This window comes from Apium graveolens, chromosome 7, assembly GCF_009905375.1.
Source record: "Apium graveolens cultivar Ventura chromosome 7, ASM990537v1, whole genome shotgun sequence".
Classification (NCBI taxonomy): domain Eukaryota; kingdom Viridiplantae; phylum Streptophyta; class Magnoliopsida; order Apiales; family Apiaceae; genus Apium; species Apium graveolens.
Window position 1 is genome coordinate 19,728,973 of NC_133653.1, and position 72,089 is coordinate 19,801,061.

At 33.5% G+C, this 72,089-nt stretch overlaps 1 protein-coding gene and 1 long non-coding RNA gene across 2 annotated transcripts; both read left to right on the forward strand.

Moving 5' to 3' along the window:
• Nucleotides 1-47,438: 47,438 nt before the first annotated feature.
• On the forward strand, nucleotides 47,439-48,741 carry LOC141675067 (uncharacterized). The gene is made up of 2 exons (XM_074481780.1): nucleotides 47,439-48,220; nucleotides 48,529-48,741. Exons 1-2 carry the CDS (start codon nucleotides 47,467-47,469, stop codon nucleotides 48,564-48,566), a joined length of 792 nt encoding a protein of 263 aa, XP_074337881.1. The 5' UTR covers nucleotides 47,439-47,466; the 3' UTR covers nucleotides 48,567-48,741.
• Nucleotides 48,742-53,667: 4,926 nt separating this feature from the next.
• On the forward strand, nucleotides 53,668-55,378 carry LOC141670953 (uncharacterized). Its single transcript, XR_012554853.1, has 5 exons — nucleotides 53,668-53,781; nucleotides 53,883-54,021; nucleotides 54,621-54,793; nucleotides 54,939-55,030; nucleotides 55,167-55,378. It is a non-coding gene; the product is annotated as an uncharacterized LOC141670953 (long non-coding RNA).
• Nucleotides 55,379-72,089: the final 16,711 nt, after the last annotated feature.

Here is a 72,089-nt window from a genome sequence, read left to right on the forward strand (position 1 = left end):
TATGTAAAGTAACTTACCACAACATGATTTTAGAAAAAACCGTTGTCTATACTTTTACTAGTTTTTTAAAAAAATTTGGAATAATTATATGCCACCGTTTATTAATTTATACGAGTAACCGATAACTTACACCAAATTAATTTGTGTTTATTAAGATTTGAAATCATCTTTTTCATAGATTTTTTGAATTCTTTTACCTATTCGGATTAGACGTTACACGAATATTAATAGCGTCAACTAGATTATCACATTGATGAGGACATAACATGTAGATTAAGTTAAAAATATAACTCGTAATATCTATTTGTTGGTTTTGTAGACTTCATACAGACGTTAATGGCGTTAACTTACGAATATTACTCATAACAACATAAAGCAGCACATAATCTATATACTAACTTACAGATATAAGTCATAGTAACGATATCCGAATTTAGTTAACATTATATACGAATGTTAATAGTGCTACTTTTCAGATATAACTCGTTATAATATTATTCGGCGTATCATATGTGTGCTAACCTACAAATATACCTAATAATTACACTTCAAATTTACATTGTTAATTGTTCAATTCAAACAAGTGTTTTTCGAAAAAGCACGTTGTATTAATCAACCTTATACAAGTATTTTTAAAATAAAACACTTGTAACATTCAGACAACCGTTATCGATATTTATAATCTGTTGTAAAAATTATAATACTACAACAATCTTAAAGAAAAAAGCGTTGTAGAATTCCAACAACAGTATTTCCTAAAATACACTTATGTAAAGTAACTTACCACAACATGATTTTAGAAAAGCCCGTTGTCTATACTTTTACTAGTTTTTAAAAAAAATTCGGAATAATTATATGCCACCGTTTATTAATTTATACGAGTAACCGATAACTTACACCAAATTAATTTGTGTTTATTAAGATTTGAAATCATCTTTTTCATAGATTTTTAAATTCTTTTACCTATTTGGATTAGACGTTACACGAATATTAATAGCGTCAACTAGATTATCACATTGATGAGGACATAACATGTAGATTAAGTTAATAATATAACTCGTAATATCTATTTGTTGGTTTTGTAGACTTCATACAGACGTTAATGGAGTTAACTTACTAATATTACTCATAATAACATATAACAAAAAATAGTTTCATACATATTAAATTGTTGTACGGATAATGATATATATTGATTTTATTCATGTAAAAAATCAATTTAAATTTTTTAAATATATCTTGCATGAAATTATAACAAAAATCTAGTAGAAGGCGTACTTTCTCAAACAAGGTTCCTTCACGATATATCGATTTACAGGATTATTTTTTTAAAATGATTTTTCGATGATCCAACCGTACGGATGTTAAGATATATCAATTTTAGTCATAAGAAAAAATTATTAAAAAATTTGAAATTCATTTTGCATGTCAGGATTAGAAAAATCTGGTAAAAGTACCCCTCCCCGACAACGAGACTCGTTCCCGATTTACAGGATTAATTTTTTAAAATGATTTTTCAACGATCCATCCGTACGGATGTTAAGATATATCGATTTTAGTCATAAGAACAAATTATTAAAAAAATTTGAAAATCATTTTGCATGTCAGGATTAGAAAAATCTGGTAAAAGTACCCCTCCCGACAACGAGACTCGTTCCCGATTTACAGGATTAATTTTTTAAAATGATTTTTTGACGAGCCAACCATACGGATGTTAAGATATATCGATTTTAGTCATAAGAAAAAATTATTAAAAAATTTGAAATTCATTTTGCATGTCAGGATTAGAAAAATCTGGTAAAAGTACCCCTCCCGACAACGAGACTCGTTCCCGATTTACAGGATTAATTTTTTAAAATAATTTTTCGACGATCCAACCGTATGAATGTTAAGATATATCTATTTTAGTCATAAGAACAAATTATTAAAAAATTTGAAATTCATTTTGCATGTCAGGATTAGAAAAATCTGGTAAAAGTACTCCTCCCGACAACGAGACTCGTTCCCGATTTACAGGATTAATTTTTTAAAATGATTTTTCAACGATCCAACCGTAGGGATATTAAGATATATTGATTTTAGTAGTAAGAACAAATTATTAAAAAATTTGAAATTCATTTAGCATGTCAGGATTAGAAAAATCTGGTAAAAGTACCCCTCCCGGCAACGAGACTCGTTCCCGATTTACAGGATTAATTTTTTAAAATGATATTTGGACAATCCAACCGCACGGATGTTAAGATATATCGATTTTAGTCATAAGAAAAAATTATTAAAAAATTTGAAATTCATTTTGCATGTCAGGATTAGAAAAATCTGGTAAAAGTACCCCTCCCGACAACGAGACTCGTTCTCGATTTACATGATTAATTTTTAAAATGATTTTTCAACGATCCAACCGTACAGATGTTAAAAATATATCAATTTTAGTCATATGAAAAATCCATTTTGCATGTCAGGATTAAAAAAATCCGGTAAAAGTACCCTTCTCGACAACGAATATAAAAATATATTAGCTTTTGTCATATTAAAATATTAAAAACATTCAAATTTATTTTATATTATTTTATAAAAATAATTTCTTAAATCTATTTATAAAAAAATTTTAAATATACAATATTTATTTATCTAGTTTTCTTGTTATAATTGTTTACCTCCTTCAACTTTTCATTTTCCCCTTCTTTTCTTTTCAATACCCGCTTCCCCCTCCCCCTCCCATGCCCCATTTCATCTCCTTCTCTGTAAACATAAAACACCAAAGTGCACAAATTTAAATCTCTCTCTGTCTCCCTCCTAACACTCTCAATCCACCTCTATTTCAAACACTAATTACGCTCTGAATTAACTTCATAGTCGTCCGCTGTTTGTGCTTCCATTTCCGATCTGAAGGATCTCAGCTGCTTGAATTGAGTTAGGTTTCATGATTTTTCGTGTTTTCACTTTTTTGAATTTTGGGTTTTAGATGTGTTTGTAAAATCTTTCTGTTATTTTGGGGATTTTTATGTCTGGTGTGAATTTTGTGGTCCTATTGAGTTTTGATTTAGGTTGTGGTCTCTCCCCTTCCCTCTCTCCCTCTCTTTCTCCCCCTGTACTCTCCTTGTTATGAAAAATCTATACATACATAAATATTTGCTTTGATTTGAGCCTCCTTTGATTGATTTGTATGTTTCTTTAATGGAGTATGGTTCCGTTTTGGGTTTCAATTCGACTTCAATTTGGGGTTTTAGTTCGTGTTCAAAACTAAGGCTTTAGGGCTTATTTGTGGATTCAATGGAAGGTGCTTGTCTTTAATTTTGTGGATACAAGTAAGTAAAGGGGATGTGGAGGGGAAAATTGAGTGTTTTGATGATTTGTGTAGGTTTGTTCTGTGTGATTTAAGATGTAAGTGGTTTTTTTTCTCCTAGTAGCAGTTATGTGGGTGTTTCTGTTATGACTTGCTTGAATGCTATATGATAGTTTCCGTAACATCTCTGTATAAGGTATTATCCATCTGGACTGTGTAATGATTTTAGGATTCCCACCATTCTACATGAAATGCAAATATGTGATCAGCTAAGAACTGACACAGTTACACAGCTAAGAGTTGTACAAACACATCGAATCCTAGTGTCATGCTTGGAGCTGGTCTTGTTGCAAAGAAGGCCAGTGAGCTAGGATTGGAGGTATGTTATACCTGTGAATTACAGTAACCTCTTTAAAATAATAGGTTCGGGACCAAGGAAATGAATTTCTTTATTGGGCGTAAAAATACAATATTTCCATTATGTTGGTTTCCGGAGAAAATTATTATTTTTTAGGGAGTTTATTATTTTATTGATTAATACTTGATCAAGGTTCATCTGTACTCACTTGTATTGGGTAAACAGAGAGTTTTTAGTTATGTCCTCAATACATTGTTCAGTGTTTTTGGAGTGGTAGGAGTCTGCCTTGTAATATTCATATAAATTGTATCTACAAACAGGTTAAGCCATGGGTGAAAACAAGTCTTGCACCAGGGTCTGGAGTTGTTACCAAGTGCTTGCTTCAAAGGTATTACAACTATTCTGTAAAAGAGTGTATTTTTGACTAATAATAAATTCCGAGCTTTGAATTGTTTACCTTTCCGTGTTTTAGTGGCCTGCAAGAGTACTTGAACCAGCACGGCTTCAACATTGTTGGGTATGGTTGTACGACATGTATAGGAAACTCTGGGGACCTTCATGAATCAGTTACTGCTGCAATTACAGACAATGGTATTGTCTTCTTTTTTCTGATATTTCATTCAATGCCTCCACTAAAATTAAGAAATGTCAGGGTGCTTTCCATCAATATTTTGCCTCCCACTACTCTGTTCCACTGGTATATTGGTCTTAAGATTTTGATTATTAAAACAATTTTCATATCACCCCATGGTGAAATCATCACTTGTATTGTATCTTATATTGTGGTCAAGAGGCTATATTTGTGAAAACATACGGAATTTAAGATTTTATCATCTTTTTACAAGGGAGTATCATTTTTTATTTCACATCAAGATTGATTATGTTACTATGGATGAATTAGAAGATAATACAACCTGTATTTTAAAAATAAGTTACCCTTTTAAACGGAGAAAAAGTATTATACATTGTCCTGAATGAAGGCAACAATTGTGTGTTGTTAGCTGTCTTGATTTACCTTCTTTTCTTCCATTTTTCTGTACCAGACAATAATCGTTGTACACCTATACTTTGTATATGTATGCTTTCCAGACATTGTAGCAGCAGCTGTTCTTTCCGGAAATAGAAACTTCGAAGGACGTGTTCACGCACTAACAAGAGCCAATTATTTTGCTTCGCCTCCATTAGTTGTGGCTTATGCACTAGCCGTCACAGTATGCTTCCTTACTTTTTACTTTAATATTATTTGTTTTTCTCCATTTAAAATCTGATTAATAATGTGCATGGGAGGGTTCTGCTAAGCTTTTTGTGTTAAAAGATGAAGAGCTTTCAAGCTACCATGTTATGTCATTTTTTCAAATAGCCATATTATTGTCTTTTTCTTTATCCGGGGTTTTTGGAGCTGGGGGATTATGTATTATATTTAGTCAGGGCTTTCCTTTTCGTTGTCTGAACTTCTGATTCCTGCTCAATGCGATGAGCTTACTGTTGACATTGTCCAGCTGACACATACCTTCTGTACATTCTTCTTGTTTGTAATATTAAGCTAGGCCATTTTGTATAGCTATCTGATATTGAATATAAAAATTTAATGTTATGATCAAGAAATTCTTATCATTATATACAATTGCTAAAGTAGTATCAAATTTAATGTTATGTTTCCTTGCCTAGATGGCAGGCTTTGCTCTATACAGAAGATACATATCCCAGTTCAAGAAGATGCTCAATATCATTTCCCGAAAGTTTGTCAGTGCACTTGAACAATGACCAGATCTAGCCAATGTAGTCATGAACACTTCTTCCTGTATGCCTGCCTTCCTTCTGTCCACACAAAATTGCAAATATGAGTTCAATTTTTAGCACAAATATTATGTTTTCACTTGAGAAACTGTCCTTAACATGCTAAACTAGGTATGTTTCCAAGCTTACACTAGATAAAATTTGTTCTAGTTAACTAGGTTGAATATCTTTTATTAAAAAGTGTGTTGATAGTTATATAATGCAGGTGAGAGGGGAAAGGGATAAATTCAGCAGGTGATCTGTTGATAGTTCTGACCAGCAGAGTTGCTACCATCCACATGTACAGAAAAAACCAACTGCCAAGTTCTATTTTTCTTAAAACTTATAGATTTTAAATCTCTCTCAAATTACTCTTTCTTATTTAAAAAAATCTAGTGTACATCCATTTATGATATCTAACAGTATCTAGTGTACATTTAGGTCAATCACATCCAAAAGTTTGTGACAAGGATAAATGATTTTCTATGTAATTATATTGTATGTAATTATGTTGTAATTATGTAATTATATAATTATGTTGTCGATTTATTTTGAAGATTGTTTTCTCCAAATTGGGAAATTGCCTATCACATGCTGTAATGATATTGCAAGGACAACATAGCTCTTGCGGAAGACGTGAAGAGAAGCTGAAAATCCTTGTAGACTCTATATTTTCTTTAATTTGTAGTAGAAATCTTAGACTCATGAAGGCAGTGATATCAATATGCTTTTACCTTTTGTATAACTATGTTGCTGTGATTTTCGATCATGGATTAACTTTAGAACTTTTGTTTAGATTTGCAAAGTTAATTTCATTTGATTACTTGTTATATTTTGCGTAAGACAACGCTTTTAACAACCAAGATTCATTAAAATATCATGTCTTTAATACTAAAACAATGCTTTCGAACACAAAACTTTGGTGCAAAATTAACTCTCACAACACTAGTAAACCATTGTCTATATAATATTAAGATATTGTATCAAAGGTATTCATGCAATACGTTTGGACAAATAAACAATTGTATGTATCTAATCATGCTATACATTAAAATCCAAAATTGTTATGTGTAGAAATTTATTACAAGAGTTCTACGAGCTCAATTTCATTTTTGTTGTCTATCTGAATACACAACAACGTTTATACAATAATAAGTGTTGTAGGATTGGTTTTAATGTTATACCTTACACAACGGTTTTCTGACTTTGTGAGAACCCTTGAGTAATGTCGCTTGTTACGACGAAAACAAGTAAAAACGTTGTCTTTTCTGGATGTAATACAACGGGCTTAATCCATAATCATTGTCTGTATAATCTCAGACAATGTTTTTTAGCCGTTATCTGATCCAACTAACAGACGGAGGCTCAATAGTCAACGGAAAAATAGGGTATCAGACAACGGACATAAACCGTTGTTAAATCTTGTTTTCCTTGTAGTGTTGCAATACAAGAGTATATAGAAAAAACAGAACACCCACATTAGCTAGAAGCACACACATATCAACTACCAGTTTCCTAAAACTACTCCACTACCTTATTACTAGTTCAACACTCCTGAAAGCTCTCTCAGACTACAAAGAATAAATCAAATAAACTTAAACAATTAAAACCTACAATAATCAGCTAATAATAAATATGTTTAGATTAAAAAATATCGAACATCGTTATACTAGAAAAACTGAATAGCTTCATAGTTATATTGCTATACATACTTATTTTCTATAAAACCGTAGAATGCAGTGTATATTTAGGTAAGCAAAACTCTAACACAACCACACAATGTAAAAAAATTATTTACTGCAATAACACAACCACAAAATGTATGAAAAAAAATTATTTAAATGTGTTCCTACTGATTTTATTAATGTAGCATCAGCTCACTTCTTCATTCTATTAAATGAAGTCCTCTATGGACAAGAAGTTATAACTCAATGATCTGCAAATATGCACGTATATAGTTGAGGTTCACTGTTTCATCATACAGATCTGGCCTCATTCATATAACAAATTTAATTACAAAAAACATTCAAATTGAGAACTTATGCAGAGAGATTTTATTTTAACAGTAATAATTTGATTCTAATGCAAATTGGTAATAAACCTACACCTTTCTTTCTATTCTTGAACACCTTTTTCATGATTGAGGACAAAAATAATAAAGCATTTCATAACTATAATTATGTTTCTTTAATAGGACTACGATCACAATATGAAACGTCTAGTCCAGGCTCGAGGTAATATACTTATTGGAAACTAAATAATATATTTTTTTGGCCAAGTAATTAAAAGTATTGTGTGTTCCCTGTTATAACAATATATTAAGTGCAGAGGTGAGCTTAATTTATATTCTTCCCTGGTGACAAGAGTATATTTGAAAATAATAAAAATGTAAACTAGAAAACAAAAGACATATTTTTATAAATATATACCTTGATATCCTCCCAGATTGTATCCTTCAGTCCTTCATTCACAACTTTCCAACTCTCTGTATTGATATCCACCTTTATTGGACCAATTATCCCTATATAAGTTGTGAATTATTTATGCCACTTTCCAGGTTTTTGCTTACCATAAACATCCAACACAACCGTCTTCTAAACATTGTTGTTAGCGGTTTGTTCTTTCAGCTTATTGCATATAAATGGACCACATGTTCTTTTCTTGGATTGATTCAAACTAGAATCTGTATTTCTTCCATTAATAAATCTGAAAAAAGAGCAAGTTCAGTTTGTAAGCAGCATATCATGAAGACTAAAGTATTAAATGTATAACAAATTATGCATGTTATGTTTTACATGTTAAGTTTGCACACATTAGATAAACAATCTCCCATAACTCCAATAACCTAGACTAATAAAAGATAAAGTAACGAAATAATCTATTAAACCTACAACAAGCTAGAAAAATAAAAACTAATAAACATACGCAATAAGCAAGACCAAGAAAAAAAAGAAACAAACTAACATGACAGGTTAAGGATCTTACATATTTTATTTAGTCAATCCACATTCCTCCACCGTGGTCATTACGAATGTAATGTGTATTAAAATTCTCGTCCTCGTATGAGGTTGGCAGCCCGGTAGAGAAAGGGGGATTCTCATCAAATTGGTTGTATTCATCTTCATCTACAACATCATCAATATCGAGAATTTGTCTCTTGCCTTGAACAACAATAGAGTATTTGGAGTCAACAGGGTCTTCAATATAAAAAACTTGTTTCACTTGTGTGGCTAGTATGAATGGGTCATCTTCATGACCAAAGCGACTAAAGTCCACCAAAGTGAATCCTAACTCATCCACTCGAACACCACGCCGAATACCAAACCACTTAAATTTAAATAAAGTGATTTTAAATTCTTTATGATCAATCTCCCAGATAAGTTTGTTAACCCCATAATATGAAGTTTTCACATCTTGTGATTGATTGTTAGCATTTCTATCAATTTTTGTTGACAACGCTTCTATACATACTCAGCTATTCTGCATAGCGCTTTTTCCATCTTGATGTTTGTTATAGAATGTGTATCCATTAACATCATAACTTTCATATGATCTCACATGAACTCTAGGTCCATAGGATAACCATTGTATCATATTAGAAACTGAACTAGGTGTTTGTAATATGAGAGACATTACTCGATCTTTAAATCATTCACCAAAAGAGCTATTGTGTTCATTTAACACCCACTTGCGACTCTTAGAAGGATGCATTTGGAAAATTTGGGTTACATGTTCCTCCAAGTAGGCATTTACTTCTGTCATGTGTTGTAGTAAAAATAGATGAGCTATATCGAGTATTTCAGCACCCGGAGAGATCCTTTTTAGGCCCAATGTACCATGACCTTGTAGTCTGCCCTCATGTCGAGATCTTGGAATCCCAATGGGATCCACACTTGCTAAATAATCCGTGCAAAATTCAATTGCCTCCTCCACAAAATATGTTTCAACTATACTACCTTCAGGTTGATATCGACTCTTCACATATCCTTTCAACGTGCATAAAAATCTCTCAAAAGGATACATGTGGCGCAAATATAGAGGCCCACATAATTTGACCTCCCTCACTAAGTGGGAAACCAAGTGCACCAAGTTGTCAAAAAATAAAAGTGTGAAATACTGGTCAAATTGGCAAAGTGTAACAATAATGTCAGCTGGTATTTTATGTAATGAATCAGGATCAATCATTTTACTCCATATAGTGTTAAAGAACAAACAAAGCTTCGTAATTACAAATTTGACATGCTTCGGTAGTATTCCTTGAATTGTAATTTGTAGTAATTGTTGCATTATATGTGACAATCATTTGACTTCAAACCCACAAGTTTCAAATCTTTTATCGATACCATCTTTTTAATATTTGAAGAATATCCACGCGGAGCTTTCACACTAGATAAAAATTTACAAAACCTAATTTTCTCTTTCCTAGATAAAGTATAACACGCTGGAGGTAGATATGATCGCTTTGTAGACACTTGTGGTTCTAACTCTTTTCAAATTCCCATTTCTTGCATGTCTAGTCTAGCCTTGTTCCCATCTTTTGTTTTTTCAGGTATATTCAACAATGTTCCGATAATGTTTTCACAAACATTTTTTTCAATATGCATAAGATCGAGGCTATGTCTAACATGCAAGTGTTTCCATTATGGAAACTCCCAAAATATAGAACTCTTTTTCCAAATATTATCATGAGGCTTTTTATAGAGCTTTCCATGTTCAACATTAAGATCTTTGACCCTCTCCAAGGTCTCCAGTCCACTTAAAGGCATACGAGTTGCACGAGTCTCGACATGTCCATAAAAAGACTTATTGTCCTTATGATACGGGTGGTTGCGAGGAAGAAATCTTCGATGATTCATTTATACATTTTTTTGGTGTGTTTTAAGCGGTAGGTATTTGTAACATCTTCACATATTGGGCATACTTTTGCTCCTTTAATGGGGTATCCCGAAAGGTTACCATAACCCGGAAAATCACTTTTGGTGCAAAATATCATGGCACGTAAATTAAAATATGACTGACTGTAGGAATCATACACTGTCACACCTTCGTCCTATAATAATTTCAAATCTTCAATAAACATCTGAAGATAAACATCTATGTTATTTTCGGGCTCTTTTGGTCCAGATATTAGCAAAGATAACATTATATATTTGCGCTTCATGCACAACCAAGGAGGAAAATTATAAATCATAAGAAAAACCGACCAAGTGCTATGATTACAACTTAAAGTATGATAAGGATTCATGCCATATACACAAAGACCAAGTCGTAAATTTTTAACCTCAGCACCAAATTCTGGAAATATTCCATCAATGCTCCTCCATTATGGAGAGTCACTTGGATTTCTAAGCATCCCATCAGACTTTCTCCCTTCTGCATGCCATCTTAAATGTTTAGCATCTTTTACATTTGAAAAAAGGCGTTTGAAACATTCCACATTAGGTAGATACCAAACCACTTTAGCAGGAGGCCTTTTCTTTTTCTCTTCCGAAGAATTATTACCATCTGGCTTATACGGAGATTCTCCACACTTAGGACATACGTGGAAATCTTCATGTTCATTTCGAAACAAAACACAGTCATTTCGACTTGCATGTATCTTTTTCACATCCATTCCCATTGGACATAGTATCTTCTTAGCCTCGTACGTAGAATTTGGGACCTCATTATTTGGAGGAAGTATGCCTCTCATAAGTTTTAATAGGTCTTTAAAACTCTTATGAGTCCCCCCATATTTTACTTTCATTCTACACAACTTCATTGATTTTCAGCATCAGGAACTGTGACAGAGGTGCCAACATTAGGATTTATATGCACTTGTGTAGGAGTACGTCTATTTCTTAACAGAAATTGTATGACCTCTCTAGGAAGAAAGGGAGGTCCTGAAAATATATTCTTTTCATCCCTTTTAATATGATCAGTGATTGCTTTTTCAGAAATTTGAAAAACAGGGAGTAATTCATCATAATCAAAAATAGCATTAGAGCATAGAAAATTGAAAATCAGTTATAGATTCTAGTATACCCTTTTACTCCGGAAACATCTGCTCTCCTAAAAATTATGAACTGTAATGTTGTAGAGCTTGTTTTCCTGATGATTGTGATATGTTATATGACTGATTTGGAGTTCAATAACATGTTCAAAATTGAGTTTGATTTTTGAATTTAGAAATTAGGGTTTATAACCGTATGAATGTTCTTAATTGAGATTTAGGGCTTTTTGTTCCAGGGGTTATTAGATGTTCTAGATGGGTGGGTTTTGTACCTCTTGAAATTTTTAATCGATTGGTGTATAACTCATTAAGAAACGATCCTTGGTTTTAAGAGAGTTGTCTTTTGAAGTTTTGTCGAGTTCACCGGAAACCGGTGAACTTCCCAGCCATTTTCCGGCCAACTCAGGGATTATTAGAATGAATTGATGGCATGGTTGGGTTCCTGGTATTGTGTAGATGTGATCTGGAGGTGGTGGTGGCCTGAGCATTCCTGGATCGTCTTCTCCGGCGAGACAGGGGTGTTTTCCGGCGAACCCTGTGAAAATTACAGTTTAGTACCCATACTTTTAAGAACGATGCAGTTTGGTCCCTGTATTTTGTAAATTTTGCAAATAAGGGATTCCTGTTTATAAATTATTTAAAAATTATATTTCTTATTTATTTTAATTATAAAAATTCGTTTTTAATTACTGAAAATTCCAAAAATTATTTTTAATTCAAAAATAAATCTGAATTAATTAGTTAATTAATTTTAGTTAATAATTAATTAGTTAATTGGTCAATTAATTCAAAAATTATTTGATTATTTGATTTTAATTAATTATTAATTGATTTTAATTAATTATTAATTAATTTTAATTAATTATTTATTAATGATTTAAAAATTCTGAAAAATAGTTTTGAGCTTTAAAATATTATTTTAAATTATTTTCAAGGCTCGATAATTATTATAAAATTATTTTGAAGCCAGATTTGCACAACCGAACCGTGTCTATTGCTTTAAAATTGACCCAACGACCCGTTTTGACCCAACGAAAATTATTTTAAAAATCATATTAAATACCCGAAAGACTGTTCAAGATCCAAGATTTCCTTATAAATGAAATTTCATTGATTGTTTGACATGCTATGTGCTATATGTGACTTGCTTGTTTGAGTGTCAATTTATATGTTCAGTGTTTACTTATTTTTAGCATGACTTTCAATCCGTTAGTAAGATTTGGGTAAAATGAAGGGCAGATAGAAGTGTATACTGAATAGAATCATATGAGTTAAGTATTGATAGATACTTATGGTATGTGAGCAGAAGAGGCAAGGCGTAGGAAAGGGAAATAGATAGTTGAGGATTAAGAGAATTGTGATTTACAAATTGGTGAAGTATAGCAAGCTAGTACCAGGAAAGTGTTCTGAACTTTCTCGAGATATATTGTAGATTATTGATAGTCCTATATTATAAGTGCTTTGAAGCACTGAACCCTAAACCTTAATTCCAGGTATTGATCGTTGAGCCGTAAATCTTATTCTTTCTGAATCATTGATTGTTAAATCCCTGAATACGAACCACAGATATACGATACCACTCCACAAATACATGTAAACTAAATACCAAACACTGAATCAAATTGCTTACATATTCAAACCATGGTACCTTACGCTCTGAAAGACCAAATCCTTATAACCTTGAAACTTTGATTCTTTTGTTATCCATTTCTTTCACCATTTGATAGCCATAGTTCATTTGTGAAGATTGAAACCATCTTATTATTGGACATCCAATGTTGCTTATGATTTTTTTTATTGCCTTGCATTGTTTATTCTGTTAGTATGTAAGAATTGGATTGTTTTATAAAATTGTGGACCAGATTCATGGTCAGGCCAAATTGGTGGTCAAGTTAGGCTAGTGTGTGCATTGGATCCAGTAATTAGAGCAGAGTTGTGTGCCTTGCTCGGGGTTAGTGCGTGACTGATCAGCAGCCTAACCTTGGTTTTTAAAATAAAAATATAATATCCAATTCTAAATCATTAATCATTGTTCACTTGATACCTTAACTCTTTTCACTTGATGATCATTATTCTCAGTCTAGTCAATGTGACTTACTGAGCTAGTTAGCTCATTTGTGCAATGTTGTTTATGTTCTTTTCCAGTTAAGAAGGAACATGTTGGTAGCGAGGATCCCCAATGCAGTGCGAGAGCTATGGGTCCAGGTTGATCGAGTTAAGCTAGCTGATAGCTTTTGGAATAGGTTAAGTTTATGAAGTTTGTAATAATGTTTAGTATTCAGTTGTAAGTTTGAATAGTTGGGATTTGGGCATTTGCAATATAAGTCTGTGTGTGTGCCTTGTATGCATAATTTAACCTGTTGCGGTCCGTGGTAGTTGGTAAGTAGGGTCACTACATATTATTATTATCTTTATTATTGTTATAAGCAGGTTATAATAAGGTGTGTATGTGTGGACCCCAAACTTCTGACCCGGGTTTAGAGGGTGCCACAGCTTTGGTATCAGAGCTACAGGTTAAAAGTCACTAACAAAAGCCTAGGTGGACGGGAATGGGTAGAGGGTTAGGATTAGAAGTAAGAAGTAGAAAAAAAATAATAGAACGTCGAGAGGTTGAGTGCGATTGTATAACAGGTATTAGTATAATTCGCGTTATGGTTAGAGATTCTTATATTGTGATATGATTTTCGATAGCAGCGATGGCCAACTCTTTCATCTCTGTATTAGCTGATCACTCAGAGCCCTCAGTTGGAGGACCATCTTCAGATCCACATCCTGTTGCTCCACCAATGTTGGCTATTTTACCTCCACCTGTGTTGCAGCCCGTACCACTGCGGGCTATTCCACCCCCAGGCGTGAGGCCACCTATCAGAGGACCCCCACCTGCTGATTCAAGCTTTACTGGTCACTCAGTTATAGGTGTACCTTTCCAGTTCTCTTCCTATCCTGTCCCATATCATCAGTTCGAGGCTTGCCTTATGGAGCAGCATTTCCTAAAGGGTCAGATTCTGGAGTTATTACATATCATGTGTACCAGAAAGGTTTGGAGTGGTGAAAGGCGAGTCAAAAAGTTGCTCCAAGTTTTTCGGAGAGCAGCTGCTGTGAGAATTGCTGAGGCTCCTCATGAGGATATCACCCCTGATTTTCTTGTGGAGTGGGCTAAGTGGGTTCTAGAGGAGCTTGAGGATATTGGAGGTCCAAACTTGTCATGAGCAAGAGGCATAACATTGGAGATGCTGATCAGTGCTGTTGTGATTATTTAGTATGTACAGTAGTGTGTAGTATGTATCAGTAGACTTTTGGGTTGTATTTATAGACTAAATCTGCTGACTAGTGAGTAAGTTTGTTGTACCCATTTGCTTTTACTTCCAAAGCGTTTTAACACTTGTACTACCTAAAACTTTTGATCTATATATCTCAGTACCTTTTTCCTTTCCAGCATTGTCATTTACATTACTGCACCTGTTCTACTTTACTTTATTTATTGCACCAGTTATACCCCTATGATACCATATACTCTGTCCCCTTAACTATTTCTGTAAGGACACATGCAATTTACTTAGTTCAATTGTTACAACTGTTTTCAAAAGGAGATATTTCTGTTTTACAAAACTTTTCTTTTATGCAAAGGATTTGATTTAAAGGCTAAATAATTTGTTTGATTCTTTATAGAAAATGCCTCCCATAAGAAATACCTGCACCAACACCCAGAATGAAGAAACCAAGATGATACCAACCAGAGTGCAAACCCAGGACCCATAGACCGAGCAATAGCCCAGATTCTTCAAATCATGGCTCAACAAACAGTTCACCTGACACAATAGCAACAAAGACAAACCAATCCCCATGTAACTTTCAAAACTTTTCAGGCGGTAAACCCACTAGAATTCAAGGGTTCCTTAGATCCGATTGAAGCAAATGTTTGGTTAAAGGAAATAGAGAAGTAATTTGTTGTAGTTAAAGTGAAGGAAGAACATAAGGTGGAGTTTGCAAGTTATTATATGAAGAATAAGGCCACCTATTGGTGGGAGACTGTGGAGACATTGGAAGGTACAAATGTTATTACTTGGGAGAGGTGCAAAAAATTGTTTTTAAAAAAGTATTTTCCCCAGTTTGTTTAGGATCAAATGGAGCTGAAGTTTTTAGAGCTAAAGCAAGGAAATATGTCGGTAGCTGATTATGAAAGTAAGTTTGAAGAATTGTCAAGGTATGTGCCATCATATGTAGATACTAACAAGAAGAAGGCCAAGAGATTCCAGCAAGGTCTGAAGCCATGGATCAGAGGGAAGGTAGCAATATTTGAATTGGATTCCTACGCAGGAGTTGTACAGAAGGCCATGATTGTAGAAACTGAGAGTGAGATGTCATAGAAAGAAAAGGAAGTTTGAAGGAAATGAAGGACAGTCACAAACAGGGAAGTTTCCAAATTTTAAGAAGGGCAAGTTTCATCGAGGGAGAAATTTTAATTTCAAAAAGTAAAATGCAGGTGACGGAGGCCAGGGAAACCGTATAGTCAATGTGAATCAGCCAAATCAGTTGAGGGTAACTTTTCCCGATTGTCAGGTATGTGGGAAGAAGCACGGAAGAGTTTGTAATAAGGTCACTATAAGAAATTTGCAATCAGACAATGGTTGACAAACAACGGTTTAAAAAAACCTTCATCCTAGAAACTCATACATCGGTGAATTGATTTTGCAGAAAAAACAGTTGTGTGAGCTCCAGAATAAACAACGGATATTCATATTTTTTAAACTGTTGTACAAGTTGTATCCTCTCATCGAGTCAGACAATCATTTTTTAAATATAGTGTTGTTGTAGATCTTTAACACACCGATTACAAACCGTTGTTACTATGTTAATGTATAGGGACATAAGACAACGGTTTTGACATTACATTGTGTAATTGAGACAACGGTTTTTTAGAAAGGTTGTCCTCTAAACCATCAAACAACAGAATGAAACCGTTTTCTGAGGAATTTTAATGGGTACCATGTATTGAGGTGGTAGCACGTGATATGTGGTAAATCATTAACAAGGATTGCTGAGGTGGCAAAATGGCAGCCCTTCATTGATATGAGATTTGATATCGGCCATTAGATCGAAAAATAGTCGGATTCTTATACAACGGTTTTATGTTAAAACAAAAGTGTTGTTTTAGTTGGTCTCATACAAGCTTTTAGATATTACGTTGTGTAATTCACACAACAGTTTTTAGAAGGGTTGTCTTAGAAACCTTCATACAACGGAATAAAATAGTTGTCTGAAATAGTTATTTTATAATTTCAATGGGCACCACCTGATGAGGTGGCACCCCATGATAGGTTGTAAACATTTTACTCGGATTGTTGAAGTGTCTAATTGATAGCCCTTGATTGAAATGAGATTAAATATTAGCAGTTAGATTGAAAAAAGCTGATATGCTTACACAACGGGTTTATAATAAAAAAAGCGTTGTCTTATTTTATCTTTACACAATGGTGTTTCAAGGAAAACATTGTAAAAGTATTACTCTACAAGATTAATTTCTAAAATGATTTTTTCGACGATCCAACCGTACGGATGTTAAGATATATCAATTTTAGTCATATGAAAAATTTATTAAAAAATTTTAAATTCATCTTGCCCGTCAAGATTAGAAAAATTCAGTAAAAGTACCCCTCCGAACAACGAGACTCGTTCCCGATTTACTAGACTAATTTTTAAAATGATATTTTCGACGATCAGACCATACAAATGTTAAGATATATCAATTTTAGTGATATGAAAAAATTATTAACAAATTTAAAATTCATCTTGCATGTCAGGATTAGGAAAATCCGGTAAAAGTACACCTCCTAACAACGAAACATGTTCCCGATTTACAAGATTAATTTTTAAAATGATTTTTTCGACAATCTAACCGTACGGATGTTAAGATATATCAATTTTACTCATATGAAAAAAATATTAAAAAATTTGAAATTCATCTTCCATGTCTAGGATTAGAAAAATCCAGTAAAAGTACCCCTCCTGACAACGAGACCCGTTCCCGATTTACAAGATTAATTTTTAAAATGATTTTTTCGATAATCCAACCATACGGATGTTAAGATATATCAATTTTATTCATAAGAAAAAATTATTAAAAATTTTGAAATTCATCTTGCATGTCAGGATTAGAAAAATCCAGCAAAAGTACCCCTCCCGACAACGAGACTCGTTCCCTATTTACAAGATTGATTTTTAAAAAGAATTTTTTGACGGTCCAACCGTACGGATGTTAAGATATATCAATTTTAGTCATTTTAAAAAATTATTAATAAATTTGAAATTCATCTTGTATGTCAGGTGTAGAAAAATCCGGTAAAAGTATCCCTCCCGACAACGAGACTCATTCCCCATTTACAAGATTAATTTTTAAAATGATGTTTTCGAGGATTCAACCGTACGGATGTTACTCTATGTGAATTTTAGTCATATGAAAAAATTATTAACAAATTTGAAATCCATCTTGCATGTCAGGATTAGAAAAATCCAGTAAAAGTACCCCTCCTTACAACGAGACTCGTTCCCGATTTACAAGATTAATTTTTAAAATGATTTTTTTGACGATCCAACCGTACGTATGATAAGATATATTAATTTTAGTCATGAAAAAATTATTAAAAAATTAAAATTCATCTTGCATGTCAAGATTAGAAAAATCCGGTGGAAGTACTCATCCCGACGACGAGACTCATTCCCAATTTATAAGATTAATTTTTAAAATGATTTTTTCGACAATCCAACTGTTCCGATGTTAAGATATATCAATTTCAGTCATATAAAAAAATAATTGAAAAATATGAAATTAATCTTGCATGTGAGGATTAGAAAAATCCGGTAAAAGTACCCCTCCCGACAACGAGACTCGTTCCCGATTTACAAGATTAATTTTTTCAATAATTTTTTAGATGATCCAACCGTACGGATGTTAAGATATATCATTTTTATTCATATGAAAAAATTATTAACAAATTTGAAATCCATCTTGCATGTCAGGATTAGAAAAATCCGGTAACAGTACCCCTCCCCACAACGAGACTCGTTCCCGATTTACAAGATTAATTTTTAAAATAATTTTTTCGACGATCCAACCATACGGATGTTAAGATATATCAATTTTAGCCAAATGAAAAAATTATTAAAAAATTTGAAATTCATCTTGCATGTCAGGTGTAGAAAAATCCGGTAAAAGTATCCCTCCGGACAACGAGACTCATTCCCCATTTACAAGATTAATTTTTAAAATGATGTTTTTGAGGATCCAACCGTACGGATGTTACTCTATTTGAATTTTAGTCATATGAAAAAATTATTAACAAATTTGAAATCCATCTTGCATGTCAGGATTAGAAAAATCCAGTAAATATACCCCTCCCTACAACGAGACTCATTCCCGATTTACAGGATTAATTTTTAAAATGATTTTTTTGACGATCCAACCGTACGGATGTTAATATATATAAATTTTATTTATATGAAAAAATTATTAAAAAATTGAAATTCATCTTGCATGTCAGGATTAGAAAAATCCTGTAAAAGTACCCCTCCCGATAACGAGACTCATTCCCGATTTACAAGATTAATTTTTAAAATGAGTTTTTTGACGATCCAACTATACCGATGTTAAGATATATCAATTTTAGTCATATGAAAAAATTATTAAAAAATTTGAAATTCATCATGCATGTGAGGATTGGAAAAATCCGGTAAAAGTACCCCTCCCGACAACGAGACTCGTTCCCGATTTACAAGATTAATTTTTACAATAATTTATTTAACGATCCAACCCTACGGATGTTAAGATATATCAATTTTAGTCATATGAAAAAATTATTAACAAATTTGAAATCCATCTTGCATGTCAGGATTAGAAAAATCCGGTAAAAGTACCCCTCCCCCTAACTAGACTTGTTCCCGATTTACAAGATTAATTTTTAAAATAATTTTTTCAACGATCCAACCGTACGGATGTTAAGATATATAAATTTTATTCAAATGAAAAAATTATTAAAAAATTTGAAATTCATCTTGCATGTCACGTGTAGAAAAATCCGGTAAAAGTATCCCTCCCGACAACGAGACTCATTCCCCATTTACAATATTAGTTTTTCAAATGATGTTTTCGAGTTTCCAACCGTACGGATGTTACTCTATGTGAATTTTAGTCATCTGAAAAAATTATTAACAAATTTGAAATCCATCTTGCATGTCAAGATTAGAAAAATCCGGTAGAAGTAACCCTCCCGACGACGAGACTCATTCCCGATTTACAAGATTAATTTTTAAAATGATTTTTTCGATGATCCAACTATACCGATGTTAAGATATATCAATTTCAGTCAGATAAAAAAATAATTAAAAAATTTGAAATTAATCTTGCATGTGAGGATTAGAAAAATCCGGTAAAAGTACCCCTCCCGACAACGAGACTCGTTCCCGATTTACAAGATTAATTTTTATAATAATTTTTTGGACGATCCAACCGTACAGATTTTAAGATATATCATTTCTATTCATATATTAAAACTTATTAAAAAATTTGAAATCCATCTTGCATGTCAGGATTAGAAAAATCCGGTAAAAGTACCCCTCCCCACAACGAGACTCGTTCCCGATTTACAAGATTAATTTTTAAAATAATTTTTTCGATGATCCAACTATACGGATGTTAAGATATATCAATTTTAGTCATATAAAAAAATTATTAAAAAAATTGAAATTCATCTTGCATGTCAGGATTAGAAAAATCAGGTAAAGGTACCCCTCCCGACAACGAGACTCTTTCCCGATTTACAAGATTAATGTTTAAATTGATTTTTTCGATGATCCAACCGTAAGGATGTTAATCCATGTCAATTTTAGTTACATGAAAAAATTATTAACAAATTTGAAATCCATCTTGCATTAGTAAAAGTAACACTACTAACAACGAGACTTTTTCCCGATTTAGAAGATTAATTTTAAAATGATTTTTCTACGATTTAACCGTACGAATGATAAGATATATCAAGTTTAGTCATATGAAAAAATTATTGGATTTTTTTTAATTAATCTTGCATGTCATGAATAGAAAAATCTAGTAAAGGTACGACTTCCAATAACAACATTCTTCTGTGATTTACAAGGTAATTTTATAATATTAATAAAAATTCGTGTATAAAAATAATTGTAATTTTTAAATAAGAAAATTTTAAATAATTCTTTTACACTTATATATAATACGATAAATATAATAATATAATAACATTTATAAATTAATGAATTTATCAACCAATTTTCGCATTTTCACCCTATTTTCCATTTCCCTCTCATTAAATTTTCCTTTCCCCCTTTTTCCAAATTTCATTTCCCCCCTTATCTCCCCCTGCTTTTTTCCCAATCAGACTATTTCCTTTCTTATCTGATCTCTGAGTCCCTTCCTCTCCCTCGTTGTTTCTCCGCCGCTCTTCATCTCCAAGTTCTTACTTGGATTTGTTCAAAATTAGGTTACCTTTCATGTTTTTTACCTGTTATCTTTACAACTAGAAAAGGCATTTGGGTCGGTTCGCTCAAACATATTCGTTTAATATTTGGCCCTGAACTTCTCTTCTCGGGAGCTCAAGAATAGATACAAACCAGATACAGGTTAGTTTTTGTATCTATAGATACAATTACAATCATCTATTTACATACTTTACTTTGAGTTCACATTTCTTTACTCTTATGTGATTGTTGGTAATGTCTAATTTAATTTTTTAAGATAATTTTGATGTTTTTTATGTAGCTCACCAATGGTTTGATAAAATGCGTCAAAGTAAATATCACTAGTTTCCTTTTATTTGATGCTCTTTCAAGACTAAAATGTGTCTTTCAATTCAGTTGGCTAAGAAGGGGCTGTTATTTCGGCTAGCGACATTTCTCAAAGATGCTGTGTATGAAAATATTCACCAAACTTGAGTGAGTCATCTACTGGTTTTGTGCTCGTATATATAAATTTAATTTTTAATTGTGTATTGTTATAATAATGGTATTAATCAAAAGAATTATTTATTGGTCTTTGGTCACATTATCTGCTATAAAATAATTGTGTTACATGCTCTCAGATGGCCGGCCAGGACAATAAATTTCAATCAAACACGAGAATATATTGCTTTGGCGAGTGAAGACTTGTTCATTGACATAGTATGTATTGGTTCCTTGTTCACCTCGGAATTATCTAAAAGTTTTAGTAATTTTTTCTTTTAGAGCTTAGTTATACTTCTGGAATATTACATGTGTCAAAGACATCTATAAAGTATTCTTTTCTGCAATAGTTAGTTGTTAGTACTGGACGATCAGTTCACCCGATTCCATGTCGAGCTGCAATGAACAGCGTGAAGGAGTGGAATGATGTTAAATTAGGGTTCGTTACATTCTCCATTAATAGACGTCTCAAGGTATTTATATATTCACAATTTGCAATTTGTATTTTTTTAATTTGCTCTGTTAATGTCTTTTGTGTTTGTTAGGCAATTGTAATTTTTTTAGCTGCATTGAGTTTAATTTGTTACAAATGTTAGGTGTGGAGGACTGGAGGTGCTGGTGCTTCCTGAATAGAGCTAATTATTCATTTTTATACATTCGTTTATACAAAATCTGGTACCCTATTTATGGAAACTTATATTATGCATATAGACTTAATATTTATTATTTTTGGTTAGTTAAATGCAACCATTAATAGGGGTTGTCAAATGGAAGTAAGCTTAAATATGTTTTCCTGACATTACTAAATATGTTTTCTGGCTTGTACGTCAGTGCAATGGGGGAAGCATTGTTGGGCAAAACCCTTTCTTATTTAAACTTCTTGAATGCAACTTACTTCCAGCAAGAGAAGAACACTCAAAACATCATTTTTTTCTTCCCTCAGTATGAAAAATATAATGTGTTACAGATTTAATATTGCTCTCTGTAGAATACTAATGTTTAATCCCATTGTACAGAGATAGCTTATAGTACGAGGGTGTCTTTACTCCATATAATGTCATTCACAAAAAAATTGCTAATAAATTTTACCTTTTAGCAAGCTGAAGTTAAGAGAGAGATATGTGTTATGATTGAGTTATCTGCTTTATTTTGCATATTAATGTATCTTGTCTTTGTGTGTTGCACCTCGTGGAGATTGCGCAGGTCGTGATGAACATGTAAGATTATACAATCAGCTCATGGTGTGGACAGCTACATGCCCTTTAAATTTTTAATTTATAAGTGTTTTTTTGTTGTGTTGCATTTTTTATCTACCATGTTCGGTTATAACATTTTTCGTATTCTCATGTATTTATTGGTTCCGTGTAAATAGCAATATATAAAGTTAACAATCTTATGTGCTTGCTGCTATTAACTTTTTCAAGGTTATAAAATAAGCATATTAATGTGTGTGCATGGAATTCTTGTTGAAGAGGATCCTGAGTATTGTGACGTGCTGATGGGCTGCACTAGCTGTTGGCTAGGTAGATATTGCAGTACGAGTTACAGGCAAGGTATTTACTTTTGTAGCTGATCTTTCTATTGGACTATAAAATTGACATTGTATTAAATCTGTATACACCCTTCAACCCTATGACATAAGAAATCATGAAACATGCTTTGAATGTTAGGTGTGAAATTCTTGATGCAAGAAAACTTACATGTATGATACTTGGAACAAGAACTTGGTGGGAAAAAATAAGAACTAGGACTGGGCGTGCCAATTGGAGTGAAGAAGATGTTTATTAGGCAAACATGAATAAATATGTATGCAAATTAGTTATTGTGTACCTTGCTGAGGATGTTTATAAATAGATTTTAAGTTATACTTGTAATTCTTGTAGAGATCCTTTGTATTGTAAATTTAATTTCAATTGTGAAATAACAATTGAATTATTAAAATATAATTTTATTTTAAAATTTGTTTATTTTAAATAATGAGATTAATTATGTAAACAGTTGTGTGAAAGTCACTTAAAAATGATGAAAATCGTTGTCTGTCTCACAGCACATTTTTTAAAAAAACTGTTGTCTTTTGATATTCTTTGCAACAGTTTAAATCTTTACACCATTGTCTTTTAAAAAAAGCATTCATAAAAAAATTTAAAAACATTTGTTTCTGACAATATCGAATAAGTTAACAATAATGGTTTTTCTACAAAACCATTGTTGTTAAGTTAGTTAGACAAGAGTTGAATAAAGAAACAGTTGTTTTAAGAAAGTTCCAACAATGGTTAATATAGAATACCTGTTGTGCATTCTTGATTGTAATCAGTACTAAAAAAGGTTGTGTAATCTCTCTTATTACAAGGGTTTAAACAACTGTCGTGTGATATTTTATCACACGAGTGTTGGATAGACTACGGAAAATATACAAGTTGCACAACAGTGAAAAACTGTTGTATGATCGCTTATTTCTTGTAGTGGTTGAACGTGGTTTGTTTCAAGTGTAATCAGAAATGGCACTATTCGAGGGAGTGCCGCAATCAACCAACGAGAGAACCAGTAAACAAGGATCAGCCTACCCGTAATCCAGCAATTAAGGTTCTAGCTATTGCATTTACATGCTTTAAATATGGGAAGCCTGGACATATAGCCAGGGATTGCAAGACACCAGCCCCAGTCAGTAATGCATTGAGAATTATGGGATCTACTCCAGTAATAAATGAGATTCCAAGGGCTAGAGTTTTTGATATGTCTGTGAAGGACACTATCCAGGATACTGATGTCGTGGCAGGTACGCTTAATGTGAATTCTTTATGTGCCAAAGTGTTAATATATTCGGGGGCAACTCGATCGTTTATTTCACAAGATTTTATTAATAACTTAAATAGTCCAGTTGAGTATTTAAATAAAATAATGAATGTGGAATTAGCAAATCAAGAACGTATATATGTTAATCAAGTTTGTGGGAATTGTGAGATTGAGATTTCTGGTAATAAGTTTTGTGTGGATTTGATACCATTTAAGTTAGGAGAGTTTGACGTTATATTAGGAATAGATTGGTTATCTAAGCACGATGCCCAGATAGATTGTCGAAATAAAAAGATAATGGTGAAGACGCCAGACGAGAGGATAGTAACGTTTAAGGGCCAGAACCAAGCAAAGAAGTTCTTAACGATGGTTCAAGCTAAAAAGTTACTACGACAAGGATGCGAGCATTTCGTTGCTTATGTGATTGATAGAAGTCAGGAGCCAGCAAACCTTGAAGATATTCCAGTAGTTAATGAATTCCCAGACGTGTTTCCTGATGAGTTACCAGGACTTCCTCCAGACAGAGAAACTGAGTTTGCGATCGACCTATCACCTAGAACAGAACAAGTATCTAAGGCCCCTTATAGAATGGTGCCCGTTGAGATGAAGGAACTAGCAAAGCAATTGCAAGAGTTGTTAGAGAAAGGGGTAATCAGAACAAGTGTATCCCCGTGGGGTACACCGGTGTTATTTGTCAAAAAGAAGGATGGAAGCATGAGACTGTGCATCGATTATCGGGAGCTCAACAAGCTTACAATCAAGAGCAAGTATCTGTTAACCAGAATTGATGATTTTTTTGATTAGTTGAAAGGAGCCAAGTACTTCTCCAAGATCGGTTTGAGATCGGGATATCACCAACTAAAGATTAAGTAAGAGGATATACCAAAGATAGCTTTCAGGACAAGGTATGGACATTATGAATTTTTAGTGATGTCTTTTGGATTAACCAATGCCCTGACAGCATTTATGGACCTGATGAACAGAATTTTCAAGGAATACCTGGACAAGTTTGTTATTGCGTTTATATATGATATTTTGATTTATTCAAAGACAGGAGATGATCATGCTGAACATTTGAGAACAGCTTTAGAGATTTTAAGGAAAAAGAAGTTATATGCCAAATTCTCGAAGTGTGAGTTTTGGTTACAGGAAGTCCAGTTCTTAGGACACATAGTCAATAATGAAGGGATCAAAGTGGACCCAGCAAAGATTGAAGCATTTACAAATTGGGAAAGACCGAGAACACCAACAAAGGTAAGAAGTTTCATGGGATTAGGGGGATATTATCGTCGATTTGTTTAAAATTTCTCAAGGATTGCAACACCATTGACAAAGCTTACACGGAAGAATAAAAAGTTTATATGGAACGATAAATATGAAGAAAATTTTCAGGAATTGAAGCAAAGATTAATCACGACACCAGTTTTGTCACTTCCAGACGATCAAGGAAATTTCGTAATCTATAGCGATGCTTCTCATAAAGGACTTAGATGTGTTCTGATGTAGCACGATAAGGTTATTGCGTATGTGTTAAGGCAATTGAAACCACACGAACAAAAATATCCTACTCACGATAAGATATAGTATTCGCTTTGAAGATTTGGAGACATTATCTATATGGAGAAAAATGTGAGATTTATACGGATCATAAAAGCTTGAAGTATATATTCACACGGAAGGAGCTTAATATGAGACAAAAAAGATGGTTAGAGTTGATTAAGGATTACGACTGCACGATTAACTATCATCCTGGTAAAGCAAACGTTTTGGCGGACGCGTTAAGTCGGAAAGAAAAGTTGAATGTGTTATCAGTACCCGAATAGATATACAAGGAATTTCAGAAACTGGAATTGGAGATTAGAATTTGCAAGCCTTATGAAGCAAAAGTGTATAGTATGACTTTCCAGCCGAAGTTATTAGAGAAGATAAGGAAGTGTCAAGAAAAGGTAATGGATCAGGACATTAACCGTTTGGTAGGTGAGGAATTATGCATGCAAAAGGACAATCAAGGTATTCTTAGGTTTTCTTCTAGAATTTGGATTCCACCAGTAATAGAGTTGAAGAATGAAATTTTACAAGAAGCTCATAATTCAAGGTATTCAATCCATCCAGGAAGTACCAAGATGTACAGAGATTTAAAGGAAAATTATTGGTAGCCCGATATGAAGCGGGAAATTGCAGAATGGGTTAGCAGATGTTATATATGTCAGTGAGTTAAAGTAGAGCATCAGAGACCAAGTGGATTATTGCAGCCATTAGAGATTCTAGAGTGGAAGTGGGAGCATATTGCCATGGATTTCATAGTCGGATTACCAAGAACAAAATCCAATCATGATTCCATTTGGGTTATAGTGGACAGACTTACCAAGTCAGCTCATTTTCTGCCTATAAATGAAAGATTTTCACCAGACAAGTTAGTCCATATGTACCTGAAAGAAATCATAGTTCGTCATGGAGTTCCTGTGTCTATTGTATCCGATCGAGATCCGAGATTTAATTCAAGATTTTGGAAGAGTTTTCAAGAATGTTTGGGAACGAGATTAAGCATGAGTACGGCTTACCATCCGCAGACGGATGACCAGAGTGAAAGAACAATCCAGACAATCGAAGACATGTTACGTGTTTGTGCTATTGATTTCAAAGGAAGTTGGGACGAGCATTTACCCTTGGTAGAATTTGCTTATAACAACAGTTATCATGCCAGCATTGGGATGCCACCCTATGAAGCTCATTATGGATGCAAATGTCGATCTCCTGTATATTGGGATGAAGTAGGGGAACGCAAAATACTTGGACCTGAATTAGTACAATAGACGAAGGAAGTTGTTGAAGCTTTCCAGAAGAGATTGATAGCAGCACAAGACCGTCAAAGGAAGTATGCAGATCAATCAAGGGAAGATATGGGATTCAAAGAAGGAAATCTAGTATTACTGAAAGTATCGTCGTGGAAACGATTGACAAGATTCGGGAAGAAAGGAAAACTGAGCCCTAGATATGTTGGACCTTTTGAGATTCTAAAGCATGTTGGCAAAGTAGCTTACGAGATGGTGTTACCTCCACACATGGAGCACATTCATAATATTTTTCACGTATCGATGCTTAAGAAGTATAATTCAGACTCCGGGCATGTAATCGAATACGAGCCATTAGAGCTTCAAGCAGATTTGTCGTATGTAGAGAGTCCAATAGAGATTCTAGAATAAAGAGAGAAAGTGTTAAGAAATAAAAAGTTAGTCAGAGTACTATAGAGAAACCCAAAGGTTGAAGAGTCAACCTGGGAGTTCGAAAGTTATATGAGAGAAAAGTACCCTCATTTGTTTTCTTAGGAGATTCTGAGGACATAATCCTTTTAAGGGGGAAGGATGTAATATCTGGGATATAACGTGTAATTATTTTTGCAAATAAATAAATATTATGCATGTTCAGTATTTATTCTGTGAATTATTTGTTAAGTGGTATATGTGTTTGGATGTTTAAAAATAATATAAATTGAGATAATTGTCATATCTTCCTATTTATTTTTATGTTGATTTATGATTTTATAGGAAATTTATGGATTTTATAAATTCTTTTTTCGAGTATTTATAAACTATTTAATTTAATCGGGAACCGGCCGACTTCACCCGTTTTTACGTTTTTATAACCTGAAACTCTTCCGAAATCATCTTCCTAACCCAATTACAATATTTCGAGAATTTTTCATGCATGTTTCGACTTTTTCGATCCGGCGTACGGTTTGTCCTGTGCGGGTCCCGGCACAATATTTTCGATACAAAATTTGTTTCGGTAAATCACTAAAACTCGTATTTTCGATAAACGGGTTCTTTTTATTAAACTATTATAATTATCACCTCGTAATACGTGTAACCAGGCGGTGAGACCAAGACCGCAGTACAAATTGTACTGATTTGGATAATTATCCGGAAAACCGGTACCGTTTGGATCTGTTTTTATAAATAAATGTACTATTTTATATCCGTAATGATCCAACGGAATACTAATTTTCCGTAATTATAAATAGCCTTTACCGTATTTTATTTCGTACTGAAAATCATTTGCAAACAGTAATTATATAATTTTACAGAGAAAATTCATATATTCATAAAATCTTCTGAAAATTAAACCACCTCTTCAAGGTGTTATCGATCTTTGTTTGGAAAGCTCGAGTAACCAAATCGAAGGGTTTGAGGAGTACTATCAGATTCCAGAACTCGTTTTACAGCAGAATCAAAGGTTGATTTTCTATATTTTTATTTATTTTCGAATTATTTTGATTAAAAATATGTATTTTTTTATGGATGATTGTTTGAATGATTTGATGCTTTCATGTTACAGAGATTGTTTTCCTGATGATTTTGATATGTTATATGTCTGATTTGGAGTTCAATAACATGTTCAAAATTGAGTTTGATTTTTGAATTTAGAAATTAGGGTTTATAACTGTATGAATGTTCTTAATTGAGATTTAGGGATTTTTGTTCCAGGGGTTATTAGATGTTCTAGATGGGTAGGTTTTGTTCCTCTTGAAATTTGCAATCGATTGGTGTATAGCTCGTTAACAAACGATCCTTGGTTTGAAGGGAGTTGTCTTTTGAAGTCTTGTCGAGTTCACCGGAAACCGGTGAACTTCCCGACCATTTTCCGGCTTACTCAGGGATTATTAGAATGAATTGATGGCATGGTTGTGTTCCTGGTATTGTGTAGATGTGATCTGGAGGTGGTGGTGGCCTGAGCATCTTTGGCGAGACATGGGAGTTTTTTGGCGAATTCTGTGAAAATTAAAGTTTAGTACCCATACTTTTAAGAATGATGCAGTTTGGTCCCTATGGTTTGTAAATTTTGCAAATAAGGGATTCATGCTTATAAATTATTTAAAAATTATATTTCTTATTTATTTTAATTATAAAAATTCATTTTTAATTACTAAAAATTCCAAAAATTATTATTTTAATTCAAAAAATTATTTTTCATTCAAAAATAAATCTGAATTAATTAGTTAATTAATTTTAGTTAATAATTAATTAGTTAATTGGTCAATTAATTCAAAAATTAATTGATTAATTTATTTTAATTATTTGTTAATTGATTTTAATTAATTATTTAATTAGATTTAATTATTTATTAATGATTTAAAAATTCCAAAAAATAGTTTTGAGCTTTAAAATATTATTTTAAATTATTTTCAAGGCTCGATAATTATTATAAAATAATTATAATAATTATAATTATTGGTCAACCGAACACTGTCTATTGCTTTAAAATTGACCCAACGACCCGTTTTGACACCGAAAAATGTTTTAAAAATCATATTAAATACCCGAAAGATTGTTCAAGACCCGAGATTTCCTTGTAAATAAATTTTCATTGATTGTTTGACGTGCTATATGCTATATGTGACTTGCTTGTTTGACTGCCGGTCTATATGATCAGTGTTTACTTGGTTTTAGCATGACTTTCAATCCGTTAGTCAAATTTTGGTAAAACAAAGGGTAGATAGAAGTGTATACATAATATAATCATATGAGTTGAGTATTGATAGATACTTATGGTATGTGAGCAGAAGAGGCAAGGCGTAGGAAAGGGAAACCGATAGTCGAGGAGTAGAAGAATTATGATTTGGAAATTGGTGAAGTATAGCAAGCTAGTACCAGGCAAGTGTTCTGAAATTTCTTGAGATATATTGTAGATTATTGATAGTCCTATATTGCAAGTGCTTTAAAGCGCTCAACCCTAAACCTTGATTCCATCTATTGATCTTTGATTTGTAAACCTTATTTTTCTAAACCATTAATTGTTAAATCTCTTAATACGAACCACACATATATGATACTACTCCACAAATATATGCAAACTAAATACCAAACACTGAATCAGATTGCATACATATTCAAATCATGGTACCTTACACTCTGAAAGACCAAATCCTTATTACCTTGAAACTTTGATTCTTTTGTTATCCATTTCTTTCACTATTTGATAGCCATATTTCATTGGTGAAGATTGAAACTATCTTATTATTGGACATCCAATATTGCTTATGATTTTGTTTATTGCCTTGCATTGTTTATTCTATTATTATGTTAGAATTAGATTGTTTTATAAAATTATCGACCAGATTCGTGGTCAGACGAGATTGGTGGTCAAGTTAGGCCAATGTGTGCCTTGGATCCAGTAATTAGAGCAGAGCTGTGTGCCTTGCTAGGGGTTAGTGTGTGACTGATCAGTAGCCTAACCTTGGTTTTTAAAATAAAAATAGAATATCCAATTCTAAATCATTAATCATTGTTCACTTGATACCTTTAACTTTTTTCACTTGATGATCATTATTCTCAGTCTTATCAATATGACTTGCTGAGCTAGTAAGCTCATTTGTACGATGTTGTTTATGTTCTTTTCCAGTTAAGAAGGAACCTGTTGGTAGCGAGGATCCCCAATGCAGTGCGAGAGCTAGGGGTCCAGGTTGATCGAGTTAAGCTAGTTGACAGCTTTTGGAATAGTTTAAGTTTGTGAAGTTTGTAATAATGTTTAGTATTTAGTTGTAAGTTTGAATAGTTGGGATTTGGGCATTTATAATATAAGTGTGTATGTGTGGCTTGTGTGCATACTTTAACCGGTATGGTATGTGGTAGTTGGTAAGTAGGGTCACTACATATTATTATTATCTTTATTATTATTATAAGCAAGTTATAAATAAGGTGTGTATGTGTGGACCCCAAACTTCTGACCCGGGTTTGGAGGGTGCCACAATATCTGTGACATGAATAAAATGATAAAGTATTAGTCATGGATAGCAGAACACGTCCTAATAACAAGACGCGTCAAAAGCATAATATAAAGACATGTAAAAGCATGAACATATGCCAAGGAAAATGTATGCAAATATATGAGGAACACATGTATATATGTCACATGAAGCAAAGACGACGCGTCCTAAACCTACGACCCGTCCTACCTAAGGACACATTGACTGTAACATGGATTATGGAAAAAATATAAGTAACAGGAAAATAACATAAGTTCCAAATGTTAGAATAAGATGCGTCCTAGGACTAAGGCACGTCCAAACCCAGAAATAAGGGTGTGGGAAACGTCTACGAATCATATGTATGGCAAAGACATATGACGCATGCTCCAAATTTTTGGTGAATTGGTACTTTTAGAAATGAGAAGCTAAATTTGTAGCTTTGGGTGCGTCCAAAGATGCATGACACGTCCTCTCTCATATGTACTTACCTCATTCTAAATCAAATTGCTTACCCGTATCAATCTCAATCACTTCTGCGACACTAAGGTCCCTAGCCTTTTCTGAGGCTGTAAGTACATATTTTCCGTTATGAAATTCGCGGAACTTGCAGACAGAACCAACCCGGGCGGACAACGCGCCTACTAGTTTGAGGTTGTCTTCTATGATCATATCCTTGAGATTGAAATACTCCTCAGCATATTTTAAGACTTTCTCCGCTCTTTTCTTCTTTTTACCTTTTAGTTCTTTTTGGGTTCTTTTGTCTAGAAGAAAAGAGAGGAAAAGTAAGTAATACAATGATATGTGGAAAAGAAAGAAGACGCGTCATAACTACAGGACGCGTCCAATGATTGAAACTTACTGGGCTCAAGATTAAAATGGACACGGGCTCACTTTAAATCAAAGATGTAGAAGAAATGCTCCTTCCAGTCTCTTTCATGGCTGATTTTGCCCTCATTGAAACCTTTATTATTCAGCCACTTGTTGACTACAAGGAAATGATAACCTGGGATGGATTTTCTGATACTGTAGAAGAAGCTGAATTTCTTCATTGAGGGCGCATCCAGACCAAGGTTGTGATATATCATATACAAAGCCCAAGTTAGTTTGTAAGAGTTAGGGGATGGTTGCACAGGGGCTACATCGGACCGTCTCAGGATCTTTTTGATAAACGGGTGTAAGGGCGCACCCACGCCTAGAGAGATCAGTTTTGGTATGAGCACCATTCTGGGGATCCTTTGATTCCCAATGTTGATAATGTGTAGCCTCATTGTACGAAGAGGGCGCGCCGAGATGCCCTCCATGTCGTAGTATTTCATGTGCCACTGGATCTCCAAGTCAGTTGCAGTGGAGTCAAGGGCTACACAAGCTAGCTTGATTTCTTTTTTCCTCCGAGCATTTTTCTCTAGTTATGTTAGAGCACCAAGCTTTGTCCAATCATAATCCACTTCAACATCTGAGGGTTCCCAATGTTCTAGGGGAGGATCGGATTTCTGAGGGGACCCAGGATATACATCAGGGTCGGGAACCCTCTTTTCCAATTCACTTATGCTAAGAGGGGACGCGTCCTGAGAAGCAGACGCGTCCTGTGAAGGAGATGTGTCCTCATCTGAATTAATCATGCTTAGGGGCTATTAGATGGTTGTTGGTACAATCTCATCATCAAACCAATCTTTTATGGTTGCCCTAGTATTGAGGATTGGGGTTCTTTTTCGTTTCTTTCCAAGTCTTGCGCTAAGGGGAACATGATCCATCGATTCGGACTCTGAGCTTTCCATGAGTGAGGTTTTTGATTTTAGATATTCGAAAACATGAGTTTCTGCTTCAAGAAAAGAGTTCGTCCTGTAAAATTCAGTGAGTTCTGGTTTGAAAGAGATCGAATGTGGGGAGTAAATCCCAAGGAGTTTATTTAGAACCTTGAATGGATGGAAAGGTGACGAAGAAGATGCGTCCTCCAACTGCAAAAGAAGGAAGAAAAACTTGATGACGCGTCCATGTAAAAAAAGATGAAAAGAAAATAGAAAAAAATGGAAGATATTGGAAACGTATGAGGACGTGTCTTAGGAATCTATCATAGGAGACATGTTACGGTGACACGTCCTAGTAGGGCAATGCCTCTATATGACCTTTGGTTGAAATAACTTAAAAACATGTCTTAAACGAAGAAATATGAGACGCGCCCTTTGAGGATGACGCGTCATAAACTAGCAAAATATGTGGGACATCTAATCGACTATGAGAAATTTGGGGAAAATACAATAAAACCCTAGAAACATATAATTAGAATCAAAGAAGCTAAATATGGTATATTTACAGACACATACACATATACATATAAGAAAACAAAGAACAGTTCATAGAAGCATGAGGTATATGAACACTTTTTTGCTCATTAAATTCGATTTGCTCGGTGAAATTAAGAGATAATGGAAGATTTACATACCTCATAAGTCGGGGGTTGGATTAAGCTAGAGAAATCTAGTAATGGGTGGCTGAATCGTCAGAGCTTTGAACCTATAGCTTAGAAGTGGCGGCGATGGCGGTTTCTTGAGAGAGAAAAGAGCAAAGTGACAATGATGTGATATGATTAGGGTATTTATAGAAAAATAGGTAGATGGCGTGTGCACCAGCTGTCACGCAACGGTCAGTTGTGAATGAAAACCTTGGGCGCGTCTAGATGTTAGGATGCATCCTGATGTTTTGCAGTGGGGTGATCTAAATTTTGCTTATGATTTTATATAAAATTTCAATTTTGTTTACAACTTCAAATGGAATTTGGGGGGTAGTTGTTATACCCAAAATTTGGAATTAGATTGACTCGGGTCAAATGCGGATTAAGTATGGTCAAACCGTTATTGCATTGTAGAAGGTGAGGACGCGTCCAAGCACAGAGGACGCGCCCAATCTAGAGGATATGTTTTATGGGGGATGGTCTGATAATAAGAAAGCTTGGGAGCACATGATTAGGGTAGAACGTGCCCAAACATTGTGGACGCGTCCACCATGGTGAAAGTATTTGGCGAATGTGGTCTTTTGACAATGGAAGCTGCAGGACGCACTCGTCCTACTTGGGACACGTCCTGTCATTGTGGCATGCTGTAAGAAGTGGTTGTTGAGGAAACAATACATGTTTTATGGAAGTTAGGGTGCTCCTAATATCGTAGGATGCATCCTGTGTTTGGTACTTTTTGAAGAATTCCCTCCTTGAGACGGTCAAGGAGGGGGATGTTCGTGAAAAGCTTGAAGGCCTCCAGGGGTGTGCCTGATGATTAAAGGCCTCCTCCTGTATTCAACGAGTGTCCTCGTTAGGGATGCGGGGTTAATATTAGTGTGTGCTTTGGGAACTCTGTTCTTGTATTCAACGGGTGTCCTCGTTGGAGAACTTTGGAGTCATCCTGCACTTTGCACCCAAGAGCTTGGGATCACTTATCCTGTTATCTGGTGGGTTATCCATATTCGGGGGACAGTGATGCGTCCGACACTTGGTGTGAACCGTGGCTACACCTACGTCCGTTAATCAAGGGAGATAGTTATAGCGGAGTGTTATCCTTGCGCAGGGAAATACACTATCCGTGAAGTCCTACGATTACGGATGAGCCTTGGGCCTTCGCGATTGGGCCTCATAGTTAGACATTCCTAAAGCTAGCAGAAGACCGACTATGGATGGGCTTCTACCGGGCCTAGGAATAAGAAGTCTAAGCCCATTAGATTTGTTGTTCCACAAGAACTACGTCAGGCTTGATACCTATATAAAGGGTACGTAGGCACATATAAAGGTTACGTAGGAAAAATATAAAGGGTACGTAGGCACATTGAGAGGGGTAAGATTTTGAGAGCTGATAAGGGAGCCACCACCTACTCTGATCAATCTCAGCCTAAAACAACTACAAACCACCACACACCGCTTGATTTTCCGGTGAAGAACCACCGTCATAGATCTAAATTCCGGCGAGAAACCTCAATATTTGTTGTTACCATATTCCTCCGTCAACATTTTCTTCTTTTCTTTTCTATCCTAGATTCGGGAACACAGCATAAAAGCATCTCCAACATTGTTCAACGTATTCATATGTTAGGTAAAATGTCATATACATATTAGATAAAAATTATGTCAATCCAACCATGAGACCTATTAGCAATAATTATTATACATATCATCTATCGTATCTTCTATATTTTTTGATCATGTAGTCATTAGTTAAAATATTTGTGTCATGTACACATGCATACATACTTATATTATATTTTATTTAATACATATGGAATAATTTTTTTATATTATATTTAATATTTTAAGTATAAAAATATTATATTCTTATTAACCAAATTTATTATTATTTTGCATTTATAAAAAAATAGTCATTAAATCCAATATCATAAAATACAATATAACTATATATTTTATAATATATATAACAAATTTATCAATTAATTTTTTTCATATTTAGATGTTTTATATACTTTGAGCTTTAATACTTATTAAATTGCAATTATATTCAACATATTTTCATTAAATTTATATTTTATTAACACTTTTATTACATTAAAATATTTAATAAATTTATTTATAATTTAAAATATTTATATGAGAACCTGATAAATATTAAAAAAAACCATTTTTAAATATAGTCGATCCCACCTTACCCTATTCAACAAAATTTTAGATATGCTAAAGCTAATGTGTTTGGAGATGCTCCCACCTTACCCTTATACTCTGCGGCTATGGAATGTTATTAATTATTTCTTTAAATTTTTGTAATCTAAATATTAGTTATTCAAAAAATTATTAGAGATTTTAATTCTCACTGTTTAATCCACCATGACAAATAATTTTTTAAATAATTTTTATCCCTTCACTATAATTGCATGTGAAACCCATATAAAATTAGAAAATTTAAAGAATATTAGTCCCGTCACATTGGTATTCCTGAAAATAACTATTAGATAAAATCTTAAAATGAATATAGTCATGTGATGTTTAACTTAACCCATATAATAATAAAACTTAACCAATATATTAATAATGATGTGATTACTTTCCTAAATTACAATTTTGGTATTAAATCCTCTAAAACAAACATTTTTAACATACTTTAATCATGCACTCAAATGCACGTAATATGTGTATGAGAGTAAAATTTGACTATTGATTTTTTATGTGATATTTTGTTTATTTGCTATTTCTATTATTATAACTATATGATAACAATTTTTATCATATTTTTCTTTTCATATTTAATGATTCAGTTACTTAAATATTTAAGAATAATTTCAATTACCTTTAAACTGAGGATAGTTACAATAAAACAAATCTGAACACTTGTAGAATTATTAGGGATTTTAACAGCATCTCCAAGGGTAATATCTAAAATTGTTAGTTAAAACATGTTTGACTAAAATTTTATTCAACCTTTAAGCATTTTTACTCGAGTGACATTAGCTATAATCATTAGCTAATTCATAGTATTATTCTTTTAATTAATTTTAAATATATAAATAAAAAATTTTTTTTTTTTTGAAAGGAGTTTAATTAATTATATTTTAAATTACTGGAAATAAAATAATATATTTAATAAAAAGATATTTATTATAATATTATAATATTTTTATATTTATATCAATATTTTAAAGTAAATATTATAAAATAAAAATGAGTAATTATTATGAACATTACTTACATATAAAATAAAATATATGACTAAAATATATATTAATATATTAGAATTTTTCTAAATTTAGTTAACAATAAAATATTTATCACACTTAATATTACATAACATTTTTTTTATTTATAAAAATACAAGGAGTACATCTATACATTTATAAATATAATAATTATGAATATATATACATCATTTTCATATTATAATATTATATATTTAAATCTTAAACATGTTATAAAAAATTATCAATTATAAAATTTAGAATAAAATTTAGGCTAGATTATGGCTGAACAATCAACAAATGTGGGGTGTTTATTTTTGGTTATCTAAATTTATACCTAACAGTCTTACCAAATTACACCTAGAGGGGGGTGAATAGGTGATTATGGCTAACTAGGATTACTTTTAAATTTTACCCGATAATAGCTTACTGAGATTTTACCAACTGAAGCTCAGATGACTAAATGCAATGCAGAAAATAATGTGCAGGAAAGTAAATAGAACACACAAGAATTTTAGCCAGGTTCCACCCCTAAGCCCCTATGGTCTACGTCCTGGTCCGTTACCAACTTGGTAAGAGAATATATTATTGATCAATGAAGGTTACAACTACAAGATATAATAATATATATCCCTTTATCCGAGCTGCTCTAAGTACTATACTACCCCGTAGTACAAACTCCTCTAGCAAGTACCACTAAACCCTTGTTTCCCTAGCCAACTTATCCAGCAACTAATCAATATAATTGAACAATACAAATCAGTGATAAAGTTTACAACTCAAACTATAAACTCTCTTCAATAAAATACGCGTATATATTTAGAGCTCGAGAGTATTTTAGAAACAATAAAGATCAGGAGTTGTATGTGTTCTTGCTTGCAAAATTCCTCAGTCATAAAACTGCAAGAAACCACATATATAACCACACATTAACGTTTGAAACATTCTCAACAACTTACAACGGCTAGAATCCAATTCTACCGTTTAAGATCGTTGGGATGGTTTCCAACGTTCATGTGTATGTTAGATAGAAGAGAAAGAAAGATGTTCAACGTACAGAAAATATCTCTTCTATTTTGTAGAGTATAAAATGTTTTAATGAAGATAGGAGAAAGAGTTTGAAAGAGAAACAAACTCCTATTCTTTAGGAAATCAATTTGAATGATTAAAAATGTTTTATAAATGAGCTCTCTATATATCATGCACGTTTATTATATTAGAGAAGTCCTTACAACTGATATATATATAAAGATCCTATAAAATCTCCATGAAATTCGACTTCCTTGTTGAATCTGGACTGTGCATCTTGGCTTGCTGTTATTCTGACAATCGTGATCATAGCTTGCTGAAATAGATTACTGTCTTATGATAGCTTGCTGTCATGATACTTAAACAGCACTGATATCAAGCTGTTATATCCTGCAAACATTCTCAAATAACAACATGATGGCTTGCTGTGTTGTGATCATCAAAACTAAGGAGTTACAATCTCCCCCTTTTTGATGATTACACACATTTAGGAGAATTATAAAAACTCCCCCTAAATCTATGCATATCTCAAAAACTTATAACATGTTACTGCAATTAATATAAATGACACATATGCATATCCAAATATCCAATCATAACTAACAACCAGCATAAATCATTACATCAAGTCTTAAAAACCAAAAGTCAATTTAAACCAAGTAGCATCATAAACCAAGTAGCAAACCACAGATTAAACATAAGCCAACTAGTCAACAGAAATTCTTAACCATAAGTCAACAGAAGATTGTCTTAATAACCAAACAGAAATAAACATAAGCATCATAAAATAAGTCTCCTAAATTTCTCCCCCTTAAAGCATCAAAAAGATTCAGGTTGAGGGCTGATCAGAATTATAAGATAAAGCATCAAAACACACAAACAAGTAACGACAATAAACAGATAATGACATATCATAATTAAAAAATTACATTAAACACAAAATTGCCATTTTAAATAACCAATCATAGTAAGCTAATATGAAAAATGATAGTAAGCCAACATTACCGAATTTCCAAAGATAGCTTGCCATTATACACTGCACATGCCAAGTTCCCTTCGAATGGTTGAAAATCTTGCTTCGCCAAGGGGTTTTGTAAGGATATCTGCCAATTGATATTCAGTATGTACAAAAACTAATTCAATCTTACCTTTGGCAGCATTATCTCTCAAGAAATGATGACGAACATCAATATGCTTTGTTCTTGAGTGATTAACCGGATTCTTTGATATGTTGATGGTGCTAGTGTTGTCACAATAGATTGGAACTTTGCCACACTTGATTCCAAAATCTCGTAGAGTCTGAATCATCCACAAAATTTGAGAGCAACAACTACCAGCTGCCAAATACTCACCTTCTGCTGTGGATAATGCAACTGAAGTTTGTTTCTTACTTTGCCAAGATACGAGACTTTGTCCTAAATATGTACAAACACCACTTGTGCTCTTTCTATCAGTTTGACAACCTGCATAGTCAGCATCACTATACCCCACAAGATCAAATGTGCTTGTAGTAGGATAAAATAACCCAAGATTAATAGTCCCACTTAAATATCGAAATATTCTTTTAACTGCATTTAAGTGTGATTCCTTAGGTTTAGCTTGAAAACGAGCACAAACACATACACTATACATAATATCTGGCCGAGAAGCAGTAAGATATAAGAGACTACCAATCATACCTCTATACTTCTTGATATCAACATCTTTACCTTTTTCATCCGATGTCAGCTTGCTATTTTGATTCATTGGAGTAGATTTCGGCTTGACATTGTCAAAACCAAATCTGGTCAGCAAATTCTTGACATATTTTGATTGATGCACATAAATTCCATCTTTAGATTGTTTAATTTGGAGCCCCAAGAAATAATTGAGCTCACCCATCATGCTCATGTCAAATTCACTGCTCATACACTTAGAAAACCACTCACACATAGAATCATTAGTGGATCCAAAGATTATATCATCTACATATATCTGGACAATCAAAATATCATTACCATTTTGCTTAGTAAATAAAGTAGGATCAATTTTACCTCGAATGAAGCCATTTTTGATCAAAAACTTACTAAGCCTCTTGTACCAAGCCCTTGGTGCTTGCTTTAAGCCATATAATGCCTTCTTGAGCTTGTAAACATAGTCTGGATGATGTTCATGTTCAAAACCAGGGGGTTGCTTAACATAAACTTCCTCTTCCAGAAATCCATTAAGAAAAGCACTTTTGACGTCCATTTGATGTAGCTTGATCTTCTTGAAGCATGCATAAGCAAGAAGCATCCTAATTGATTCCAATCTAGCTACTGGAGCATAAGTTTGATCAAAGTCAATGCCTTCTTGTTGGTTGTACCCTTGTGCTACGAGCCTTGCTTTATTTCGAGTAACAGTACCAAATTCATCCACTTTATTCTTGAAAATCCATTTTGTACCAATGATTGAAGCATCCTTTGGTGGCTTGACCAGTTCCCAAACATCACATCGTTCGAATTGATTGAGTTCTTCTTGCATAGCCGTGATCTAATTTTCATCTTCAAGTGCTTCTTTGACATTCTTGGGTTCCTCTTAAGCTAAAAATGCAGCATAAGCACAAAAATTTGCAGTGCCTTTTCTTGTCTTGAGACCATCAGAAATATCACCAATAACCAGTTCTGGAGGGTGATTCTTCACTGTCCATGTAGCTTTTGGCAATGAATGCTTTGCAATATCTTCATGTGAAGTCTTCCTTATTTTAGATGGAGGAGCTAAGTCTTCACCATCATAGATTGGCATTTTATCCTTTGCTCTATTTCCTCTAGGACCATCAAGAGTCATCTTTGCCATCTTTACAATTGCATCATCAACTGGAGTAGAAGGTTCTGCTTGCTAATTTCCTGAGGCAGTTTCAATTTCAGCTTGCTGTTTTCCAGAATCAGTCTCTGTTTCAGCTTGCTGTTTTGGAGTAGCCTTCTCTATTTCAGCTTGCTGTTGTCCAGCTTCACCTGCATCATCTTCCTCGTCTCTTGGAAGATCATTGTTAGGTTCTTGAAAAGTAACATCTATAGATTCCTCAATAATATGCTTAGACAAATTATAAACTCTATAGGTTTTACTAATAGAATAACCAAGAAAAATAGCTTCATAAGATTTAGCATCAAATTTACCATCATTACCAATTGTCTTGAGCACAAAACACTTTGAGCCAAAGATTCTGAAGTAACTGATGTTGGGCCTCTTTTTTTTGAGCAATTCATATGGAGTCTTGTCCAAAATAGGTCTTATCAATACTCTATTCAGAACATAGCATGCTGTGTTGACTGCTTCTGCCCAAAAACTTCTAGGTAACTTGCTTTCTTGCAACAAAGTCCTTGCTGTCTCTTGCAGTGACCTATTCTTGCATTCCACCACACCATTTTGTTGTGGAGTCCTTGGAGCCGAGAACTCATGTGATATTCCTCTTTCTTCACAATAAGTAACAAAGTCTTTTTGGAATTCACCACCTCGATCACTCCTTATTCCTACAAGCTTTGTATTGAGCTTATTCTCAAGTAATTTAATTAGTTTCTCAAACTCATTAAAAGCAGCATCTTTAGTTCTAAGAAACAATACCCATGTAAAACGAGAATAATCATCAACAATTACAAAACCATATTGCTTACCTCCTATACTTTTATAAGCTTCTGGACCAAATAAGTCTAAATGTAAAAGTTCTAAGGGTTTAGAAGTAGATACCATTTTCTTTACTTTGTGAGTACTTCTAATTTGCTTGCCTAATTGGCATGCCGAACACACCTCAGTCTTGACATACTTGATTTTGGGTAAACCTCTGACTAGCTTCTTCTTTGAAAGCTTGTTAAGTAAGTCCATGTGAGCATGACCCAATCTTCTATGCCAAACATAAGGATCAATGTCTATTGCAGCAAGACAGCAAGCTGTTTTCTGCAACTCAAAGTCCAAAATATATATATTTCCTTCCCTTCTAGCAACTAAGGGGACTTTGTTAGTACCAATAGTAATAATACACTTATCAATACCAAAGTTAACAGTATGACCATCATCATATAACTGACTTATGCTAAGCAGATTATATTTAAGGCCTTTAACATATTGAACTTTATCAATTGAAATGTGTTTATTACCTATTTTACCTTTTCCAAGAATTTGAAGAGTTTTTCTATCACCAATAGTCACTCTTCCACCCTTTTTCATCTGAAGACTCAAGAATTGTGCTTTGTCTCCACTCATATATCTAGTACATCCGCTATCTAAAATCCATTGAGTTGATTTGACTCAAGCGGCAAGACACATCTACAAAACAAATAAAACAACTCAACCTTTTGGTACCCAAAGTTTGTTGGGTCCGACATGGTTAGCAGATAAAATATATAAAACATGTAAATTAGATTTCTTTATCCATTTTTGGATAAATCTAGGTGATTTAACTTTGCTAGCCTGATGATGGTAAGCTGTCTTTGTTCTGCCATTATGATCATAGTAAGTTGTTTTCTGTTTGTTTCCTCCATGGTATGATTTTTGTCCATTCTGAACTTTGCAATGCTTTTCAAGATGCCCTTTTTTTCCACATCTGTTGCATATCTTCCAAGGCATAGCATAATCATAAGGTATGCCATGTTTTCCTTCATATCTTAGAGCTTTGTCCTTCTTGTTTGCATTCATTCCAATTCCTTCTCTGACCAATGGAATATTTGTGTTGTTCATCATAGATTTCAGACTTTCTTCTCCTTGAACAAACGATCCCATGCCCTTTTTCAGATCCTCAACTTCCTTTGTGAGCAGATCAATCTTTTCAGCTTGCTGACTTATGATTTCAGCTTGCTGAGATGGTTCTTCTGCTTGATTTGAAGGTGTTGCATCTATTGATTCTCTGATTTTGAACAGCTCCAAACATTCATCCCTTGCTTCAATCTCCTTCTTTAACTCTGTGATCTCCATTAACTGAGTCTTGTTTTTTTAGGAGAATTTTGTTGAAGTTTTCCACATGACTAAATTTAGCTTGAAGATCCTTGATTTCAGCCTCTTTGTCAGCTTGTGTAGGTACCTTCTTGTCAATCCAAGTATCTACTTTGCTCATCAAATCTTGAACCATAGTCTTGAGATAATTATTCTTCTCTTTTAGCTTGCTATTTTCAGCTTTAAGAGAATAATATTCACCCATAGATACATTCTTACATTCCTGTATGGTTAGTGGTTCCAAAACAATATTTTCAGAAGATAAATTATATTTACAAGAGTTTACCTCACTCTGATCTTCTTCTGAATCACTTTCTAGGTATCCACTTTCTGAATTTCCTCGAAAGAATCATCATCAAGTCCAACTAGGGCAAGATTGACCATGTCTCCACTTGAATCATCACTGGAAACTGAGTCATCATCACTCCAAGTCATTAGAGCTTTAGCTTTCTTTTTATCCTTGAAGACAGTTTGCTGTTTTGACTTCAATTTATAGCAGTCCCGCTTATAATGGCCTGGCTTTCCACATTCAAAGCATGTCTGATCTTTAGAATCCTTGTTGGGCTTCTTGTTGTTGGAAAATCTGCTTTTATCTCTTTTCAGCTTGTTCTTCTTCTCGATCATCTTTCTGATCTTCCTGGATATTAAAGCTAGTTCTTCGTCTGACTCATCTTCAGATTCAAGTAAGCTATCATTAGTGTGAAGAGCTAATTGCTTCATTTGAGCAACTGGAGCTTGCATAGAACTTGATTGGCTTTCCTTGATTTTGCTTTCAAATTGTTCCAATTCTGCAAAAACAGCCAATTGATCCATAGTATCTATAGTTGGAGAGGATTCTAGAGCTGTTACCTTTGGTTCATAGATAAATGGCACAGCACTAAGTATCTTCATGTTGATTTCCTCTTGTGGGATATTTTGCCAAGCTGCTTTAAGGCATTCAGATTTATCTGGAATCTAGCTTGACTTTCTCCAATAGTTTCTCCATCTTGAAGCTTGAAATTTCCAAACTCATTCATTAGTTTACTCAATTTCACCTTTCTTAAACTCTTGGATCCTTCGTGATACAATTCCAGAGTATCCCATATCTCTTTAGCTGATTTGCATGAAGAGACTTTATCACATTCACTAGGACATAACCCATTCATGAGAGAATTCCTAGCCTTTCCATTGAAGCTGTATTTGATTAGTTCAGCCTCTGTGAGATCATCAACGTCTTTCACTTTGCCTTCTTTGTCCTTGAACTCAAAAGGACCCTTCTGAACAACTCTCAAAGATAGTGGCTCCCTGGATAGATACACTTCCATGCGACCTTTCCACCAGTTATAGTTTTCTGTACCAAGCAAGAGAGGTGCTCGGTAATCTGAGGTTCCTTCGGGATATTTGTCAGCCATTTTGATCGAATACTATTCCTGTTACAGAAAGATTAGTATACCAAAGCTCTGATATCAACTGAAATTACACCTAAAGGGGGGGTGAATAGGTGATTATGGCTAACTAGGATTACTTTTAAATTTTACCCGATAATAGCTTACTGAGATTTTACCAACTGAACTATAATCTGACAATGATAGTAAGCTGGGATGACTAAATGCAATGCAGAAAATAATGTGCAAGAAAGTAAATAGAACACACAAGAATTTTAGCGAGGTTCGACCCCTAAGCCCCTATGGTCTACGTCCTGGTCCCTTACCAACTTGGTAAGAGAATATATTATTGATCAATGAAGGTTACAACTACAAGATACAACAATATATCTCCCTTTATCCCAGCTGCTGATAATGGCTTGCTGAAACCCTGTTTAAGAACCTGCTCTCTAAGTACTATACTACCCCATAGTACAAACTCCTCTAGCAAGTATCACTAAACCCTTGTTTCCCTAGCCAACTTATCCAGCAACTAATCAATACAATTGAACAATACAAATCAGTGATAAAGTTTACAACTCAAACTATAAACTCTCTTCAATAAAATACGCGTATATATTTAGAGCTCGAGAGTATTTTAGAAACAATAAAGATCAGGAGTTGTATGTGTTCTTGCTTGCAAAATTCCTCAGTCATAAAACTGCAAGAAACCACATATATAACCACACATTAACGTTTGAAACATTCTCAACAACTTACAACAGCTAGAATCCAATTCTACCGTTTAAGATCGTTGGGATGGTTTCCAACGTTCATGTGTACGTTAGATAGAAGAGAAAGAAAGATGTTCAACGTACAGAAAATATCTCTTCTATTTTGTAGAGTATAAAACGTTTTAATGAAGATAGGAGAAAGAGTTTGAAAGAGAAACAAACTCCGATTCTTTAGGAAATCAATTCGAATGATTAAAAATGTTTTATAAATGAGCTCTCTATATATCATGCACGTTTATTATATTAGAGAAGTCCTTACAACTGATATATATAAAGATCCTATAAAATCTCCATGAAATTCGACTTCCTTGTTGAATCTGGACTGTGCATCTTGGCTTGCTATTATTCTGACAATCGTGATCATAGCTTGCTGAAATAGATTACTGCCTTATGATAGCTTGCTGTAATGATACTTAAACAGCACTGATATCAAGCTGTTATATCCTGCAAACATTCTCAAATAACAACATGATGACTTGCTGTGTTGTGATCATCAAAACTAAGGAGTTACATATTATACCTAACAGCTGAAACATTGGAGATGCTCTAATCCCTTCTGTTTAATCCACCATGACAAATCATTTTTTAAATAATTTTTATCCCTTCACTATAATGGCATTAGAAAAGGATATAAAATTTAAAAAATATTAGTCAATTCACATGGGTATTCCTGAAAATAACTATTAGATAAAATCTTAAAATGAATATCGTCATGTGATGTTTAACCTAACCCATATTTTAATAAAACTTAACCCATATATTAATAATGATGTGATTACTTTCCTCAATTATAATTTTGGTATTAAATCTTCTAAAACAAACATTTTCTATGTATTTTAATCATGCACTTAAATGCACTTAATATGTGCATATGAGAGTAAAATTTGACATATTCATTTTTTTATGTGATATTGAATTTATTTGCTATTTCTATTATTATAACTTATATGATAACATTTTTATCATATTTTTCTTTTCATATATAATGATTGAGTTACTTAAATATTTATGAATAATTTCAATTACATTTAAACTAAGGATAGTTACAATAAAACAAATCTGAACACTTACTAGAATTTTTTAGTTATCCACAATATCCAAACAAATAATTTTTTAATAACTCATGGCCTATCTAAAGAACATTCGGACTTTCATGTAGCTAGGGGATTCGATTGCAGAAATGATATTGTTGTTGTGTCCAACAGTGCCCATCCTCCATACTTTTCGTGACTTCCAACTTAAATCAATTATTTCTGGTAATTTGATTTCCGGGATATCAGTGGATGAGAAACGGATCCTGTAACTATGCATACAAACTTTATTTGAGTAAATAATTATGGCTTTAACAATTAAAAGGAGAACATTTATTGTGACTGAGTCATATCCTTAAACGGTGACAACACTTACCAGTAGTTTTTGAATGCTTAGTTGAAACTGGATTTATATTAGGCAAGAAAGGACAAGATCTCTTTGCTTTTCTGCTCCCTTGAGCTCTAAAGAACTCTTGTCCTGTGAACGTCAAGATGATATTTAATTATAGACCGTTCAAGTTAACAATGTATAATTAGCAAACAATATTAATATATGATCATTTACTTGGACCTCAGAATGGGTATAATTACCATTGCTTGAAGAAGGCCTTTCCCCTGTTTGTTGCAGAGTTTGAGTTGCTATACCTTTTCTAGCACATACCTTATTCTCCACCCATATCAATTCTTTGATTAGACGGGTTTTTTTGTTTTCTCTTTCATCATCACTGTCAATGACATCAGTGAACACATTCAAAGCTTTATCACCCTCTTCTACAACAGCATGAGTTTCAAAACCTGGCATAATTGTTGGAGTCACTACTTCAATGCCACCTCAGCATGAAGTAGTGCCTCTTCTTCAGTCATCAATGACAGCTTCTCAGCCATCCATTTTTGCCAGCTAGCAACATGTAGTATAGATTTAGTAGATGCTAGTTAGTTATTTTTTCTTAATATAAAATCAATAGCAGTGTATTCATTTTTGTGGTGTGTGTAATTCTACAATATGAAAGTCAGTTAAATAAAAAAACTAGGTTCTTCTCTCTGTTACTAAGGCTTAATCTCCATTAATCAAAAAGCTTCAAGTTCAATATGGTATCAGAGCAGATTTTACAGCGATTACGTATTTGATTTACATTTTTCTGTTTGAAGACGTTGATTTCTGGAATCTCTCTACAATCTCTCTGAATCTCAAAGCAATTCTCGATCTCAAATCATAAAATACGAAAGGTGTTATCTCTTCAACTATGAGCTTCATTTCTTGTGCGTTTTCTGCGATTAGATCTGTTAACAGTTTTAGGTCAAATTGATCTTTGATATTGTTTATCGAGTTGCAATTCTGGATAATTGATTGTTTTTTTTGCGATTGAACTACTTGTATTTCTCTTCGATTCATCATGACTGAGAATAATCGTGTTAAGAGTCCTAATCAAGATCCTTCTAGTGTTTATTTCATTCATCCATCAGACTCGAACTCATCTCAACTTGTTTCGGTAAAATTTAATGGAAATGGATTTAATAATTGGAAGAGATCCGTGTTACTGTCGTTATCAGCAAAGAATAAGCTTACGTTTGTTGATGGATCTATTGATAAACCTGAAGTTACATCTATTGAATTCAAAGCTTGGGAACGCTGTAATGATTTAGTCTGTTCATGGCTCATATTCAATCTCGATGATAACATAGCTAAAAGCGTGTTATTTCTTAAGATTGCTCACGAAATCTGGAATGATCTCAATGAGAGATTTGGCTATACTTCAATGACTCAAGTATATGCTTTAGAACAACAATTAAATGAGTTAACTCAAGGAGCTGATAAGATTTCTGAGTTTTTTACTAAAATGAAGTCTATGTGGGATGCTATGAGTGATGCAAATCCTTTGCCTCAATGTACATGCCTGAAATGCACTTGCCATTTGGAACAAAGAGTACATCAGATGCAGGAGACTCAAAGGATGATTCAGTTTATGATGAAGCTAAATGATGATTACTCTGTAGTGAGAGCTAATATTCTGATGCAAGTTCCTATGCCAAATGTTACTAGTGCATACAGATTGTTTGCACAGGAGGAGAGACATAAAGAGATTGCTCAGATCAAAAATCAATCTGATTCTCTAGCCTTTTATTCTGACAGCAGAAGATTCAATGGTGGAAAGAATATTAAAGCAGCTGGTGTCAACACTCAAAATGGATTTAACTATCCTAAACCTGCAGGAAATTTTGTGAAGAAACCTAACTCTCAGTACTATTGCACTCATTATAAAATTGCTGGTCATAGCAATGACAGGTGTTTTAAACTACATGGTTATCCACCAAATTTTAAAGGTTTTAAAGACAGAAAAGTGGTAGCTAATGTTGCTGCTCAGAGTGATGATTCAAGTCACACTACTGCTGATCAGAATTGTCCCATAACTGTTAGTCAATACAATCAGTTGATGGGACTTTTGCAGAAACAACAGATTTCTGGTGCTAATAATGATCCAGTTAACCATTCATCTCATGCTCTACTAGCAGGTACCTTCTGTTTATCATCTTGTGCATCTGTGGACTGGATCCTAGACAGTGGTGCCACAGACCATATTTGTTCTAAACTGGAGATGTTTACTAATTACAGAGCATGTGATATTTTAAGGCATATCACTGTACCAGATGGTAGGAGGATACAAATTTGTAACACTGGAGATATTATTTTGACTCAGGGCATAGTCTTACATAATGTTCTACATGTTCCAGAATTCAAATTTAATCTCATATCCATTCAAACTTTGTGCAAAGATTTAAATTGCAGTATAGTTTTTGATCATGTTAACTGTTTCATTCAGGACCTTTCACAGAAGTTGCCTCTGAAGCTTCTTGGTAAGCAACAAGGAGGTCTCTACAATGTCAGCATTCCTGAATATCAATCCCATAGTGTATGTTGTTCTACTGTTGATGAAACAAAGTTATGGCATCTACGTTTAGGCCACATTCCATTCTCTCAACTAAAGCTTTTCAATCCTGAATGTGATGGAGTTACTGCTCAAAAGGAAGTCATCTGTCAGATATGTCCAGCTTCAAAGTAATCAAGGCTTTCATTTCCTCAGTCTAGTATTAAAACATTGTCTGTGTTTGAATTGCTTCATTTAGATATATGGGGTCCCTATCAAACTAAGACTCCATCTGGTTGTAATCAGTTTTTAATAATAGTGGATGATTTTAGTCGATTCACCTGGGTTCATCTTATTAAACACAAGTCAGATGTTGTTAATATTTTGAAGAATTTTGCTGCTTATGTCACCACACATTTCAAGACAAATATTAAAGCTTTTCGTTCTGATAATGCAAAAGAATTTTGTGAAGGAGATTTGTAATTGTTTTGTCGGCAAAATGGAATAGTTCAACAAAGAAGTTGTAGCTATACTCCGCAGCAAAACGGGGTGGTGGAGCGCAAACACCGTCACCTGCTTGAGACAGCTCGTGCTTTATCTTTTCAGTCTCGATTGCCTATGACCTACTGGGGGAGTGTTTCTCTGTGCCATATTTCTGGTAAATCGTATGCCCTTAAGAAGTATTAATAATCATACTCCATATTTTAAGCTTTACAACACACTTCCTGATATTAGTGATCTTAAAGTTTTCGGGTGTCTATGTTTCATTTCTACAAATATTGTTCACCGTACCAAATTTGATCAGAGAGCCATACCTGGTGTGTTTATTGGATATCCAGTAAATACAAAAGGGTATAAAGTCCTTGACTTAAACACAAAGAAGATTGTTATTTCTCGTGATGCTGTGTTTCATGAGAAACATTTTCCATACCATTTTCAACCTACAAATGATTCTTTTTCTTCTGACATATATTTGCCTGCCATGACATCTTTTCGAACTGATTCATATGATAATTTCTTTGATTCTCTTGACATTCATGCTAATGATTTTATTTCCCAACCTCCCAATTCTTTTGACAATATTGTTGAGAATTCTCCTGGCTCCAGTACTTCTGATGAGGACTCTACTTTAATTGATCTTAGTGAACTCGATGTTTCTATGCCAATCAGACAGTCCACTAGGATATCTAAGAAACCATCTTACTTAAATGATTTTGTTTGCAATACGTTTGTCCAAGCTGATTCAAGCCCACATTGGTGTAATCTTGTTCAGTATGATAGTTTACCTAGACTACAGAAGTGTTTGATAACCAAAATATGTGATATTCATGAGCCTTCTAGTTATGTCAAAGCCAGTGTTCATCCCCTTTGGGTAGAGGCCATGTCCAAAGAGATTTCAGCTCTAAATACCAACAACACTTGGGAACTAGTTGATCTACCCAAAGGTAAGAAAGCAATTGGATCCAAATGGGTTTTTAAAGTTAAGCTTAAGTCTGATGGTTCTTTAGAGCGTTGCAAAGCTCGATTGGTTGCCAAAGGTTTTAATCAGCGTTACGGGATTGATTACGAAGAAACATTTTCTCCAGTTGTTAAGATGTCTACTATTCGATGTCTAATTGATGTTGCTGCTAGTAAACGTTGGCCATTATATCAACTATATGTGAATAACGCATTCTTACATGGTGACTTAGTTGAAGAAGTGTTCATGAAGGTCCCTGAGGGTGTTCCAAACCCTGATAACAAAGTTTGTAGACTGTGAAAATTAATTTACGGGCTTAAGCAATCCTCTCGTGATTGGTTTACAAAGCTTCTATTTACACTTAAAGCTCAAGGCTTTGTCCAGTCCAAAAATGACTATAGTCTGTTTATCAGACATACTGGTAGTTTAATTTGCTTGGCAGCCGTCTATGTTGATGATATTATTCTTACAGGAACTGATTCTCAGGGTATTACTCATCTTAAACAGCATCTTAACTCTGAGTTTGGAATTAAGGATCTTGGTGTCTTGAACTATTTTTTGGGAATTGAGGTCAGCTATCTCCCTTCGGGTATTTTTCTTAGCCAAAAGAAGTTTACAAATGAGTTGTTAGCTGAGTATCCTTTTTCTGTAAACACTAAAGCTTCCATTCTTTTACCTTCGACTCTTAAGCTTTCAGCTTGGGATGGTGATTTATTACCCAATCCCGAGTTATATCGTTCACTTGTGGGGAAGTTGAATTTTTTGACTCACACTAGGCCTGATTTGGCTTATGCTGTTCAATCTCTTAGTCAGTATATGCAACAGCCCAGACAACCCCATTTAGCTGCTCTTAAACATACCCTTTGTTATGTTAATCATACTATTGGCCAAGGGATTTTGTTAAAAGCTGATGCTAATATTACTCTCCAGGCTCTCAGTGACTCAGGCTGGGCTGCTTGTGTTGATTCTCGCAAGTCCGTTACTGGTTATATTCTTCTTCTTGGTTCTTCCTCTGTCACGTGGAAATCAAAGAAGCAGACAACCATTTCTCGTTCTTCCTCTGAAGCAGAATATCGAGCTATGACATCTGCTACTTCAGAGGTTACTTGGCTTGTCCGTTTGCTGGCTGATTTTGGTGTTCATAATTTAAAACCTGTGACATTGCACTGTGACAATCAACCCGCTATTCATATTGCCAAGAATCCGGTGTTTCATGAACATACGAAACACATAGAGATTAATTGTCACTTTACTCGTGATAAGGTGCTTGAAGGTCTCATCCAACTGACTTATCTTCCCACTACTTCTCAACTTGCTGATTTGTTAACCAAGTCCTTGCCAGCGCCACAGTTTCAGCTTCTTTTGTCCAAGTTAGGTTTCCATGATCTTCATTCTGGACATCCTAACTTGAGGGGGGGTGTTGGAGTCACTACTTCAATGCCACCTCAGCATGAAGTAGTGCCTCTTCTTCAGTCATCAAGGACAGTTCTCAGCCATCCATTTTTGCCAGCTAGCAACAGGTAGTATAGATTTAGTACATGCTAGTTAGTTATTTTTTCTTAATATAAAAACAATAGCAGTGTATTCATTTTTGTGGTGTGTGTAATTCTACAATATGAAAGTCAGTTAAATAAAAAAACTAGGTTCTTCTCTCTGTTACTAAGGCTTAATCTCCATTAATCAAAAAGCTTCAAGTTCAATAATAATTAATTGTTGTTAGTTAGATAAGTATTGTATTTTAACTACAATTAGGAGAAAATAGCGAGGAAGTGTTCCTAAAAATATCAGTTTCCTGTCCAATTTATAATTTGATCAATTTCATTTTTCAAATTTTTCATATAGCTTTTTGGGACTACAAAGAAGATTATATAATCCAATGTCAAAAGAAGAAAGCGAATATGCTGATTTACATGGTCTAGACCATTATTTAATAGCTATAAGAATAGACTAGTGTATGGTGCTTAGATATACGGATATAAGTGCACCTGAAGTTTCTGGCTCAAATGAAGTGTCTTTTTTGTGTGATGCTTGAGAGGTTTCCATTAGTTGAGGTTGATCAGAAGTCATAATTTCTACCGCTACCCTCGCTAGCAATTCTAGTGAAACATTATATGGGATCTCTGCTTCACTTTCACCAATACTGTCCACCTTGTTTATGTCCTTAGCATGAGGTTTAGTATTGTTCTTTTTTTGGGAACCTATCCACAATTAACTTTTATTATAGATGAAATAATAATAATTGAAAAATAACAATTTAAAGAAGATTTAGATGTAGAGTTTTTTTAAATGCAAAGTATATTGGGAGGAAAAAATAAAATATACAGAAACATGATAGTGTAACCCAACACCTCATGGTTTAGGCTTATTCTTAGATTAGATTCTGCAACCGTTCACACTAGGTTAGTAAGAAAAGTGTAATAATAGCTTTCTAAACCTATAGCAACCCCTATTTTTTCATGTTGCCGTATAGTCAAAATGTGTTACCAAAATGACATAGATGATTAAAGATGATTTTTTAATTTAACTAATTAATAATTAACATAGAAATGATATAATAATTGAAATATATTCTTTAATGTAACTCAAAATTATATTTTTTTAAAAGTGATTTTAATAAATTAATTTATGGACTTTTGTAGAAATTAAATATACGCAAAATAACTTATTTTTTAATATTTAATAAATATTAAATTTCTTTTACTTGTTTAAAACTAATTAAATAAATTTCAACAATTATTTTAAAATATTGATTAAATTCTCTAAAAATAATTTTTTAATTAAAAAATCAAAGTATGTAATAAATTTGAGTTTATGAAAATAAATTATCATAAATTAATTATAATAAATATAATGTATGGAATTTAAAAAATATTATAGACTAAAATATTAAAAATATCATTTAAATTATGCAAAATTAAATATATTAGGCCTTGTGGTTGAATTTTAGGTTTGGGGGTGGGCGGCTAAGTCTTGTATAAGGGGTCAAATGAAATTTTCATTGAGAGCCAAAAACGAAAAGGGGGAATCAGTACACTCCACTCTGACTCTTATCTTCTTCTTTCTTTCTATGCAAATTAGGTCTTCTACCTTTGTCTCTCCATCTAAATTATGGTCCCAGGTGACTTGGGATTCAAGGGTTCAATTAGGGTTTGAACTTTCAGTTTGATTTTGATTTTAAGGTATAATTCTCACTTGATATGTGTGTAATTATTGTGTATCTCTCTCCCTCTGTGTATCTATCTCGCTCTGTGTATTTCATTCTCTCCCTCTCCTTCACTTTGTTATTCTTTCTTTTTTTACCAGATTTTCAAGAAGGCAGTGGTGAATTCGTAATTGATTGAGTAATAACTAATACCCAATTGATCGAGTAATAGCCAAAAAATTTCGATTATATTTTTCAAGACTTAAAGCATTTGATTTTGGGGATTATTTCTAATTAAATCCCCAAAATATTTTTTTTGTATACAAGGTTGTCGATTGTCATATCTGTGGTGATCCAAATTCCATTCTTCGCTTTAAATTTGTCGAGTTCACTGATAAGGGTAAGCTTATAAAAAATACTATTATTATTAACTGTTTATTCGTATTTTGTAGTTGTGTTGATACTCTTAAGTGACGTGGTATGTTCATACTTTATGCAGGAAATGGAAGTTTCAGATAGTCTCATCATTAAGATCCATAATTCTTTCCGTGCTGGCGTACATTTTGCAGCACCAATATCCTCTTTGAGTACAAATGAAGTTGAGTTGGTATGATTAGTTTCATCCTCACATAAACCACTGCTACTTTTATTATTAATATTTTACTACATTTCTTCTTATCATGACATGAACATTTCTACTGTAATTAGGTTCGAGGTGTGTTACAAATATTATGAAGTTTTGGTTATGTTTTCCTCGTGTAGACGGTTGGAGCTGAGGCATCAAGGATGGGTATCAATGGACCCTGGATCACAAAATCCTATCTTGAAATGATCCTTGAAAGAGAAGGTTATAACATATACATACTCTTTGGTGGTTCTAGATTTCATTGTTAAGTATTTTTATCACATGTTACTGTGTTAGGGATGGCATGAACTTAGTGTTAGGATTCTGAAATTGGTTAGAAGTTAAAATTTGTAAACAAAGTGATAAGAGACCTCCATGCTAATAGCCCTGAGCATTTAATAAGATTTTGTTTAACTTCTTGTCATTTGTAAAAGTGTTCAAATAAACATATACTTGCATTTTAAAAACGTTCACAATAATCTGTTACAAGAACATTCCACTAATTTTGAGCGTGAGAAAGCTTTTAAGTCATTTGAATTGTGATATGGATGACTAATATAGAATCCTATAAAAAAGAATAGAATGAAATTTTGCAAACAATGAGTGGTTGCTTGTGAACTCAGAGTTTAGGTCATCCTTTTATTGTTGCTCAAGGATAATTATTTAAATGTCCTATCAATTCAATGAGCTTATCAAGTCTTATTGTTAGATGATATTCAGCCTAAAGCCATTAAAGATTCAAAGTTTCTTACTGCTTTTAACTAAATTATTTAACCTGCAGGCGTACCACGAGTTAATACACCGCCACCTTTATCTAGTAGACCTGTGACCAGGAATGAAGGAGGCTTGATTGTTGCGCCAAAGCCTCTTTGCATTCCACCAAACCTTGTTAATCCCCTTAATGAGTCGATGCAACCATGGACTAGATCTCCAACCAAGTCAAAAATGGAACCTGTATTAGCAACGTGGCGGTTTATTTCATCGGATCATCCAGGTACTGGTGGACCTGTAATTGATGTATGCTTTTTCTCATTGGAAACTGAATAAGTGTCCTTTTTCCTTTTTGGTTTTTTATGGAGTGGTTCTTTTCTTATGTTTACGACTTGTATGCACAAACTCCTGTCTTGAAAAAATCACAGATCCTTCTTCAAGGGATTCCCTGTAGCTTGCTCCAAGGCCGGATTCATACGACATGGATAGGGGATTGCTCCTTTTTGTTCAAGCGATACAGGTACTTATTGTAATTTTGTTTAAAAAGATAATAGTGATTTAAGTTTTTTATGTGATGATAATAATATGTTTAAAATTGCCTCAGTATTTTCTACAACTGCAAGCTGTATTTGCCTACCTTTTTCTTTCTGTTTCAGGTTTTGTTAGAGAACAAGGGTCACCCTGTCATTGTGGGGATTGGTGATCACTTACCCCCTCGGTTTTTATCTCTCTTTATTGTCTTTTATATGTGTTTGTTTTCATTAATATAAATATCTGAAATAAAGTCTGCTTGCTGAAGGACAGAGCAGACCTTAGAGAAGAAAGAAAGCTCGAGTTAATTATGTTATTATCTACAGATTCAGTAGGTTAGCAGATAGGAAAATATTCTTTGAAGGGGTGGATTGACCTTATAAGTTACAAGAAGTAACTTGTATTTTGCCTCTAGGAGGCAGATGTTGAACATTTTTTTTCATTCAAAGAAACACTTTTATCTATATACCAAATTTTATATATTAATTAGTAGCATATATAAGAATTGTTCACTTATGTTCCCGGTCAGAAGTCTATTGTAACTTTTAGGTATTAGGTGGAAATTGGCTTTTAAGTGTATAATGTTCATTCTCTTAACTACTTTTCCTTGTTTGTTTAATGAATATAAAGTGTTTGTCTGGTATGTAAAGATGCTTCTGAAGGATCATGTATTTTTCTTTCGTTATGAATTTGGACACTATAAAACAAGCTAAATCTAGTATCATGGCGGGTACTGGGCAGCAGGTACTGGGCAGCATTTTGATATGTATATGGTCTCTCTTGCTGATTCTTAAATTAACGCTCTGCCATTTAAAGTGTGCTTTAATAAATTTGCATCGACACTACAAGCAAAAAAATCCATAGACATCGCTTTTTGACCGATGTCTATGTTGTTTCACAACCGATGTTGATGTCGGTGATGTCTATTCTAGACATCGGTGGATAACTGATGTCTATACTCGATTAGACTTCAATTTTAGTTATAAAACAGATGTCTATGTGTTGATTATTTACATGAAATGCTATAAATAAATTATTTAATAACTAAATTACACCTAATTAAACATGTTAAACAAATCATGAGCTATGTTTTTTATCACAAAAAATCGATTTTAGTGAAAAATACTGATGTCTATGTGATGATTTTTTCAAAAAATGCTATAACAAAATTATTTAATAACTAAATTACACCTATTAAAACATATTAAACATATATTGAGCTATGTTTTTTGTCACAAAAATATCAATAATTTTGACAGAGGTGATGTAAAATGGCATATTAAACATCTGTTTCTTTAATGAAAGGTGATGTCTAATTTAGCTTATACACATCAGTTTTTTCTAGAATGAAGTGATGTCTATGTATCATTTAGACTTGAACATGTTAGTCTTTCACATCAGTTATTTGTCTTAAACTGATGTACATTGCATTTTTTTACAACAGTTTTGTTTGGTTAAAAGTGATATTTATAACGTCACTTGACATCAGTTTTATCTTAAATAAAGTGATTTCTATGTTTCATTTATACTTGAACCTGGATTCCTTTGACATCAGTTTTTTACCTTAAAGTGATGTACATTATCTTTTTTGACATCAGCTTTTCTTAATTGAAAGTGATGTGTAAGAAATTTATAGACCAAATTGTGTAAAGTTTTACATCACTAATTTTCTAAAAAAGAGATGTACTCGTTACTAATAGACATTTGTTATAAATAAAACCGATGTCCTTTACTACATAACCAAAACTAAAACATTGGAATAACAAGCATCCATACAAATCCAACCAGTCAATCATTCATATATTTAACCATTCAATCATCCGAAAACCACCAACACCAACCCCATCATCTGCATCAATTATCCAAAAATCACCAACACCAACCCCATCATCTGCATCAATCATTCAAAAACTACAGAATCTACATTACGAAATGTATAACCCCTAGCATTTGCAAACCTATACACCAACCCCAGCATTCATACACTTACATTCTTACTACACAGAACCGTCTAAATTACCAAATGTATGACTATGCAAAAGAAAAGACCTTGAGTATAAGAATTGATCAGATATGTTCTTGGATGAACTGCAGAGCCTCAATGCGAACTTCATCTAGCTGTTCAATGCTGTAACACGATCGAGTCTTGGCCAACCACTACAAATTCTAAACAAACAAAATTCAGTACAAGAATGAAAAGTAACCATATCGAAAAGTAATCATATCTCAGTATATTGCAAACTGGAAGCGTCAAAGTAATACCTTTTTAGCAAAATTCAACTTGTCATCATTGATAATTTCTTTCATGTATCGCATTATTAATGCACATTCAATCCCACCGGGTTATTTGGGAGATCCCTATTTCATTAATTAAAAGACAAATCAGGCATGTCAAATAAATTATATATATTAAGCACAAATATTAGGTACTCGATCTATTGTACTTACACTAAGAAACTTTGCCTTGCCCATCTTGTTGCCCCTGCCGGTTTCAGAGTTATAACTTTTCAAAGCCCTGCATAAAAAACATAAAATCTCATACAATGTACATAAATGAACATGCAATTATACCAAACTGTTACGTTAATAAAAATATACCTTGATAACGCCTTTTCTAGTTCTGAAAATTGTGTCGGGTGAGGTAGTGGATTCAGAATATATATTTCCCCTTCCTAGATAACGACCAAAATCCAATGCATACTATTTTCACAAAAAAAACAAAGACAGATAGGACACATCACATAGAAGTTTGTACTGTACTGTCCATGTTTTTAATTTTCAGTCTTACAATAAGTATTTACTTTTGATTATGCGGAAGAAAGAATAGGCGATTCAGGTTACCCTCTCTCAACCGATTTAAAATATATTCTTCAAAATCAGCATTCACGTGATATGTGGATCCGGGGTCAATAAAAGCAAATGTCTCCGCCAGTTCTGGTATTTCACCAATCTCAGAATTCAAGTGCTTATCGAAAGAGTGCTGATATTAAAATGCAAGTTCAGGAAAATTACAAACATTAAAAAGAAATGATCATTAAAAAGAAAAAAAGGTAACTTACGCCATGTAACTTGCAACTACTGCTTGACCCAACATTTCAAACTCCAATAAAGACACAACATTCTCATGCAACAAATAAATTGTTTTTTCATGTCCAAACACATTCAGCTCACATCGAACCTGGATACTGACCCCGGTAGTTTTCATCCAAGTTGTTGCATATTTATACAACAACTTAAAGCCCTTTTGCACTTTCGCACCTGGCTTTGCTTGAAAAAATTGTGCCTTCAAATCCTGCAACCCGTCATTCTTTTTAATTTTTTCAGCACTTGTTCGGGGCCTTTCTTTTTTCTGCACCTGATGATAATATAAAACCAAAATAAAATGTACATACCACTTAATTTTTTGATATCTTAAAATGAACAATTTAATTTCAAAATTTAGACAATATTATATATATATTATTCATCATACCACAACATTTGTGTAGCGAATTAATTCTTGAGGCCATGCGAAAAAAGATCCTAGATCATCACGGACAATCATCATATCATCACCACGTGTCTCAGCTGGAAGTAAGGCATCTGGTTTTATGAGGCCATTAACGGAAACACATTGATGTCCAATTGGTATATCAACTCCATGTACCAAATCAGTTAAATTATCCTCGCGAGGATATACCATACCAAATGCAACCTTATTCTCTAGTCTCTCGACAGATAGCTCATAAGATCGTTGGGCCTATAATATTTAAATAAACAAAATTAAAAAATTAAGGTAACAATGATTTACCTTAGTAGAATAAATGACAAGGTTGCTCACAAAATTAAAATAACTAACGTGACTTCCAGGAGGTGAAGGCCTAGTTGGGCCATCTGTAAAAACACAGTCATCATCTTCATATACCAACACAACTCCTCTTGCAGGTGGTGGATTTGACTTCATTTCTTTATCCTTTTCCGAATCGAAACTTGCCTTTTCAGACGGCATTGGAGAGTGAAAAGTACCTCCACTTTCGAGCACTGACTTCTAGCGATCAATCTCTGCCTTGAGAGCTAGCGTTTTTTTTTTCAAGCAGTTCATCCTTTTGTCGACCACGGGCCATCAACTCTGCCTTTGTGATTCAAAGCGTTGTCTCTCTCAGCAAATTAAATTATTGTTTTGGAGTGATGTACCCTCTAACAGCCCGAACCCTCCCGAAATGCTCATGACTCTCCAAAGCCGTCGTGAGAACATCTTCAGCACCAGAAAACTGAATCTCACCCTTTTTCTTTTTTTCCAACAATGCGTTCTGTTAACAAGAAAATAAATTAAAAGAAAATAAATTAACCAAAATGGAGTTAACTAGTTTTCAATAAAAGATAAATTATAATTATTTCACATAATTTTAATGAGTATGATTAAAGACCAATTAACTTTACCTATTTAAATTACACAAGCTTGCTAAATCAAACATGAAAAAAACAGTACAAAACATTGATAGGGGTCCTATTTATACTGATTCTCCTACTTTACTGATTTATGTCGTCCTAATTTTACTGATTCTCCTACTTTAATGTAATTTAACCAAAATTAAAACTTACAATTTTATCGCATACAACAACCAAATCTTCATCGACCTCTTGTCCGTTTTTCTGCTTACGAGCCTTTTGCCAAAAAATCGCTCTATCCGGTTCTTCTCCCGGATTCAAACTTCTGTTACAAATAAAATTAAATACAGTAATACAAATAACTCCAGGGCTAAAAATTGTAGGACTCTAATTTATTATGGACTGACCTATTATAAATTAAATACAGTTATACAATTAAATGAACTTTTCTTACCTCATCTTCTTTTAAACCGATGTAGCCCTTTCTTGACAACCGGTGATGATATTTTCTCTTAGACACTCTTTCACTTTGTGTTTCATGAATTTCCTAAAAATATGTCACAAGATTACAAAAATTACAACAGACGATGCAAAAAAATCACCAAAATCATATATTACAAAATTAAAATATACATTCCACTTAGAATCAGTCCTCTGTCTCACAAACCTTTTCCAGGTTGCCTTACTAACATAACCATATCCTTTTGGCGGCCTACTCAGCTTCTTGTTTTCTCCAATAAATGGTAGCACATACTTTCTCGTCAAATCAGTCTTAAACTGTCGCCATTTAGAGCCTGCTGACTTTAGGACCATGTTTTCAATTTCTCGTTTAACTTTGAAGGTAGCCTGAAAAAACACAAGTTCACAAAATCATAACAGGAAAAACTTATATTCAAGATTTACATTTGATAATAATTTTTTACAATTGATCTATTACTTGAAGATCTAACCAAATATTTGATTTTAATTTAGGGTCTACATTTGGCCACATAGGAATGTCGATTGGAATCGTAGTCCTGGCCAACATACCAATGTAAGACTACAAACGGGCTCTAGTTTCCCCATTAGGAATTCCCCATTCATTGGCAGTGACTTTAACTTTCTTCCCGCGAGCTTTCCTAACAATCACTTTGTACATTGTGCATACGCCTCGCTTACCCCCAGACTTCCTGTTAGTAGTATTAGTTGTAGTATTTGTCTATTCTGAGTTAGTCGGTTGAGATTCCGATGCATGCCCTTCATTATTTTCATCATTGTTCGGAACATCCTCCAGCCGTTTGGGGCTTCCACCGCTAAGATTCTATGATGCAGACTTTTCTGATTGCTTTCGCAATTACTTTTTTGGTGCCATTCTTTTCTATTCCTCTAATCTGAAAAACTAACTAATATTTAACAGATTAGAACAACTACACACTTCATGGTATAATGTCTAACAGATATGCAGAACATTAAACAAAATTCTCATTTAATTGTCAAGAAAAATTACAGATAGACTTCTATAACTACATTGAAAAATTACAAGAAAACAGAGATCACAAGATACATTATAAATAACAAGAAAAATTACAAATAAGGAGAATATATAGCTAGACTCTTATAACTTTTTGACCCATATATCTGCAACATTTTCTCTTCTTTTACAAACACTTGCATTATCAATATTAGTAGGGTCACATGTAGGGATATTAGAACAGAATGGGGGAGGGTTCCAGGAGGTGTCTTCAGGACCATCTTCATTGTAAACATCATGACCGTCTCGAGTTCTCGCCAATAACACAACGGACCAATTAGCATCAACTGGATCCATAATATAAAATACTTGGTTGACTTTGTCAACAGAGACATGTTTGTCGTTTTTATGACCTGGTCGATTGAAGTTGACAAGGGTGAAACCAAGATCATCGTACTTGACACCTTTGTCACTTGTTGCCCATGTACATAAAAACAGAGGGGCCTTGAATGCGTGGTAGTCTAATTTCCATATTTCCCTGATCACCCCGTAAAATTTTAAATCACTCTCTATAGGATTCATGTCCTTAGCACTAGAGACTTGGACTGTCCTCGTAACTAATGACACACCACTATTCTTTACTACCTTTCCATTATCTCGATCCTTTGTGTGGTATCGGACCCCTTCAACATCATAACTTTCGTAAGTCAAAACTGAAAATGAAGGTTTCCCAGCCAACCATCTTATAGTTTCAGATACGGCTTCCGCATTCTCCTTCATTTCTGTACTGACCTACATATAATTTATTGATGCATATAAGTGGCTACAAATTTAAAAACATGACTTATAAAAATAAAAGAGAAGGAAAAAGAATGTAAACCAACTTTTTGTTCAAATCAATCGGCAAACTGTCGATTGTGCTCTCCCAATAGCCACTGTACACTCTTCTTTTTCCCTCGATAAATCTCTTCCAAATATTTTTTATGCAACCTGAAATTACTTACATCAGATTCGACTAAACTATACCAAATACAACTTTAAAAATTATATGTATACTTTTTATATTTTACTTACATAACATATGATTCCACTTCCGAATTATTATGAAGAACTGAAAGATGAGCCTCATCTCGTTCTTTTTCCGCAACTGACTTCATAGTCACACCACCGATTGGACCAAAAAAATTTTCTTCATCTTTCGGAAGACCGGCTCTTCTACTACTCCCGCTATAGAACTCACTGCAAAATTCTATTGACTCTTCTTTGAGGTAACCTTCAACTATAGAACCTTCTGGATAGAATCAGTTTCTTACATAACTCTTCAATATTTTATTGAAGCGTTCAAATGGAAACATCCATCTATTAAAAACCGGTCCACATAATCGTAGCTCCCTTACGAGGTGGACCATAAGATGTATCGTAACATCAAAAAATGACGGAGGGAATATCTTCTCTAACTCACAAAGGGTCAATATCAAATCTGCTTGTAATTTATTCAACTTCGACACATCTATAACTTTGTTGCACAGAGAGTTGAAGAAAAACACAATCTTATGATACTAACCCTAACATTTTTCGGAAGCACTGAATAAATGCAAACAGGTAGTAGTTGTTGGAGAAGGATATGGCAGTAATTGGACTTTAAACCACACAACTTCATATCAATCATCGATGCACAGTTTCTTATATTTGAAGCATGTACATATGGAAGTTTCATGCCGTACAATGATGCCAATATTGTTTATTTTTCTTTCCGGGAGAGAGTATAAGGGGTAGGAGGTAGGTATGTTCTTATCTCACCTACTTCTGGAGCTAAATCAGGCCGTATTCCCATGTCAACCAAATTAAGACACGAGGCAAGGTTGTCTTTACTCTTGAATTTCATGTGCAGAAGTGTCCCAACTATATTATCACACACGTTCTTTTCGATGTGCATGACATCTAAACAATGTTGAACATGGTGAAACTTCCAATACTCTAACTAAAAACTGAACCTAAGTTGCTGTTGTTGCCCCAACACTTCCTCTCCGCTAAGTGGTTCCGGTGCACAACCAAATTTTTGTTCTCCATTAAAAGTTGTCCTTTGTCTCCTATACGGATGATAAAGATCTAAATACCGACGATATTCTTGGTAGCTCATTTTTCTACTATGACTTAGATATTTAGCCACGGTCTGATCACCGCATACTGGACATGCCCTAAAACCCCTTATTAACGCACCCCGAAAAATTTCCATATCCCGGGAAGTCATTTATTGTCCATATCAAGATTGCCTTTAGAGTGAAAAATGATTTGGTATGGGAATCGTACACATTTGGTTCACCTTCCTCCCATAATTTTTTTAAATCGTCGATCAGTGGCTGGAGATATACGTCAATATCATTACCAGGCTCTTGTGGGCCTGAAATTAATGTTGTTAACATCATAAAATTCCTCTTCATGCATAACCATGGAGGAAGATTATATGTTACTAACATAACTGGCCAACAGCTGTACCGATTATTTAATCCATTGTTGTGTGGATTTATACCATCGGCCGCTAATCCTAAACGTATATTTCTTGCCTCACTACCAAACTTAGGCCATCTACAATCTACATTTCTCCAAGAAGGAGAATCAGAGGGGTGACACATCTTTCCATCTTTGGATCGATTATTTGCATGCCAACTCATTAGTTTAGCATACGATGAAGATTTAAACATTCTTTTATATTTGGGGATTATCGGAAAATACCACATAACCTTAGCTAGCGCATTTACCCAAACTTAACCATCTTTCCCAACTTTCCAGCGAGAGAGATGGCATTTGGGACGCTCAGAAGAAGACTCGAGAATTGGACCCCTGTATAATACGCAGTCATTTGGACAAGCGTGGAATTTAATATACTCGAGGCCTAAATCAGTCAAGGTTTTCTTGGCTTTATACATATTAGACGGAAGCAGATTATCTTTAGGAAGAATTGATCCAATTGATTGAAGCAGATTAGAAAAAGCTTTATCGGAAACTCCAAACCTAGCCTTCCAATTATGTAATTTTAAGACCTACTCCAGTTTAGTACACTTACTTCCCTCAAACAGAGGTTGTTGTGCATCGGCAACAAACCTCTTAAAGTTATCTGACTCTTTATCGCAATCTTCCCTACTATAGGCTGCTTCATACACGTTAAATGTTTCTGAAATTGGTATGGGCTTCGAGGGAGGACAAGTAATACCAATAGATGACCTAGTACTATTATCATGGTTTTCTCCATCCCAAATCCAATCAGAATATCCTAAATTAAACCCTGATTCATAAAGATGACCTCTAATTATATTCACAGAAAACTTTTTGAAGTTAGAGCAGTGTGCACAAGGACAAGGAATTTTCTTAGGGTTTTTAGCATTTTCCTCGGCAAATATCAAGAAGTTTTCATCACCAATTTTATACTGTAGAGAATCCCTATCGGTTTTTATCCAAGACTTATCCATTTAAAACCACCTGGTATGTCACTAAAAAATTCAATATAAGGCTTATATTTATTTTATAAGTCTAATATTTATTTTAGAAGTCTAACTTGATTTTAAGTATGACATCCACACATAGGGCAGACTATAAACGACATAAGAAAACTGAGAATTCATTATTATACATAATGCATATTATACATTTTAATGTTATATATTTTATTATAATATGATGTGAATCGATTTGTAATGCATTAAGTAATTCATATTATACATTTAATTATAGTACTAGTACTAAATATATTCACTAGTCATTCAGTACTTAATGTATAATCACTATATAATTAACTATAATTAACAATAGTATAATAGTCAGATCACGGATGCAGATTATCAAATTATAAATGTACTATTTTCAACTAAACACTTGCATACACAGTGACTAAATTAACCACACACTTGCATACAAAATTCAGAACACGACTACATTTAAATATAACATACTAATACCAAAAAAACACTATCAAAACTAACAAAACAAATCAAATGTATAAGCGTACAAAATAGAGTTGGAAAAGAAAACTCACCGAAGATCAAAAAATTAAACAGCACTAATGTCCTGCAAAAACAAATCACAACATTACAAACAAATGAAAACCTAATTTATAAAAATAAACAAAAATAAACAAAAATACAAATATACAACTAAAAACACCCAAATTACCTAAAGCTTTAAATCATTTTCTCAGATTAGGTCATGTATACAACAAGAAGAAAAGTATTAGCAAGAAGTTTAGACATTAAATTAATAAAAAACAAGGGTATCGAATTAGTTATAACCACAATTTACAAAATTAGGGCTTTGAATTCAAAAATCCTCAACTTTTAAAACTGGTCTTCATGCAGAGAAGACCAGTTCGATTCAAGTAGATATAACACTTACCGAAGTAGAGTGGTTAACTGAAAGAGGCTTAACAGAGAGATTGAGAGCGGAGAGAGAGAGAGAGAGAGAGAGAGAGAGAGAGAGAGAGAGGTTCCAGAGACAGGTTCGAGAGAGAGAGAGAGGTTCGAGAGATTGTGATGGTGAGATGATGGTCGGAGTTCAGAGATATTGTGAGGGGAGAGAGGTTCGATCGAGAGAGAGAAGTTCGAGAGAAAGAGGGGGCTTCGAGAGAGAGAGAGAGAGTTTCTGTTAGTTTTTAGTTTTTTGTTTTGATTTTGTTGTGTCTGAAGATTGATTTCGGGGGAACCAAAATTTGGTTAAGGGGTGAGAATTTTGGGATTGGGGGGAATGTAGAACTAAAAAACTGAATGAAGGTGGAAAGAAAATGTGGGCGCGAAATATTTTTTTTTGGTGAATTTTAGACATCGGTTTAATTATAACCGATGTCTACAAAGAACAAAGACATCAAAAAAATACGGGGTGATGTCAAAAAAATATGGGGTGAATTGTAGTGCGAGGTTTCTGTATTTTAGAAAAATAATAATATTATGAACATGCAGGCACCAAGGACATCAAAGGGAGGTGCACTAAGGTCTGGACAGTCTTTTGGCAAAGATTCTTCAACAAACTATTGTGAAAGCATTATCGATTGTCTCAAAACTCTTTTCAGTATCCTTAAAGAAAATTTTGTAGGAACCTTGTTTACAAATATTATATAATATTTGATATTTATTTTAATTACACAAGACACCACAATCTGAAAATTTTCTATTTTCAGGTTCCGCCTATCATTGTTCAGAAGATATATACCCAAATTTTCTCATATATTAATGTTCAACTCTTTAACATGTAACTTAAGTTTCTTTCTATCTCTGTTTCAGACCTTTTTCTGTGTCACTATGCATGTCAGATCATATCTTAATGCTAACTTTAAATATTCTGCAGTCTTCTACTACGTCGTGAGTGGGGCACTTTCAGCAATGGCGAGTATATAAAATATGGGTTAGCAAAGCTAGAATAGTGGTGCTGCCAGGCAAAAGAAGAGGTTACTTTTGTTGGCCTTATTAAACTCCCATCCAGTAAATCATAATATGCTTGTTTAATGTCTTCTTATATTGCGTGACTTGTTGTCGTTGTACCTGAATCATAATGTGCATGTTCGGCTTGGGATGAACTTAAGCATATTAGGCAGTCAGTTGGATTTTTGGTATGCTACTTCTCATTTAAAGCCATTTTTTCATCTGGAATACATAATGAAAATGCATGTAGCATCAAGATTTGTAGGTTTTTCTTGTTTCAGTACACAAGGATACATCTTCGTTTCTGTTCCGTTCAGTAGTAGCAAATTAAAGATGGGACCTCACATAAATTCGATATATGTAAGTTGCAATCGATATATTACAATTTGATTGTGTGAATACATAATTCCCAGCTCAAATCCTCACAATCGATTCTTGCATGCAGATAATTATTTTTTCATGGACACTAAGACTGGGAATCATTGGCATCAACTTATACCACTTTATCACAGCTTTTGTTCGTTGGATATATAACTGACATGTGCCTGAATTTTTTTGGTTGGATAACTAACATATTTCACATTATTTGGATGGATTTTTTTATAATTATATTTATATCGTTTCATTTTTTTAATTTTAGATTCAGGTGTTTCGCTTTTATTTTATGGTTGGTAGATAATTGGTGGTATACGGATCGTAGTATGGGGTAATTAATGTTATGGTTGATGGATTGATATTATGGTTTGTGGATTGATGTTATGGTTTGTGGATTGTGTTGGTTTTAAGACAATGGTCTTATATATGGGCATGTTAATTTACAAACAGTTCCTAGCATTTTTTTTGTAAAAGCGTTGCAATAGGTCTTTATAGTGTTGCTAATAATTACTAAAAAACGTTGCTAAAAACACTACAAAGCATTGCAAAAAACACTAAAAAGCGTTGCAAAAAATACTAAAAAGCGTTGCAAAAAGGTTGCATCGATACCCCACATGTGGGCCCAATTGTGGGGCCCACAAATATTGTAATGATAGCCCAAACCCTACTGTAACACTTTTCAAGACCTATTGCAACCCCATTGGTGTTGCAATAGCACGTTTCTATACGGATAACCAAGGGTTGCAACAGGGTGTCACCGGGGTTGCAAAAAACTCTATTGCAACGCCTAAAATTGCAACCCCGAAAAAGAGTCCTCATGGCCTTTTTTTTGGCCTTTAGAAAAGCTTTTTTGGCCTTTAGTTATGGTTTCTTGGGGTTGCACTATCCAATTTATGGCCTAGTGACATATTGATTTTTTTATGTGATATTGTGTTTATTTGCTATTTCTATTATTATAAATAAATGATAACAATTTTTATCATATTTTTCTTTTCATATTTAATGATTCATTTACTTAAATATTTAAGAATAATTTCAATTACCTTGAAACTAAGGATAGTTACTATAAAACAAACGTGAACACTTGCTAGAATTATTAGGGATTTTAACAGCATCTCCAAGGGTAATATTTAAAATTGTTAGTTAAAACATGGTTAACTAAAATTTTATTGAACCTTTGAGCATTTTTACTCGAGTGACATTAGCTATAATCATTAGTTATATCATAATATTATTCTTTTAATTAATTTTAAATATATAAATAAAAAATTTTATTTATTTCTTTTTTTGAAAAGGAGTTTAATTAATTTTATTTTATATTAGTGGAAATAAAATAATATATTTAATAAAAAGATATTTATTATAATATTATAACATTTTTATATTTATATCAATATTTTAAAGTAAATATTATAAAATAAAAATGAGTAATTATTTTGAACATTACTTACATATAAAATAAAATATATGACTAAAACATATATTAATATATTAGAATTTTTATAAATTTAGTTAACAATAAAATATTTATCACACTTAATATTACATAATATTTTTTTTATTTATAAAAATACAAGCACTACATCTATACATTTATAAATATAATAATTATGAAGATATATATACATCATTTTCATATTATAATATTATATATTTAAATCTTAAATATGTTATAAAAAATTATAAATTATAAAATTTAGAATAAAATTTAGGCTAGATTACGGCTGAACAATCAACAAATGTGGGGTGTTTGGTTATCTAAATTTATACCTAACAGTCTTAGTGTTTGAGTGTTCCATTTTTTACATGTTAGGTATAATACGGTAACAAGTGGATATTATACGTAACACCTGAAGCACTGAGATGCTCTAATCCCTTCTGTTTAATCCACATGACAAATTATTTTTTAAATAATTTTTACCCTTCAATATAATGGCATGTGAAAAGGATATAAAATTGGAAAATTTAAAAAATATTAGTCCATTCACATAGTATTCCTGAAAATAACGATTAGATAAAATCTTAAAATGAATATCGTCATGTGATGTTTAACTTAACCCATATTTTAATAAAACTTAACCCATATATTAATAATGATGTGATTACTTTCCTCAATTATAATTTTGGTATTAAATCCTCTAAAACAAATATTTTCTATGTATTTTAATCATGCACTTAATTGCACTTAATATGTGTGTATGAGAGTAAAATTTGACATATTCATTTTTTTATGTGATATTGAATTTATTTGCTATTTCTATTATTATAACTTATATGATAACATTTTTTATCATATTTTTCTTTTCATATATAATGATTGAGTTACTTAAATATTTATGAATAATTTCAATTACCTTTAAACTAAGGATAGTTACAATAAAACAAATCTGAACACTTGCTAGAATTTTTTAGTTATGGACAATATCCAAACAAATAATTTTTTACTAGCCAGGGGATTCGATTACAGAAATGATATTGTTGTTGTGTCCAACCGTGCCCATCCTCCATACTTTTTGTGACTTCCAACTTAAATCAATTATTTCTGGTTATTTGATTTCCGGGATATCAGTGGATGAGAAACAGATCTTGCAAACATGCATACAAACTTAATTTGAGTAAAAAATTATCGCTTCAACAATTAAAAGGAGCACATTTATTGTGACTGAGACATTTTCTTAAAAGGTGACAACACTTACCAGTAGTTTTTGCATGCTTACTTGAAACTGGATTTATATTAGGCAAGAAAGGACAAGATCTCTTTGCTTTTCTGCTCCCTTGAGCTCTAAATTGTTAGACGTTCAGGTTTATGATGATTTCCAGAATGCAGATAAACAGAATGCAAGTAACCGAGATTCAAGCATTGCAGTTTGCTCAGATATTTGAGGAAGCTATCTCAGGTTTAGATAAGGGTTAGGTATTATGTAAATCTTGTTTATCTGGATAAACCTTATCTCAAATAAACCCTATCTTATAAATCAAGTTTAAATCTTTCAAGCCTTATCTTTACTTGATTTATCTTTTTCAAACGTACTAACAGATTAGTTTCAAAGTTTTATTCAAATATTTTCAAACAAACTTATCCTCCAACCTAATCTTGTGTTTGAAAATAAATCTGTTAGAACTTTGCTTATAAATATAACTCTTCATTTCAGATTTGTCGCTAACGCTTTCACGAGAATCTTCCATCATCTAAAATCACTTTCTTGTTCCATACCCGAGATATATATATCAAGAAAAACAAGAAACCTAGGTTGAGTTGTAAACTTTCACATTATATTCTTGTAACCGAATCGTGTATTATATCACTTGTCCCGGGTTGTGGGAGGTTGATTACAACAGGAAGGCCAAGTAGCTTTGTGCTAGGTAGCTGTGTGCTAGGGAAAGGTTTCTTTCAAGTGGGCCAAATTTGTAATCAAGAAAAGTTTGTAAGTACTTTGTTTTAAGTGGATATAATATATTCTCTATGCTAGTTGGCATGGGGACTTGGATGTAGGCCATAGACTAGGTGTAGGAGCCGAACCAAGTGAAAACTCTTGGTGTTCTGCATTATTTAATTTCTTTATTACTGTATTTATACTTCAGTATTTTACTTTCTGCAGTTAAAAGAGACTGTCCCATACCCTGTCTCATTTGTAAAGGGACTGTCCCATTTGCATAAGAGACTGTCTCATTTGCCTTAACAGTTAGAATATTATTTTATCTATCGAGCCATCGAATTTCATTTGGTATCAGAGCAGGTGCATTTAATTCTCTTTTTAGTGTTTATTTTGCTAGCGATCCATGGCTCAACCAGATAGGTATTCAAACAATTATCCACCACTGCTTTATGGTGCTGAAAACTACAATGACTGGAAGTTTCGAATAAAGATCTTTCTCCAGCGTGATGTATTCGAATGGGATGCTGTAGAAAATGGTTTCACAATTCCTATGAAAGAAGGGAAGCCAAAATCTCTCAAGGATCTTTCTCCCGAAGAAGTGAACGCAATGAATTCCAATGCTAAAGCTATGAACTCACTTCTCAATGACATGGTAGCTACAGAATTAAGAAAAGTTTCAGCATGTATTACTGCCAAGCAGATTTGGGATACGATCAAAGTCAGCCACGAAGGCACGTCTAAGGTACGTGAAGTAAAATTAAGTATGCTAATGAGTGGCTATGAAGGTTTCAGGTTGGAAAGAGATGAAAGCGTGCGAGATGCTCAAGGGAGGTTTCTGACATTGATGAACTCTATCTCACTTCTGGAAAGGATCATTCCTCAATCTGAGATCAATAGGAAAATCCTCAAAGCAATGCCAAAGAAGTTTGCTCCAAAGGTTACCATTCTGCAAGATTCAACACTACTTTCGACTATGGACACTATAACACTGTTCAATGAATTGGAAGAATTCGAAAATCAGTTACGCAGATATGATGAAGAAGATGAAGCTCCTCATAAGAAAACTCTTGCACTTAATGCAGATGCAGATGAGTCTCCTGATGATTTTGATGAAGAGATTGCTCTTCTAACAAAGAAGTTTCATAAATTTCATGCCAAACGGAATGCCTCCAAATGACCCATGAAGTCCCCGTTTCCAAAGAAAGACTTCAAATCTAATCCGAGCAAGGAGGTTAAAACGAATCAAAGCAAGGATACTTGTTTTGAGTGTGGAAAAAAAGGGCACTTCAAAAAGGACTGCTACAAGCTGAAGAACAAGAAGAAGGCATTAACTACTTGGAGTGATGATAAATCTGACATGGAGATCGATTCAGACGATGAAGTTGCTCAACTTTGTTTTGCAGGACTAGAGGACAACTCCAGTGATAATGATGAGGTACAGAATATTAAGTATAATTCAAATATATCTTCATCTATTTTAAATTTGCAGGTCCAGGTTAAGAAGTTGAAAGAAAAGAATGCTTATTTAAAGCAAGCTTTAAGTGAAGTTCTTAGTGAAATGGATGACCCCATGAAGGAAGAAGCCCTAGTTGCTGAGAACAAATTATTGCTTGAAAGGGTTTCAAAACTTACTGAAGAAAATCAATATCTCAAAAATGAGATTGAGATGAAGGATGTATGCCTTGAAGCCTTGAAAAAAGAGTCAATATCTGTTGATCCAGAAACCGTTAAAGAAGACAGTGCTCCTGATCCCTTGGTTCCTGAATTAAAGCAGAATGTCGACCAGCTTGAAAAGGATTTAGCTAAATGTTTCCATGGAGAAGGAACTTTGAATGCTCTTCTTGGAGAACAAAAATCTTCTCTTGATAAAGGAGGTTTAGGATGTGAATCAATCAAGAAACGTGCATTTCAAGGAGGTTATAAGCGAGCTCCTATGAAATATAAGATGCCTTATGAGAAATGTCGAGATTGTGGCAAAGCTGGCCATCCTACATCTGAATCTAGATTATGTGGTATCAAGGGCCACTCCTCTAACTCATCTTATAAATCATCTACTAGATATAAATCTGCTAA

Bases quoted from the DNA above. Each gene is read 5' to 3' on its own strand.
- LOC141675067 (XM_074481780.1), top strand. From the start codon at position 47,467: ATGACTCAAGTATATGCTTTAGAACAACAATTAAATGAGTTAACTCAA. The intron at 48,221-48,528 runs GTACCTTCTGTT...TGTTTCATTCAG, and splicing joins ATCTCATGCTCTACTAGCAG to GACCTTTCACAGAAGTTGCC.